This window comes from Triticum aestivum, chromosome 6D (genome assembly GCF_018294505.1).
Source record: "Triticum aestivum cultivar Chinese Spring chromosome 6D, IWGSC CS RefSeq v2.1, whole genome shotgun sequence".
Classification (NCBI taxonomy): Eukaryota; Viridiplantae; Streptophyta; class Magnoliopsida; order Poales; family Poaceae; genus Triticum; species Triticum aestivum.
Window position 1 is genome coordinate 222,330,620 of NC_057811.1, and position 72,089 is coordinate 222,402,708.

At 45.6% G+C, this 72,089-nt stretch overlaps 1 protein-coding gene and 1 pseudogene across 2 annotated transcripts; one reads left to right on the forward strand and one right to left on the reverse strand.

The window, feature by feature from the left end:
• The first annotated feature begins 3,890 nt into the window (after window positions 1–3,890).
• On the forward strand, window positions 3,891–18,232 carry LOC123144510 (apoptosis inhibitor 5-like protein API5). Of its 2 annotated transcripts, XM_044563693.1 has the most exons (16): window positions 3,891–4,123; window positions 4,204–4,368; window positions 5,356–5,452; window positions 5,531–5,596; window positions 7,441–7,520; window positions 7,591–7,665; window positions 7,749–7,898; window positions 9,706–9,771; window positions 9,863–9,928; window positions 13,915–14,025; window positions 14,171–14,257; window positions 14,336–14,442; window positions 15,830–15,944; window positions 16,168–16,233; window positions 17,520–17,614; window positions 17,700–18,232. In XM_044563693.1, exons 1-16 carry the CDS (start codon window positions 4,037–4,039, stop codon window positions 17,881–17,883), a joined length of 1,617 nt encoding a protein of 538 aa, XP_044419628.1. In that variant the 5' UTR covers window positions 3,891–4,036; the 3' UTR covers window positions 17,884–18,232. The 2 variants fall into 2 exon arrangements, with proteins under 2 accessions (XP_044419628.1, XP_044419629.1); XM_044563694.1 differs by lacking the exon at window positions 17,520–17,614.
• Window positions 18,233–19,074: 842 nt separating this feature from the next.
• On the reverse strand, window positions 19,075–42,367 carry LOC123142566 (protein FAR1-RELATED SEQUENCE 6-like; annotated as a pseudogene).
• Window positions 42,368–72,089: the final 29,722 nt, after the last annotated feature.

A 72,089-nucleotide genomic window follows, 5' to 3' on the forward strand; every position in this document is an offset into this window, starting at 1 on the left:
GGAAGAGAAGGAGGACGAGGAGCGCGACTCGGAGGCGACCCCCGAGGGGATGGGGGAGACCTCCCCCTTACGCAAGGCCGATATCCTCCGCACACTGCGTGATGACGACGACGAGGCTGATGTCCTCCAGGAGAGAGAGGAGCTGCCCGTGGCTGGGGGCTCCTCGAGGTCCAAGGCCAGCCCCTAGAAGAGGCCACCGACCAAGGTTCCGACGAGGGGCAGGTCAGCACTGATCTCCCGAGACGACGCTTCTGCTCCGACACCGCCTGGAGCTGCTTCCGGCCCATCTGATGCCCCTTCTTCCGCTCCTGGAGCCCGAGCGCCTACGCCTCAGGCTGCGAGGCTCTCGAGCTTCAAGCTTAAGAAGCGGAGGGACTTCACCGCGGTGGACCAGTAAGTGTTCTTGTCCCGCCTTGTTCTTGCTTCTGCTGCTTATCCTTGACGCTTCTCCGTTGTGCAATTAGGCCGAGGCCCGCGACGAAGAAGAGGAAGGAGGAAGAGGTGGTGCTGCTCGGGACCAAATCGCCTATGGCGGCCGCACCCCTCTCCATGGGTAAGGGCAGCAATGGCGCTCGCGCTTCTCCGGCCCGATCATCCTCGCGAGGCCTGGGGGAGCATCCTCTGGAGGAGTCAGCCCCCGTGGCCCTGCTGGCTCCGAAGGTGCCAACGCCTCGCTCGCTCGCCGAGGTCCCCAAAGCTTAGGAGCTTCCGGTCTCCCAGGCCATGGTGACGACGCCGCCTCCCCCTCCTCCTGCCGCACTGCTGACACTGGATCCTTCTGCCTCCTCTGACGTCCTGGAGCGCGCTCTTTCCGCGATGACCCTGCTGCGAGAAGATCTTCAGGGCGCCGACCCCCGCCTGGTAGTCGGGCGCCTGGGGCTGGTCTCTGGCTGGCTTCACTCAGACGTGTCCGTTCGGGCGGCGCTGAGCCAGGCAGCAGCAACCTCCGAGAAGGACAGGCAGGCCGCCGCCCAGGCTGCGGCCGCTCGCGAGGTGGCGCTGAAGGACGTCGGGGCCGCCCAGGAACGCTGTCAGTCGTTGGAGGCCGAGTTGGAGACCATGCGCAGCGAGCGTGCGGCCGAGGCCCGAGACGGCAAGGCGGAGGAGGAGAAGATGAAGGCCCGAGAGGACACCGCCAGAGGTCGCGGCGTCGAGCTGCAGCAGTTGGCGAAGGCGCAGGCCGCGGAGCGCAGCCGGCTGGAGAAGCTAGAGCGGAAGGTGGAGGCGGAGAAGACCGAGGTGGAAGCCAAGGCGCAGGTCCTGGCCGAGGACCGCGCGACCTTCAAGCTCCTCGAGGAGAGGTCTCGCAAGGCACTGCGGTCGCTCTACGAGAAGGGCTTGGAGGAGCCGCTGGCTACCGACGACGAGGGCCCCACCCAACTGCTCCCTTATCTGGTCGCAGCGCTTGAGGAAGTCGTGAGCGGCATCGGCCCCTTGGCAGAGGAAGAAGCCCACGTTCTTTCCTCAGCCGCGTTGACGCGCGTCTTCAACCATCTCCATCTTCGCGATCCCACCGCCCACCTTGACGAGCTGTTGGAGCCTGTGGACGCCGAGCACTGCGCAGCTGCTGCCGAGGCCGTGAAGGGTCAGGTGGAGGCCCTGCTGAAGAGGTTCCGTGCCTTCGATCCCGCGCCCTCAGCTGGTGCTGCTGCTGATCCTGCAACTCCGGCGGGCGGTGTAGGTGAGGGCAACGCCGTTGTGGAAGAAGCATCCCTTGTGGGTGACGGCAGCGTCCGGGGATGACGAGATGACTTGCTGGGGGGCCCCTTTCCTGTTTAGCTTCTGCAATATGCACCATGCCTCGTGGAGGCGTTTAAACTTGCATTTGGTATTGGGAGAACAATATGTCTTGTAATATTTGTTTGAGATTTTGCGATTTCCTTCCCATTTGCTTTACGTTCTACGTCGGTAGGGCCCGATCCCGCGCATACCTCAGCCGCCGTTGGGTCGACCGGATCACCAGGACGAGACCAAGGAGTGAGGGGCTACGTGGCCAGTTAGGTTCCTGAGTCGCTATGCTCAGGAGTCCCCCTGACGCTCAAACAACTTACGGAAAGGAGATGCAGGAATAGGTCTAGTGTTCTACGTCGGCAGGGCCCGACCCCGTGCATGCCTCAGCCGCCGTTGGGTCGTCCGGATCACCAGGACGAGACCAAGGAGTGAGGGGCTACGTGGCCAGTTAGGCTCCTGAGTCGCGATGCTCAGGAGTCCGCCTTGACGCTCAAACGACCTTCATACCTTTTCCCTCGCCGAGGAGCCCGAGAGAGAGAAGAGAGGCATACCCGGGTGGTGAAGGAGTAGTCGCCGGAGGAGGAACCGCTGGAGATGTCTTTGAAGAAGACCATGGCGCCCCCGGCGGTAGGATGGGAGACGGCGAGAGCGAGGAAGCGGCTATAGCTTAGCAAGCAAGGAAGGAAGGTGGAAAGTCGGGGAGAAAAGGGGGTGGGGAAGGGGGAAGGGGGCGGGGGTAGATATTTTGGCGGTAGGCCAAAATTTTGGTAATGTGGAGGAAAACTTTGCGCGCGGTGCCACCGAACCATTCACTTTGAACGATTGTGTGCATCACAAATTATTCTTCTGCTTTACACGCATGGGATGAGTTTGATAATTCAAATTTTGGTCTCATGGGCACATTCACTTTGAATGCGCGCGGTGCCGCCGGACCATTCACTTTGAACAATTGTGTGCATCGCAAACGATTCTTGTGCTTTACGCGCATGGGATGAGTTTGATAATTTAAATTTTGGTGGAAATTTCCCCGGGTACGTCATTGCATAATTTAACATCGCTTGCTAATTTGGGCACACAAAAGAGCGTACAGCAGACAGACCACACTTACTGAATCGAGCAATTTTAGTAATTACACAGAGCCAGTTTGTAACACCCACGATGCGGCTATATCTCCCACGTGTCGAGGCACGACTTAGAGGCATAACCTCCATCGGAGCTCATGTACGCTCCTTCATAAGAGGAACTATCACCAGATCCATCTGAGCTGCTGTCCGAGTTTTCGTGAGAGCCACTGTCCGCGCTTCCATCAGAACTGATATCCACATGGTCAGTTCAAGATCCCCTCATGCTCAACCGTCGCACTGACCTACGACACCATCGATTCTCAATCAAAACAATGTCAGCTTATAAATAACCATTGGAATAACTGCAGAAATTTACTTCCATATGAGTGGATCCCTAAATAGAAAGGATCGCAGCACAGGATCTATAATGCCTAGAAAACGAGACAAAAGGGGTGGGAATCGCCACAAAAAAGAAGGGAGGTGCAAGATCGAGATAAATGGAAAGTAAATCCATGCATGCAGCCAAATCCGAAATCAAAAGAGGCAAGAAATCCCACCGGTCGGCGGCTGAGGAAACGCCTCTGTCACGCAGTTGGGGAACCGAGAAAGAAAGGAAAGGGATAGACAGTCTCCGCTGGATCCGCCCCCTGCCGCTTCATATTCTGCTCCCCACGGGCATCGCTCTACATGGGCTGGGCTAAATAACATATGTGCTATCCTAATACCTCCTAATGCCTATATCTCCGTCTATGCACAGGAAAAAAGATGTTTTTTTCTTAGGTTTCTTATCTTTTTTCCTTTTTTTGCATGAAAAAGATGCACACCCAGGTTTCTCAGCATAATAACCATGTTTTCAAACTAAACCTATTCATATCACACAAATATTTTCTTTTTTCCAAACCCATTGCAAAAAAAAATACAACCATGCCAACTTTACTCTCTCATCATAGTGACCATATTTTCAAACTGAACATATTCATATTATGCAATTTCCCTTTTTCCTGGCTATTATTTCAAAAGAATAGCATGATTTAACAGAAGGTCCTTGCAGTATGAAACTATTTATCAATAGTATGTTTTCAGCGGGTCTCTGCGCCAGTGACACAAAGGCTCACCGGGGCTGCGAGCCCGTCTTTTATCCCCTTCGCTACCGCCAGACCATCTCTTTTCTCTTCCTCTAACCCCTTCGTAACCGGAACCCTAACACCCAAATCCACCACTCCCCGCCTCCGCCCCCTCCCATGGCAACCGCCAACGCCGACGCTGCCGAGGTCGAGCGGCTCTACGAGCTCGGCGACCGACTTTCCTCAGCCAAGGACAAGTCCCAGGTGTGCTTCTCTCCTGTGCAACCGATCCATTCCCCAGGGCTCCTTCGGTCTAGGGTTCTGACGGGTTTTTGGTCTTGCAGCACGCGGCGGACTATGAGGCGATCATAGCGTCGGTGAAGGGGCAAAACGTTAAAGCGAAGCAGCTGGCGGCGCAGCTCATCCCCCGTTACTTCCGGAGTTTCCCAGCCCTCGGTACCTTCGCCATGGAAGCAATGTTCGACCTCGTTGAGATGGAAGAGCTCGCGGTTTGTGTTCTCTCTGTCACTCTCTTCGTAGTTGATGTTAATAAGTAGCTCGGCATTGGTGGACGCATAGGTTGAAGGACGATGAACACTAGCATTTCCTTTTTGCGTTAAATTGGTCTAGGATTCAGATTGGACTCGCTGGAAACTAGAAATTTATGTTGGAAGCTTGTCTGTGGCTTAACTTGGTTTGTGACCGGTATTGGTTCCTATAAAATTTCCCTCCCCTTCTGCTTGCTCCATGCTTTTCTATTGCTGATATTCCTAGCTCTGCTCCGAGGAGACATGTACCGAGAGTGCCATTTGAAAGTCACTTCTTTGTGTCAAAGACAATCACCCGTTGAGAAATCTAGAATAGTTACGCATTCAGGCATTTTTTTAGAACCTTACGCCCCCCCTCCCCCTAGCCTTGCATTGATCCTTAACCAGCAGAGCTGATCTGTTAATGCTTTATTAAGCAAAAGGCTCAGTGTTATCAAACATTGCTTCGATTCTCGTCTTGCTAATAGCTACAATGGGATCAAATCATCAAAACAATACCTGCACCTTAAAAAAAGTCTGTAGCTGCGGAAATGTGAGTGAGCATTAGATGTACATCGTCACATGGCACAGTGAATATTTTCTACCAATGCTGATGTCTAATTATTTTTCAGTGAAGTGATCGTACAAGAACTATTTTCATTATAAATGTGGGTATACAATGTCAGTGGGGTCTGTGATGTCTCTGTTCGCCCTATACCAGTTATTTGTTGATGGTTGCACCTTATTAACATCAGGCTGTTTCCAAGATTATAATAGTTTTTGGATAGCTACGGTTTCAAAATTTTCTGATAAATGTGTGAAAGATACAAAATGCTTTATCTGTTTACCTCTGAATGGTTTTCATTTGTCAAAAGGCTGCTGTTATTATGTTCACTTTAGAACAACATGTTCATCATAAGGTTGTATGTTATCCACATGAATAACTCTCATCATTAAATGTACTTACAGATCAGAATACAAGCTATTCGTGGGTTTCCGCTTCTTGGCAAAGATGCAGAGTTCATCTCAAAAATTGCAGATATTCTTGGTCAGCTCCTTACAAGTGGTACAGCTTTTCTCCTATCTTTTCTCAGCTCGAATGTCAAATGTGGCTATGCTTCTCAAGTTCTTTCTTGCATTTCAGAGGAAAATGTGGAGCGTGATGCTGTTCATAAAGCACTCATGTCCCTTATACGACAAGATGTTAAAAGTAAGATTCCTATCCTCATCTGTTGCTTGCTTACAGCTTTTGGAGTACTTTGATATGCATCCTGTTGTTTGATTACCGGGCATGTGCTGAAAATTTCTGCCATCATTTTCTTTGGGGATGTGGACTTTCAGAGTAGAAAATTGATTTTTATCATTGTCCTAATCCTAAAACTAAAAGAAATTGTGTAAATTGATGCCAAGCCTTGAGATAACAACCTTATATGACGAATTTCTTGCTTTTCAACTATTGATGATGTTTATTTTACCAGATTAACCCAATTGGCAATTTACTGGACCTTCACACAAACTCTAGAAACCTAGAAAAATGGACCCTGTAGTATTATGTTTATTGAGTGGTGCTCTACTGCTCTATTTATTGATGTGCATATGAACTTCTGCACTTTCTTGACCTTTTCTTATATATCGCAAGAGATATGGGTAGGACGCTGGGCAGAATCCACTTTCATCACTTCAAGGTGTTCTAGATTAAGGGGTTTAAATTCAAGGCAGGTCCATATGCATAAGGATTATTGGTGGGCCCACCATTTCCTATGCTGCTCGGTCACTTCTATTCTTCTGTTGTTAAATGTATATGGCATAATCACTGGAGTGATACTCAATACTATTTTTCTGTTGTTAAATGTGTATAATATTTCCTATGCTATATTTTGCGCAATACTCAATAAATGGCATAATCATGGGAGTGATTTTAATCTTTGCTCTCCTGTTAGTTTATCATATATGGCACACCATCTAACTCTATAAGTTAGCCGCATATGCATTTTGACACATCAGGTTGTCCAATGGCCATTGGAATTTTATCTATCCTTCTATTTTTCAAGATAATTCAGATTTGTTGGCGAAAAAGCGAAGAAATAGGTTCGTCATTCCATTACAATATCATCAAGAACAAGAGAAAGAACTAATATCCTGTTTTGGGATTTCGATTGAAATCCCCCTTATGGGTGTTTTACGTAGAAATACTATTTTTGCTTATTTTGACGATCCCCGATACAGAAAAGATAAAAAGGGTTCAGGAAGTGTTCTTTATGTATTAGAAAACTCTGAGTGGCGCAGTTGACATATTATCTGAATAGCACTTGATATGTAGTTTCCTGTTAGAAATACTTTTAGCCACAGTATATCGCACATCCTTTTTGATTCTTACTAAAATTGTCAGTTCTGTTCAGCAAATGTTGAACTTTTAATAGCGTGCTGTGCTGATGTTTTGTCTTAATTCAACCTGTGAGTTCTATTATATTGATGATGAGTAACACCAACTTGTAATTTCTTTGTTATAGAAGCTTGTAATATCTTTTTTGCTGGTAGTGTTCACTTTGATGGGCTGCAAATGTCCTTTTTGTATTACTCGTTACACCATTTACCTCTTCTGTTTCTTCACCTTCATTTTTATTGACTTGTTGCTAGTCAGGATTCTGCTTAGCATCTATTTGGAAAAGCATGAAGCTAGTAAACACTCAACTATTCCACATTTCCCATATATACATAAAATAACAAGAAGACACAGGTTCATCTTTTCTTCGGTGAAACCAGCCACAGCCCACATGTTCCTATCATTAATTCTGTTAAGAGTAATCAGGATTTTTTTGACTTAACCTTTGGATGATCGTTGAACTAGCGTCTGAGTTTTTTTTGCCATCATCTCTTTGGACTGTAGTTAGTAACAAGGTTGCCCTGGTCTACTATGAGGGCTACTATTGTCTTTTGATCACATTTTTTTGTTCATTGTGCAAAGAGTATATTGTCATGTAAACTGGATGTAGAAACATATATGCTTTTAACTTCATGAAGATCTTATAGTTGCTTTTACCGTCTTTGGTGTAGATTCGTTGCAGCCTTTATTTAAGCACGTGGAGTCAGGATCAGAGATCCGTGAAAAGATTATTTGTTTCCTCCGAGACAAGGTACATAGATTGCAGATGCTCTAGGCTATCAACCTTATTTTCTGAGTATTGATAGAGTTAAAATTTTCAGGTTTTTCCTGTCAAAGCAGAGCTACTAAAGCCTCAAGCAGAAATGGAAAGATATATAACTGATTTGATAAAGAAAGTATGTACTAGAGCTACCATTTTTTTGTTTATTTAATTCCCGTATTTTTCTGACACACTTTTAACAAAAAATGTATGATTTAGAGTGTACAAGATGTTACTGGGCTGGAATTTAAATTATTCATGGATTTCCTGCGGAGTTTGAGCATATTTGGGGATACTGCTCCTCGAGAATCCTTTCAAGAATTAATTGAAATCATTCAAGCACAAGCTGATCTTGATGCGCAGTTTGATGTAAGTATGCTATTTCAACATTCTAGGAATAAAATTTATATGTGTGCATATTAAAATACCAGAAAATTCGGGTGCAGTCATTGACAAAAGGAGATTTTGGGAGTTGGCTTGGCTTGGACCCAGCCTTATTTAATGCCGTATTTTGTGTTGTCTGTCAAACTTCTTGTAATTTGATCATGTGAACCTTAGAGCTAGTCTAGATAAAGAATTAAAAGCACAATTGCTCTGGGTTAGTCAGCAGCCTACACAAATAATTGGTATCACTAATTGAAGTTAGCGAGCATCATTATACCTCGGTGCCAGAAGGTGGTATTTTTCGGTAATCATGGAGTAAAGTTGTGTTCCGCGTACATTCATAAAAAAAGGTATAACATGCATGCCAAATTTATCCATTTAGCGGACCATCTGTAGCATCGGCTGGTCACCGTTGGTAGACGTTATGATAGTTATAAGACTCTTTGCTTTAGGGCAGTGGATGAGGGGATGAAAGGGCACAAAAGGGAGGTATTTGAACATGGCCATTCGGGTGAATATAGTAATGGTGTCGTATCGGTTGGTAAAATAGCCCGACTTCTAGACTTTACTGGTAATGCAAGCCTCCTAAAAATGTGTTTACTAAAAATAAGCTGGCAAAGACTTGTGGGCGTGGCACGTAATTTGTTGGAAGTTGTAAGTGCTAGGTGATTTGTTTTACAATTTTGAGGTGGTACAAAATATCTCTAGACATAATAAATTTGTTGTTTCCTTTGATGCGAGGTGGCTATATTTGAGAACATGAATTAAAACACCACTTTTTTTGCGTGACTTTCTGTATAATGGGACTTACCTCCAAATTGCATAATAGGCCCAAGCTTTGCTAATTTATAGTTCAAGATGAGTGTGGGCCTACTGAATTCCCAAGCCGAGATCACTACTGTCCTGAAGATGAAAACAATTCTATTCCAGACATTTCATTTGGTATCCGTTTGCACATAAATTGATACTAGTAACCGTGCACGTGCAACACACGTGTCAATTCATTCACAAAACCTCATTATGGCCAAAACTGGTAGTTTTTGTAACAAGTTTTGGAAGCCAACATTGCACTAAACTGAAATAATTCAGAAATCTAAGGAATGCAATCCTTCAAATAATAATAGTATCTAAAGACTGTTCTAGTTGCATACAACAGAGTGTATCATTGTTTTGTGTCTTAAATCTAGCAGAGTCAGCCTGCAAATACATCATATCTTAATATCCTTGAGGCTGAGCTCCCAGCATGTGTCATGTGACTCACATTGAGCATGGAACACCTGATGGAGAACCAATTAGGAGAACCAAAAGTCTGAACTGATGAAGAAGGCCGGGCAATCCCCATGTCCTTCAACACCCTCTCTCACGCGCGGCTTGATAAGGCCTAATTATGGACAGAAAGAGGTCACACAATCTTTCCTATTTAATTTGCGAAAGCAGAGACTTGAACCAAGACCTCTTGGCACTGATACCACATTAAGTTTCATACAAGATACATGAACCAAAAGTCTGAACTGATCGAGAAGGTTGGGCAATCCACATATACTTCAACAGAAGTATCCTTGGTGTAGCAATTCTTGCTTTGTGCATCTCATTTTTCTGGGTTAGGGGTGAGTAGCAAAGGTGCCTATTGATGTTGCACAATCATGACCTTTCCATATGTTGCTACTTATTATTATTAGTTTCCTGTTTATCCTTTGTTGTTAGTAGTTGCAAGTTCTTAAGTTTGAAGTTCGTTTCTAAAGTACCTTTGTTTTGAGGTTGTGGATTTTGCTTAGGATTACTTCTCTTTCAGGTTTCTGATATCGATCATATAGAGAGGTGGACCTCATGCATCTATATGGCTCTTCCTATCTTCACGGTATGGCCCATTCAGTTGAACAATAATTAAGTCATTTATGTTATTATTGTTGAGCATTGAATCATATATTGGTGTTCTTTGCTTTCTTCAGAGAGGTGCATCAAGCAGCAAGTTTCTCAACTATTTTGCTAAGCAAATCGTTCCAGTTTTCGATAAGGTAAATTGCTTCATCTTGTACCTTGCATCCTCTGCTTCGTATAGGAAGAAGCAAAAGAACACTTTGTTCTTATTAGGGCAAATTTGTGCTATACTTTTTTGTTGGTATATACTCCCTCCGTTCCTTTATATAAGGTGTATTTGTTTTCTGAGAAGTCAAACGAGTGCAAGTTTGACCTAGTGTTTAGAAAAATATATCAACATTCACAATACGAAATTTATATCATTTGATCCATCATGAAAAGTAGTTTCATTTTTATCTATGAGGTATTGTAGATGTTATTTTATTCTATAATCTTGGTCAAACATTCAAATGGTTGACTTGCACGGAAACCTATACACCTTATATTCTGGAACGGAGGGAGTAGTAAATTAGTGACGACCGAATGCCTCCATGGCTACAGGAACATTTGTGTCTCATTATTAGCGTATCATCTTGATAGTCATGTTTTTTTTATCATTCTGTGACAACATCTTGCAGTATAGTGTACTTTCTGTGCTGATTAAGCTCAACAATTCATGATAATTTTAATTGAGATTGATACTCCCTCTAAAACGTGTCTACATACATCCATATCTAGACTAATCTAAGACAAGCAATATGGATCGGAGGGAGTACCTGTCTTTTGTGACCCTTTGTTTATATTTTTGGTTTTGTTTGGAATATGCATTTCTAGAAAACTGCACGAAATGACCATAGCTTAGTGTAACTAACACCCATCCCCACCAAAGGGTTGTTGATATGGGGCAAGCCGTTTGGTGGCCCGACCTTCACGAACCGGAGGTAGATTTGAGGAAGAACACGAGGAATCACAAGGAAATCAAGGGAAAACACATGGATAACTAGTGATGACAAGGCAACACCCTTTTGTAACCGCAGACCCACACCACACAGTACACGTTGTTTCTTGCAAATCCAAGGGAGAAGCAAGAACAAGATGTGGAGTTCTTTCCCAAGTCCTAAGACAAGGAGGTCTTGAATACCTTGGGAAGAATCTTCCCCTCAAGAGGAGGCCTTGATCTCCACTAGGGAAGTCATCTCCATGTAGGAGAAATCCCACATGGGGAGGTACATGAGCAAAGGCTCTATGACTAGTTGTACTTTGCAAACCCGGTCTAAGCGGGGGAGGGGTATATATAGGTCCACCCACGAAGGGGTAAGTGAGGAAAGAGAAGATACATGGGTTGGTGGTCCCAAAGCTGCGTGCCCTGTATTATCAGGCCTTTCTGGCCGGTATAACCTGTCGTTGGGCAAGGCGCGGGGTCGTCGAGGCAGTCGGTGGCACAGTTGTCAGGAGGCTGGTGTAAGGTTACACCAGTACTTCTTCCTGGGAGGTTCGGGCGCTGGCGGATTACACTAGGACTTGTGCCGGGACTTCTTCCAGGAGCTCTCAGATTTGAACCGGTTATACTTGCTAGGTTGGACCGGTTTTACTGCTGTTCAAGTCTTCCTTCGTCTTGCGCTTCCGTCTCCGCTTCCAGGTGGTGTGGGCGCTCTCTTGTGCATGACCTACTGATGTAGGGTGGAACCCTAATGGCCGATCTTTCACGAAATGGAGGGGATTTCCCGAAGAACACGATGAACACAAGAGAGGAAAATACTCAAATCAACGAGATCCAATCATACATGTGCTAAATCCACATAAGCAAAGGGGAGATACAAGATCCAAAGTCAACAAGGGAGGATACACGGTAGCTAGTTCATCCCAATCCGTGAGGAAAGAGGTCTTGAATCCACTAGGGGATCCTTCCATCAAGAGGGGTCTTGAATCCACTTGGGAGATCTTCTTTAGGAGGTCTCGGTCTCCAAAGGAGTAGGGATAAGTGGATGAGCAAGGCTCAATCTCAACGTTGAGCTATCACAATGCTAACCCTAAAACGTGGGCGGACTTGGAGTATATATAGTCTAGGCGTAGGTGGAGTTACATGGGCTTCGGCCCAAGTCATGCACGCAGGCAAGGTCCGGATGATCCAGGCTTCGGGTGTCCGGATGATCCGGGTGACCGTCCGGATGTGTCGTGGAAGCATTGGCTGGTCCGGTCGTCCGGGTCCTGGTCCGGATGTCCGGCTTTGTCCGGATGATCCGGGAGCTGGTCCGGATGATTCGGCTTCGTCGAGGAGGCTGCTGTAGTCTTGGTGCGCGGTAGCCGGATCGTTCGGGACTTGGTCCGGATCATCCGGGCAGCTCCTGACTTGCTTGTTTTCTTCTCCGTCTTCACGTTCCTCTTCTCCCTTAGCCCGGCCTTACTCCTTAGCTTGTCCATGGCTAGTTTCTTGGTAACTGAGTATGCAAAGTGTCTCTGTTTGAGGTAGTAGCCATGTCTTGTGTGTTTCGAAAGGGAACTGCGAGAGGAGAGATGTTACCTCGGTCTTAAGAGCTCTTGCACGTGCATGTGTCATAGGTCCACTTGGCACTTGGGGAGACGAAGGTGGGTCCACGGGATGACCTTGGGATGCTCCGCATCATCTCCCACCTTGGGAAAGATCCGACCTCGGATCAAAATCCTCATCACCATGGAATGGAGATAGGTCCGTGACGCTGAAGATGTCACTCACACTGTACTTGTCGCGTGAGATGTCGATCTTGGAGGCGTTATGCTAGCACCTTGAAGGGTCCGTCGGCTCGAGGTGTGTTTGGTTGAGCTGTGGATTCTGAAAAGTCTACAATTAGCTGTGAGAAAGCTGCTGTGAGTTGAGAACTGTGGGAAAGCTGAAAGTTTCATTGAAACAGTTGTGAAACTGTAGATTTGGAAGGAGTTGTTTGTAATGCCTGTGAGTCTTGAAAGATTGTTTATATATGCTTTAATAGACCATAAGGCAACAATTTGTACACTGGTTGACACTACAGATGATTTATTTGAACAACTATTTATAATGTTGCAAATTATAAAAAATATAAATAGAGAGCGATACCGTTTATTATTGTAAAAGACATGGAGATATTATGTCGGAATTTTCTCCAACAAATGCATGTCTTAATTTGGGTTTTTTCTTAAGAAATGTATTTCTTTCGAGAAAAAACACATCAAAATATTTTTGCTGGGTCACATTGTTACATTACATCAGCACAACAAGAAATGATCCACTGTGTTAAACTCTTTTGAAACATTACACACATCTGCCAGATGACGAAGTCCATCTTTTGATACACATTTGCTTGGAATTTTATACCAACCCCTTTGTTCAACCAGTAAACAAACACTTCCAAGTTCCAAAATTATAAACATCCACCTAGTTCTTGTTGACTGTAGTTAACTTACACTAAATAGCCATGAATCTGCTATTGTTGGTCAGTAGAATGATCGGGAAACAAAAATTAGAGTGCCCTCAAGGCCACTCTCTCGCTGCCCACCTCCCTGGCATCTGGAACACATAACAGATTGCATGGGAAAAACTAGCAAGCAAACTCCATTCACATGTGATCGTAAACATGCACTCAATGATATATGCTCACAATATCCAATGAACTAGCTGAGGGATGTACTCAATACCAAAAAATGAGGAGAAAAAAGAAGAAGAGGGAGGGGAGCTACCTTGCTGTGGAATGATGCGGCGGCGCAGCTGTGCTCTGGGTGGCGGCGCAGGCCGGACGGAGCCATGGAGGTGCAGCGCGAGGGGAGGCTCATGGTGCAGAGCTAGGGGACGGGAGCAACCCTAATTCAGGACCTCTCGTTTGGAAGGAGACGAATCGCACGCGCGGGGGTGGGGTGGAGTGGGTGTGTGTGATGGAACTGAATTAGGGTTGACATACCGGCGGCAGGTGGGTAAAATTTTCGCCAGTTGATTGGCCTCAGCAGCATTGCTTAGTCTCTTAACAAGGGCCGTGCGTTCACAACAGGCGAATTTTACAATGCTGTTCAAGTTTCTAGTTATGATTTTTTGTCGTTGCTTTGTCAGTATCCTGCATCATCTGGAGTGTTTTTCCTTTTGAAACTATCTCTGCTCTTGCGTGTTTCAGCATCAAGTGTTCGTTTTTACCATTTTTAGATTCCGGAGGAGAAGAAACTGGATTTACTTAAGACAGTTGCTGCTAGCTCGCCATATGCTGTAGCACAAGATTCACGCCAGCTGCTTCCATCCGTTGTTCAATTGCTCAAGGTTTATGCATTTCTTATTTCCGCTAATGTTTCTAAAGCCCAATTTGCAAGGTTTATTTTGTATGCTCAAAGATGTTCATGAGTTTCTCATTTTCAGTGAATACAGGATTAAAATTTCTATGTTGATCTCAATTGTTGTTTTGCAGAAGTATATGCCTGGGAAGAAGGTAGATGATATTAATCACAATTATGTCGAGTGCTTGCTATACACTTTTCACCATTTGGCTCATAAGGTTAGATAAATGAAATGTTTCTACTATGATTCATGTCAGTTTCTTCATGACCTTGTGCTGACCTAATGTGTAATATAGACACCAAACACTACAAACAGTCTCTGTGGTTACAAGATCGTTACTGGACAGCCATCAGATAGACTTGGAGAGGATTTCTCAGAACATTACAAAGATTTTATTGAGAGGTACCTTGCTATATATATGGTACAATAATTAATTGATGTTGATGATTTATTTTATTTGTATTTGCATTCTTTAAAAATCTGTTCTTAAGCAAAGAAGTCTACTAGTAAGTTACCATCATATTCACATGCTTCAATTTCATGTCTCACCATCTCCTCACATGTCATTCTTATATCCTAAACTCAGCTTGATTAAATTGATTGGCTTTGTTTCATTTGCTGTACTGGCCACTTCTTTACTATAAACTGAGTTAAACTCTTAAGAATATGCCCCGAGAGCAATGTTTTTAAGGCGGTAAGGCGAGGCAAAGCGCTGGGGGGGGGGGGGGGGGGCTCACTGCCTAAGCGCTAAGGCATAAGGCAAGGCGACACCTTAGAGAGTTCTAAGAAGTAGAATTGAGCAGAATTTGGTAGGCAACTGCAGGAGAGGTGATGGTTGCTTGCTGCTGCCTGCTGTCCTGGAGAGGAGGAACTGCAGGAGAGGAGGGGGAGGCGGATCTGCTGGAGAGGAGGGGGAGAAGCAGCCGGAGAGGAGGGGGAGAAGTTGCTGGAGAGGAGGGGGAGAAGCTCAGATCCAGCCGCCAGAGATGGGGTTGGGGGAAAACTGAAACTGGTTAGGGCTCTCTCTCCCCCTGCTAGTAACTGTTGGCGCCCAGACTCTGTTTCCCGCCCTTCTCTTCGCGCCCAGAGCTCTGTTTCCCGCCTAAACTCCCTGCCCTGTCTAAGGCGTCTTCATTTGCCTAAGGCGGGAAGAATGGCGCCTAGGCGGGCGCCTTGGACGCCCTATGGACTAAGGTGGACGCCTTAGGCATGCACGTAAGGCAAGGCCGACGCCTTGTAACCTGGGGGCGCCCTGACGCCTTAGGGACGCCTTGAAAACAATGCCCGATAGTAAAAGCCTTCAAGTTGGAAGTTCCATTGTGGTTCTGTTGTAGTCTAATTTAAGCAAGCCCAAATAAAGTCTAGTACATAGAACGCTTTATCTGATTTTGATTCCTTTTAAGAGATGTCCATTATTAAGTACTCCCTCCTTGCCAAATAGTGGATATAAAATTTGGTCAAGTTAAACAAACTTTGATCAAGTTTATAGAATTTTTGTATCAACATTTACAATACCAGATCAATACCATTAGATTCATCATGAAATATATTTTCATATGGTATATATAGAAATATATATTTTCTTTTCGTGCGGATCAGTCACATGATGATGCCCAGATTGCCCATTAAGCTTTTGAGATAGAATCTTTTAGCATAGTAGAACAAATGTTGTGTCAACTTTCATAGTTGGCTTTGTCACCCTGCTTATGTATTGTTATCTTGCACAAATTTGTTCCTCCAGCATGATTTCTGTCATGCTAGCGTGTTTCTGATGGTTACAAATGCACAGGTTAACTGGAACGGAAGACACGGTTCGAGCAGCCTCGAAGAGACTAACCCAGGGAATGGCAGATTTCAACAAGGCAATATCTTCAGCAAAGACAGAAGAAGAGAAAACTAAAATCGTGAGTTTAGATGCTTGGATTTACTAGTTCCATTGGAACGTTCTCTAGTTTGTGCCATGTTATACTACCATTATTACGGCATCATAATATTTATGCAGGAACCTTGTATTGTCATAATCTGCACAATTTGTCCTAAACATTTTTCATGGCACAGATTTATCACATGTGTCGTCTACAGTTCCTGCTAAAGTGCCAATTGATAGTGATGTGATATCTTTTGCAGAAAGCGGATCAGCAAAAATCGACGATGACAATGCGGTCCTATAATAATATATTGGCAATGTCACAGGTAATTTCTTTGTTTCACTTACGAAGACTTCTGCAGGATTGCAAGCTAACATCTATTCTTAGTAACTAGTTCTTCGTTATCTTGCATCACTATCTCTGTTTGCATCGACATGCCATTTGCTGCTGTTTTGTGCACCGGCCTGGCTGACTCATGTCCGCAATAACATCAATTTGCTGCAATCCTGTTTATATTGAGCAAGTTTTTACTCCCTCTGTTGACTTATTAATGTAGTACTAAATGTAACGATGCAAGGCTAAAATCTGAGTGTGTGGATAATAAACAGTACTAAACTAGCCTACAAAAACGTCTTATACTCCCTCCGTTCCGAATTACTTGTCACAGGTATGGATGTATCTAGATGTATTTTAGTTCTAGATACATCCATTTCTGCGATGAGTAATTTGGAACGGAGGGAGTAGTTTGGTACGGAATACATAATTTTGTCTGAAGATTAAAGAAACCATAGCCAAACAACAACAACAACAACAACAAAGCCTTTAGTCTCAAACAAGTTGGGGTAGGCAGAGGTGAAACCCATAAGATCTCGCAACCAACTCAATTGTTCTGGCACATACTCCCTCCGTTCCTAAATATAAGTCTTTTTAGACATTTCAAATGGACTACAACATACGGATGTATGTAGACATATCTTAGAGTATACATTCATTTATTTTGCTCCGTATGTAGTCACTTGTTGAAATCTCTTAAAAGACTTATATTTAGGAATGGAGGGAGTAGATAGCAAGCTTCCATGCACCACTGTCCATGGCTAGTTCTCTGGTGATACTCCAGTTCTCCAGATCCCTCTTTATGGACTCCTCCCATGTCAAGTTTGGTCTATCCAGACCTCTCTTGACATTATCGACATGCTTTAGCCGTTCGCTATGCACTGGCGCTTCTGGGGGCCTCGTTGAATATGCCTGTTAACCAACGACATAATATTTAATATTGTGTTAAAATGCACAAGCATATCTGTATTATTTTTCGAAGCCCCTTAAACATAAAATCCTTTATCCATGCGTCAGAGCCTATATATGCTTAAGATGGCATATTAGCTTATTTGAGTTTCAAAATATAAGCCATGTTGGAATTTCTTGCTTGGCGTTTGAGGTCTAAAAAGCAATTGTACAACTGTAACTAGCTTCTTAAAATTTGCTATGAAGTCAACGAGCATATTGCTCTTGTGTACTGTTGATTCTTTGTCTATGTGCTTCAGAAGAAACTAGTGTAACCTATTATTTGCTCACATCTAAAATTTAAATGAGACGATTTTTTTTTTATTTCAGCCATTGCATGGGAAATCTCCGTTATTCATTGGAGATAAGAAAATTACTCTATCATGGATGGAACAACCAAAGAAACCAGCAGCTTCAACAGCTGGGTTAGATGTCCACTATCAAATGTTGAATTTTATTCAGATTAATTTGCATTTCTTTTTAGTCAATTCTAGTTTGCTGATGTTTCAGAGGGAAGAGGACCCAACCTGCTAGTAATGGGAATGCCCCTTTAAACAAGAAGGGGCGAGGAGATGGAGGAATGCACAATCAGCTTGTGAACAGAGCTTTTGAGGGGTTACCCCGTGGTGGTGGTAGAGGCAGTGGAAGAGGGCGGGGCAGAGGAGGCCGAGGAAGAGGTTGGGGCTACCGCTGAGATCTTTCAGAAATCGACATTCCAAGGGAGAAAGGGATCAGTTTTCTCCCATTCGAGAGTAGTGGCAAGAGTCTGTTTATCTGGGTTAGCTTTTCTGTACCAGCAAGGTGCGTGACTGTCGGGTGCACAAGGGAAGCACAAAAGCTCATACAAAGGATCCTAACCGTCTGCACATGCTAGCTCTCTTGGTTTGCGGATTGTTGTTTGGTGGTCCGAACGGTACATTTTAGTCATAGTATATTTATTCGAGGAATTTATTTTTCAAATCACCCTGCTGATTATAGCTCTCGCATCAGCCGAGCTCAGGGAGCCAAACGCAATTTCCGTCCCAGTAGCCCTCGTCTTTGCATGTGCATGGTCTCCACCAGTTTGATGTTGTGCATTGATGAACTACGTAGTAATTCTGTCGCAGAGCATTTCCTGCAGCAGCAGTATTTTAGGCATATATAAGTTTCCGGAGTAAATTTTATGGCACCAAAGAGTTATTTTTTGGGGAAAAGAATGTTCATATCAACAGTAACCTTAAATAGCCCCCCATCTCAGCAGCTTTTCCTGCAGCAGCCCTATTTGTTCACAATTTGCATACATATCGCAACAAATAACAATCTAAATTCACTGCAAGATAATATACGAGGTGGTACGCGAGAAATCCAGAGGAGTGGACGAGCTCGCATGCTCCTGGAATCGCTGGACGCTCGTTCTCGCCGGGATTGGGTCGTGTCAGGTAGTGTCGGGTGTATATGTCGTGTATTGGGCATTGCAGGTAGGACGGGACACACATGACTAACGGACGGGTGTATCACGGCGTATGGGCGGGGACGCAATAATGCTACACGCACGGACGAATACGGGCGTTTTACGGGGCTGACTAGGAAACGATCCGATGTGGCTGTGAGCGCGCGCTGAACCAGATAAGAAAAAAGAAGAGGTTACTAATAATAAGTTAAAAAAACTCCGGCCCTTTTCCTTTCTCTCCCGCGATGGTCGGCTCGCCCTGATCGGCCGAGCGAGCTACAGTTCCCCTCATGGCGCTGCGATGCGGCGAGTTCTCGGTCGGTCGGCGTCCCGACGCGGAGACGACGGGCTAATCTGACGCGGCGAGGTGACCTCCTCCTCGTTGGTTGCGCCATGGCTGGCTCTTCCGATGCGGCGATTCGATCTCGTCGTCGGCGGCAGCATCACGGCGGGCTCCTACAGGCTGGCGATCTCGTCCTCTTTGTAACAGTCACGGCCGACTCCTCCAGGACAGTGAGGCGGCCCCCTCGTATGGATGCTGGCCGCGCCGTGGGCGAGCGCCCTGCAGCCCGGCGCGGCGTACTGGCGGCCGCCGGCGTATGACGCTGGACCACCTGCTCCTGAGCGTGCAGTGGAAAATCTCAACGATCTCACACCGCGCAGCTGGGCCAGATCGACGAGCTGCAACGCTCAATGTTGTAACTTGCAGATTCTGAACTTTGTGCAAGCACTGAATTTTCTTCTGCTATGCAGGGAGAGGACTATAGACACTCCAGCACAAGTGTTATTGTCTGTGCAATGCGACAAGAAACACAAAGTGTTGTTTCACCAAATGAAGAGAGACCAAAATCAAGGCCACATAAGATTGCAGATTATGCGTGTGTCTGCGGAAGATAACTTGAATGTTCCAAACAGAATTGCTCATGTAGTTCCTGTTGAGTGTAACATGTACTTCTCAGAAGTGCTCATGTAGTTGCTTTCAATTGTAACATGTACTACTTCTTGCTACATGAATTTGTGTACTCCGACCTTATCAATGAAATCAATATATAAAGTTGTTCAGTTCTGGAAAGTTTGAAGGATGGAAACATCCTTATGTATTGTTGTTCTGGCTATGATTGTTGAGATTCTTAATAAGAATAAATAAAGAGTATCACACTGGGGATAGTTGTACATTGTTGTTGTCAATTTAGACAAGATTGACATGGAAGCCATCTTACATACACTACATAATCCTGAAGCTCATGAAAGCAGGCAGTCATGTGTGAGACAAAAAGCTCTGTCATTGGAATTAGCCAGCGGCAATGTACACGCACATATATCCATGGATAATTTGGTAGCAGTTCTGTTACTTTAGGGAAAAACAAAATGATAAAACATAAATTTGTTTACTTTCTAATGACCTGGTGCCTTTCATCTATTACATTAAAGTTGCCAAGTGCCCTGGTGCCTTTCATCAAAATACATAAATCATGGCTAACTCTGATCCGTCATATTGTTGAGCCCTCCAATTCCATCAGAGTGTAACTCTGCAGAACTTGGCACTATAGTCGATCCTTGCTGAACTTGAAACAACATACTTGTATATTCTCCTAAAATTGGAGGCATAAGCATTGTCGATGAGCCTCCGAATGATACTGCAGTTGATCCTTGAGGTGGATTTATGCTGCCAGTGGTAATGCCCAAGCCAAATGGTTCCTGCCGCAAAGAACGTGATAGAATGACATGGATGCTCAAGTGATTGCTAAAGGTAAAAAGATAAGAAAGAAAGATACCTGTGATGTACTACTACAAACTTGGCCATCCAAATAAAAAGCTTGTGAACTCTGTTTTAGATTGCAAGAGTGTTAACTCGGAAAAGTGCATGAAACAAATAGTATTAAGCAACCGAGAACAAGAAATACATACCGCATGTTCCATAACATTTTGTTCTAGCATATCATCCTCCGAGGATTTTTTCCTTTTACTGGACCTTTTCTTTTTCAAATTCATGGAGCGAGCCTGAAATTAATACAAATGTAGTGAGCTCAACAGGCGCGAATTTGGGTGCTTATTGTTCAAAACAGAAAAAGTAATATAGGCAACAATACCTTTTCTGCAGCTTCCTTCTTCTCCTTCTGTGCAACCTTTTTTTGCTCCCTTAGTTCAGCTTTCTTCTTCTTTTCCTTTGCTTGCCGAATAAGCTTATCAACCTTAGATTCTTTTCTCAACGAAGGAGACGACGAGCACATCTAACAGCTATTGGACTTAGTATAGTTTTACTTGTTGCTGCCCCGTTACAAGGTGCATCTTCCTGCAATTGATCTTCTTGTGTACCGGCCTTATCATTATTATTTTCAGAACTTGAGTTGCTACTGTACTTAATTTGCAAGGTGCGGAGATCTTCAGTCAAGGAATTGAACGAATCATCTGACATGGCGCCTATCTCTGCAGTTGGGTAGAAAGAATTGCACAAACTATCAAAGCGTTTTGCAACAGGACTGTCTTCCATGCCACCACATGTGCATATGATAAAGTTATGTTTTCTTTTCACATTTTTTTCCACCGATCAAGGATGTATTTCTGAGGAACCTCCTTGATTTTCTTCTGAGTGAGCACGCATAACACATGCCTACAGAGAATACCTCTGAACTCGAAGTGGCGACATGAACACTTAATTTCAAACTCTTCCTCATTGAAATATACATGGTACACAATATCTTTTCTCCATCCTTTTTCTTCGTCAATTAGCACATCCTCGGTTATCTCGTGCGTTTCTATTGCCCCTTCTTTTTGTATCAACTTCCGCTCACAGTACATAATATCTGTTAGCTCTTCTTGAAATTCTTTGAACTTAGAATTTGTATAGATTGATTGAAATTGCTTCTCAATGTCAAATCTTGTGATAGAAGGTATGGTTGAATTGAAAGAATTGAAATCAGCAATATTCTCCTTCTCAACTTTATCACGAAGAGCATTCTCGTATTGGCTAACAAAATGCTTCAATGTAGTTTTTGCATTAACATAGCCATCAAAGAAGGCATTCATACTTTCACTACGTTGTGTAGTAGACATACCTGCCCAAAAGGCATCTTTCACAAATGTTGGAACCCAACGGTGTCGATGCTCATAAAGCCCTTTAAGCCATTCATTATCACCAATATCATACTTCTCAAGCATATCTAGCCAAGCAACTTCAAATTCTGTAATAGTTAATGAATCATAAACTGCCTTGCCAACATCAACTTTGATGTGATCATATTCCTCATATCCACCTAACTTCTCTGGTATCTTTTTCATAATGTGCCACAAGCACCATCTGTATCGAGAATCCGAAAAAACTATTTCCACGGCATTTTGAATTGCTTTTGCTTGATCAGTAACAACAACTTTTGGTGGACGATTTGACATACATGTGAGCCATGCTTGAAATAACCAAACAAATGTTGCAGTATCTTCATTTGATAATAAAGCACATCCTAGCAGCACTGACTGACCATGATGATTCACTCCAACAAAACAAGCAAAAGGCATATCATATTTGTTCATCAAATATGTTGTGTCAAATGTAATGACATCATGAAAAGAGTCATACACTGCTCTACTTCTAGCATCAGCCCAAAATACATTCCTAAGTCGGGATTCATCATCAACATCCATGACACTGAAAAAGTTTGGGTTGTCAGATTGCATTTTGATAAAATAGTCACGAACCGCTTCAGCATCACCACTGCCAAGTTTCAACCTTCTTATTTTCTCTAGATAATTGCGAGAATCTTTCTCACCAAATGTTAGGTTGTCATGACCATCTGCTGCCACAACAAAAGAATTGAAATTCTTGTTTACTCGAATTCTAGCCCGGTCATTCAACTCAAGCTTTCGCTTGACATGAAAATCTAACCTTTTGTTGCATCTGAATAACCGAGATTTTTGTGGACTTAATGGATGGTTATGATCCAAAATGACAGTTGAAAGATAAATCTTTCCATCAGGACCACGGGCAATATTAATTTTAGCTTTGCATCCTAACCCGGCTGATGGATTTGGCTTCAACATATTTCTTGATTTGGACTGAGTCTTACCATTGCGAGTGCAGGAAAGTGTAAGGTACTTCAGTTGTCCATTAGCATCAGTATTTGAACTTCTTCTCATCACACCAAAGCCTTTCACTTTAGCATATTTGGTGTAGTACTCTCGCACGTCATTCTCATTATCAAAGGTCATTCCCAGTTCAGGTTCTCCAAGTAACGCATGCGGCTGAGCTTCACCATGGTGATGTTCAAGTTCCACATTGTTTTCATTTCCTTCCTTAATGCCGTCATCATCGCTTGATATAGACAATGTGGCCCCGAGGAGGAGATGACCGTTCGACTAGCGCTCCGCTGCTCCCGGGAGGAGGCTACCCAACGGGAGCGCTCGGACTCCTTCTGTCGAGAATCCATTGCGTCCGCCCAAATGGCGCATGGATCCGCCGCGAGGTGTGTCGCCGCTGCCTCACTGGAGGCGGTGCAGTCTGTCTGGCGTCCGAACGCGGCGGCGGATGCGCAATCGCTTCGTTGGCGCCCCGAGGCGGAGGCGAACGCGTGGGTATCGTGTGACGCAAATATGACACGGTGTGTCCGATGTGCGAGGCAGCGGGCACGGGAGATGGCAGCGGCCCTCGCGGCGGTGAACATTGACGAGGCAGAGTCGCATCCTCAGGCACCGCAACCGCGTCGTGGTGGCCGCCGCCGGCTCCACCTAGGACATATCCATCATCGATCTCACGTCCACCTTCACCATGAAGGCTCTCGACTCTGACGAGGAAGAGTAGGACATGGGAGACGGCGGCGCCTCGAGTCCCGTGAACTGATGTGTCTCCCATGTCCTTCTCTACCTTGCCGGCGACATGAGCAACACTTCGAGGCGCGCAGCTGGCTGCTGGACATGGGCACGACGGAGTCGGACAAGCTCCATTTATATTAGATTTTACGTTGCATGTAATACTATGTATTTGAGGTTTCTTAATTGAGGAATCCTTTTGTGGAAAAAATTATTGAGGACTGGCTGGTCAATGTCCACGGACGCGACTGAACGCGTCCGCGAGCGTTTGAAGGGTTGGATTTGTTGTATCAAGTTGTAAATGCTCTAAGCGCATCTCCAACAGCGTGCGGTAAAACAGACTTAGTATTCAGCTGGGGACTCGTCCGTGGACACAAATGATGAAGCCGGCCATCTAATCCTATACCTCAAGTATCCGTCTTTATTAACTTTAAAATATTGTCAAGCCACGTAATTTGCGTACATTTTTAATTCCACGTATTTTTTTTCAAATTGATGCACTTCTCTGAAATTCTCGTAATTTTTTCAAATCGAGTACTTTTCTCAAGTTCGCGTAATTTTTTCAAACTCATGCACTTTAAAAATTTTCTCTTACATTTGAATCCGCCTACTTTTTCTAAGTTTGCGTTTTTTTTCAAATTCATGAACCTTTTTTCCGAACAAAGTACGCGAATACTAAAAAATTTCCACGAATTTGAAATATTTAGGCAAACATGAAAAAATTTACGAGTATTTGAAAAAAGTGCATGAAACTTTAAAAAGGTTGTGAATTTGAAAAAATGCAAACTAGAAAAAATTACGTGGATTTGAAAAAAGTACATGCATTTCAGAAAAATCGCAGATTTGAAAAAAGTACGCAAATTTTGAAAAATTACATGAACTTGGAAAAAGTAAGCGGATTTGAAAAAATATGTTAATTTCAAACACGTTCACGGATTTGAAATAATTATGTGAATTTGAGTCAACACGGTCAAACCAAGTCAAAGGATGAACCTTGTTTCAATTTAGAGGGTGCAAGTTATCCGGTTTTAAAGTTGAGGCAAAAAAAAAGTCCTAAATCTCCAGCGGCAGCCTTCCTTTTTTAGTGGAAGTTGTTGCAGACAACATCTGAGTTTCACACGTAGTATTTTACACAAATAAGGCATGTATTTTACACCCCAGGGTATTTTTTTAGAACAAGAAGACACCACATGTAGTAATTACTAATTACTGGAAATAACATACCCGAGTTTCTGCAACATAGCCCGCACACGTGATGTACGGGGGAAATATCTGATACTCCCACCCTTAGGGTGCTTCCGGTGCTCCAAACTCGGTAGCACATTTTAAAATGTTCAAAAAATCCTGATAAAAAATCAGCACATTGACACAACATCAATGTATGTTATTAACGAAATTCAAATCAAAATTCCAAACATTGCTCGAGATACAAAAAATGACAAAATGGACATCAATGTGATAATGACCCTAATTTAAAGCCCAACTTATGTTGTGTACTATTTAGTGTTGAATTTGTCATTTATGTTTCTCAAGTCATGTTTCGAATTTTGATTTCATATTTTTTGACAATATACTTTGATGTTGTGTTAATGTGTTGGATTTTTTTATAATTTTTCAAACATTAAAAAATATGCTACAGAGTTTTGGAGCACCGGAAGCATCATAGGGGTGGGAGTACCAGATATTTCCCCGTGATGTACCATGGGACGGGTCCTGTATTTCTTTTTTTGTTTTGACGGGAGGCCGGGTCCTGTATATATATACCAATGAAACTTACTCACGGCGCGGTCACCGTTGCTCCGTCACAGCGATACATCTTCATAAGCTACTGTTTCATGTTGCGCATCCTGTCACCCTATGACATTTCTATGCCCGCACTAAATGCATGCACCACCAGTAGAGTGTTCCATTGGTCCACTTAGCCGGAGCAAGCGTGCTCGTCCACTCTATCGTCGTTCTCGGTGGTATGCTCGCTTGTTTAAACTAATAATGACTTTGTTAAAAAATTGATTGGTGTTGTTATTGGGCTCTTCGCATACTTACTAATTTTTTGGTCCATCCATGTAATAAAAGTAATTTATCAAAGTCATGACTTGAACACAACACCATTGTCATCAGGCCAACACGCAAATAGCCGTACCACCAGTCTAATGTTTATGTTGTACTTGGAGAATTTTTTCTTGAGGGGCAACCAAACTTTTATTCATAAGTCCACACTTGGAGGGATGCAAGCTTGGTCATGGGATTGTAACAACCATAGGTGACGATCCTTATCTAAAGAAAGCGAAAACCTAGCTAGTCTATGAGCTTCTACATCTGCCATTCGTCCTTCAAAACTGAAAATACAATTAAAGTTTTTCCAATCTAGACTTAATCTTCGAGAAGATAGGCCCGTAGCGACCTATGCTGCTGTTTGTAATATCACAAACTACCCATTTGGAGTCACATGCGATAACAAAGCTGTGACGATCCTCTTCTACCAACACTATCCCCTCACAGCATGCAATAGCCTCCAGTACCGCCAGATCATGTAGGCCTAGGGTGACTAGAGAAGAATTGCCCAAGTAGTTTACTTGCCGGTCCCTTGCTACCGCAGCTGCTGACCCCCTTCGGTTTGCATTGGACGACCCCGCGTCGACATGGATTTTTGGCAAACCATCTGGCGGAGCCTTGGGTCGAACCCTCCGCATTGCTGGTGGTTGTCCTATTCTACTGGTTGGTCCTGGCTTCCGATCCTTTATGATTTCCAGATCTGAGATGAGATGATCAATGAAAATATGTGTGGCATGAGGGCTTTGAAATATCCCTTTGCGAACGGCCTTTCTCCTTTCTGCCCAAATAGCCCACAGGGTCACCGAAAGACTGACAAAAGCTTCATGGGAAAGTGTGTTTATCATCAAGAACAACCAGTTTTTGGCGCTCGGTTCAGTGGCCGCTTTGAGATGATAACAAGTTCTCCATCCACTAGCGCCCAAATGCACCTAGACATCGAGCATTCCAGCAGGGAATGTCGCCAAGAGTGTTCAATCCCACACAACCCGCATGCACTTGAATCTGCCATGTTACTGTGAGATCTGACGTCCTTCGTTGGCAGGGAATGCTTGGACAATCGCCAGAGAAACATGCATACCTTTGCTAGTACTTTGATGTTCCACATAAGCTTCCATGATCCCGCTTCTCGACCAACTAATAACGAGCCTGCTGTATTTTCTAACCAAGCCTCCCTTCGCTGTTTGTATGAGCATTCTGCAGGCAGATCTAATGAAGAAGATTCCGTTGTTTCCAAAGTTCCATGACCAGAAGTCAGGAACGTTCTTGGTACAGAGAGGTATGTTGAGAATGGCTGTAACATCGATGGACAGAAACACCTCCTGAAGCCGCTGTACATTCCAGGTTGTGGTCGTGACATCTATCAACTCTGAAACCGAGTGAGGCGGGTTAGTGGATATGCACCCATATGGCCTCATCATTTCATCTCTTGGAATCCAATTCTCCTCCCATATTTTTGTGTCCTGCCCATTACCATGTAGAAGAGCATGCTCTAGCCAATGCAATCAAAAGACCGATCTGATGGAAGAGACTAGGCAGCACATTATACGTCAACACTCCCCCTCACGTGTGGCTCCCTCGGGCCTAAACATGGATCAAAAGTGGGCCGCAATATAATTGCGCCAGCCGGGTCATGAACTCAAGACCTCTTGGCTCTGATACCATGTAAACTAGAGGGATTTGATCACACCCTATTTCAGTACATCTCGCCCTTCCACTAGCACCCTCCAAATTTGGCTAGAGAGAGAATACATATATACGTGATCCAAGCATCCAGACCAGACAGGCCGTCCCATCCAGGCTGCACAAAGTAGCTCTGATAGAAAAAAGAGAAAAGCGTACATCAATTTGTACATATGTTCTTATGAATCAATAAGCAACCTTAGAAAAGGGGGAGGTGTGTTGGCTCCAGGAAGCATTTGCTCCTGCGTGAAAAGTAATCGAAAAAATAGTTAATGTTTTCAAAAAATTCTATTTTTTAGATGTTTGCTTTAGTGTCGCAAGCATCCTTGACAATATTCATGCGAAACGGAGCAAACAATGTTTCATCGGTGAAAAAAAATTGAGGTGACATATAGGAGTAACATTTGGTGTTCGATTTTTTTTCACAGGCCAAAATGCTTAACCTTTTTGTCTAAAAATTTGTAGGTAGCATTTGGATGTGACTATGAACACATAGAATTTTCGTTGGGATTTCTTCTGACATTTCAAAAAACATTTTTGCGCGCAGGAGCACGTACTCCTGGCGTCGGTACTAAAACCGATGGATCTCGGGTAGGGGGTCCCGAGCTGTGGATCTAGGAACGATAGTGAACAGGAGACAAGGGGCATGATATTTACCCAGGTTCGGACTCTCTCAAAGAGGTAAAACCCTACATCCTGCTTTGATTATATTGATGATGGAGTATCGAGTATAAGATGATCTACCTCGAGATCGTATGTTGTGTTCTAAACCCTAAGGCTAGTAATTGTGATTCTATCCTATGGACTAAACTCTCCGGCTTATATAGGCATCAGGGGTATCTAGGGTTACACATGGTCGGTTGCCAACTAGGAACAAACATACCGACAGGTGGAGCAGTCCTTGAAGTGCACGTCAAGTCTTCGGTAGTGTCCATCTTTATCACGCACTGGTACAACGAGGTGCTATACAGACGGTTTTTAACCCCTTTCCGCGACGACATTTGGAACCATCGCCAAGTGACTGTGGGCGATAGGGGCGTGTCCTTCCCACACGACCCAGAAACCGTCGGGGATATGCCCTCCTGGCACACACGCTCGACAAAATGAGGTCGTGTGCAACCGGCGAGCGATCAAATACGGTTATACGTACAGTAGTGCTAAAAAATACAATTATATAGGCAAAATCGTTTCCGGTCGTAAGTACATCCCACACAGTCAGTCCCTGAGGGAGTCCTGGATTATGGGGTCCTCGGGTGTCCGAGCTGTGTAGCATGGGCCAGACTGATGGCCATGAAGATACAAGATAGAAGACCTTCCCCCGTGTCCAGGTGGGACTCTCCTTTGCGCGGATGGCAAGCTTAATGCCCGGATGTGTAGTTTCCTTCCTCTGTAAACCGACTCTGTACAACCCTAGGCCCCTCTGGTGTCTATATAAACCAGAGGGTTTAGTCCGTAGAGGCTAACACAAATCATATAGGCTAGACATCTAGGGTTTAGCTATTACGATCTCGAGGTAGATCAACTCTTGTAACCCCTATACTTATCAAATACAATCAAGCAGGACGTAGGGTTTTACCTCCATTAAGAGGGCCCGAACCTGGGTAAAACATCGTGTCCCCCTTGTCTCCTGTTACCTTCGATCCCCAGAAGCATAGTTCGGGACCCCCTACCCGAGATCGGTCGGTTTTGACACTGACATTGGTGCTTTCATTGAGAGTTCCACTGTGCCGTCGACGGTGGGATCGATGGCTCGCCTTGTCATTAACGACAACATTACCTCTGGAAAGACCCTAACTCCGGGACAGCTCGGCGGTTTCACCATGGGCGCCCGTGCGGCCTTTAAGCCAAGGGCAATGCTCGAGATCGCTAAACATCGTCTTCGCGTCGGCCTTGAACACCCCGAAAAGATGGATCCAGCAGATGTCTCGTCCTTAAACGAGCTACTTGATCGCATCGGCGCCCTGGGAGTAGCAACAGACTACGATCAGATTGGGCTTAAACCCGACCAGAGGGAAATCAGGTCCTCGCCGATCACCCGTCTGGTAGCGGTTGTGGAGGAACAAGCCGATGATACTTCTCGCCCTAAGTTAAAAACAAGCTATGTTTGTATTTCCGATTCCTACGAGCCAGATACCCATCTTCGGGAAGAGACCTCATGTCCTCCGAACATAGAATCGGGCGTTGAGCCCGAAGACCACCAGGACGCTTCGGACCCTGGGTCGGTGACTTCGCAAATTCTTCAAACTCCGGATACAATAATGGGTCAGGATCCGGATTTTAGACCGCCCACCCACCACAATCAATATTCCCAAACAATTCAGGTCCTCTATACGTATGCGACCTAATGCACGTGCGGCAGCAACCTGAGGAAACAGTCCACCACTTTTGGGCCAGGTTCCCCTTGTCAAAAACAAGATCAAGGACTGTCATGACGATGATGCGGTTTCAATATTTTGCCGCAATTGTATAGACGAGGGAATCCTTAATGCCCTCAACCGCCACCGAATACTGCACTTTGCAGATCTGGCACACATCGTACAAAAGTACAGTGCAATGGAAAGCACTTGGAAGGCACAAATAGCTCGGTGGGAACCTCCTGCCTTCAAGCAGCCCACCGGACGGACAAAAAGGATGCACCCTTATGGGGCACCTGATCATCATCCCATGGACAAAAAAGTGAAGCCCTTTACGGGACACAGAACCGCCCTTGATGACCTGCTCGATAAACCATGTCAGATACACACAACGCCAAATATCGAACCAACACATAACCTTCGGGCATGTTGGGTACTCTGGCAGGTGGCTAAGAGCGGTGAGGCCATCCTCACCAGCATTCCCTCGGAGAGGCACTCTTCGGAAGATGCCGGTCTCAATGTTTTTACAGTCTTCGAGACCTTTTGTTCCAACAACCGGTGCAAAAGGGCATTGCGCGACCTTGCCGAAGTCAACCAGGTAGCCGCAGTAAATCCTTGGAATGACATGGCGATAACCTTCACCACCGATGACGAGCCAAGGGCCAGATCGGTTCGACACCTGCTGCTTTGGTCTTAAACCCAATAGTAGATGGCTTTCGGCTCACCAAAGTACTCATGGACGGTGGCAGCGGATTAAACCTCATCTACAAAGATACGCTCCAAAAAATGCAGATGGACAAAAGTCGCATTGAGCAAAGCGGCACCACTTTCCGAGGCATCATCCCCAGTCGAGAAGCAATAAGCTCGGGGAGGATCAAACTCGACGTCGTATTCGGCATGCCGGAGTACTATAGGTCCGAAGAGTCGCTCTTCCACGTGGCACCTTTCCACAGCGGATATCATGCCCTGTTAGGGCGAAAAGCATTCATACGCTTTCAAGCCATACCCCATTACGGGTACATGAAGCTCAAGATGCCAGGGCCCAACGGAGTTATCACTATCACCAGTGATCCGGATATAGCACTCCGCGCCGAAAACAAAACTGCATCCCTAGCCCTCGAGGCGCTATCCGAGGCCCTTGCGGCTGAGGAACTGACCATTCTGCGCTCTACAGTGGACAAGGACGATGTAATCCTCGACAAGATGCCCAAATCCACTTCCTTTAAACCAGCAGATGAAATAGTCAAATTTCAAGTACATCCAACGGATCCTAACAAAACTGCAGCCATTGAAGCACAGCTGGATCCAACTATCGACGCCGCTTTAAGAGCGTTTTTGCGTGAAAATTGGAAAATCTTTGCTTGGCATCCTTCGGATATGCCAGGAATCCTATACAGACTGGCCGAACACAGCCTCAATATAATAAAAGGCTTTAAACCAATCAAGCAAACGTTGCGGCGATTTTCCGAACCCAAGCGACAAGCCATGGGGGAGGAGTCAGCCAAACTACTTGAAGCCGGGTTCATCAGAGAGATCAAACACCCGGACTGGCTGGCAAGCCTGGTCATGGTGCCAAAGAAGGATAAATCCTGGCACCTTTGTGACGATTTCAAAGACCTAAACAAGGCCTGCCCTAAGGACCCCTTCCCACTGCCCCGCATTGACCAAATCATTGATGCAATTGCAGGACACGATTCACTGTGCTTCCTCGATGCATACTCCGGATACCATCAAATTAAGATGAGGGACTCCGATCAAGCCGGCAACGGCATTCATCACTCCGTACGGGCCTTTATGCTTCAACACTATGCCTTTCGGACTCAAAAACGCCGGCACCACCTACCAACGCATGATTCAAACATGCCTGGAAAAACAAATTGGAAAGACGGTGGAGGCATATGTAGATGATGTAGTTATTAAAACTAAACATGTCGAATCATTGGTGGACGACTTGCGCCTCACATTCGACAAACTCCGAACATATGACATACGGCTCAATCCGGAAAAATGCGTTTTCGGCGTCCCGGCCGGAAAGCTGCTCGGGTTCATTGTTTCCAATAGAGGAATCGAAGCAAATCCAGCCAAAATCCGAGCCTTGTCGCAATTGGCAATACCAACAGACCTAAAGCAGGTCCAAAAACTAGCTGGGTGCGTGGCAGCCTTGAGCCGCTTTATCTCCAGATTGGGAGAAAAGGCACTACCACTTTATCGCCTGCTCCGACGTACCGATCACTTCGAGTGGACGGATGCGGCGACGGCTGGGTTGGAAGAAATAAAAACTTTGTTAGCAAACAACCCAATCCTTGCCGCACCAAACGTCGGCGAATCTGTGCTACTGTACATATCAGCAACTCACCAAGTAGTGAGCGCTGTGCTCGTTGTCGAACGAGAGGAAGAGGGACACAAATTCCCACTCCAAAAACCAGTATACTACGTATCGGCGGTCCTTAAACCCTACAAATCCCGATACCCGCATTATCAAAAGATAGCGTATGCGGTCTTCATGGTATCTCGAAAACTGTGGCACTACTTTCAAGAGTGCTCGATCACGGTGGCCTCTGAAGTGCCACTGAATGACATCATAAACAATCGAGATGCCACCGGCCGCATTGCCAAATGGGCTATCGAGCTCTTACCATTTTAAATTACATGCAAGCCACGCCGAGCTATTAAATCTCAGGTGTTGGCTGACTTTGTCGCCGAATGGACAGAAGCCGAACTCCCTACAGAGTGCAACACATACTCCAACTGGGTGATGTACTTCGACGGCTCCAAAATGTTAGCCGGATCGAGGGCTGGTGTCATCCTAACATCCCCTACGCAGTCCGTTATGTACTACAAATCAGGTATACGGATTCCAATAATGCGGTCGAAGATGAAGCGCTCCTGCATGGACTCCGGATGGCCGTTTCTATGGGCATACAATGCCTTGAGGTGCATGGGGATTCGAACCTCGCTATATCTCAAATAAATGTAGAATTCGACGCAAAAGATCCAAAGATGGCGGCCTACCGCAACGCCGTACTTAGAATATCAACTCGATTTGAGGGGCTCGAGTTTCATCATGTGGCCCGAGATAGTAATCAAGCAGCAGACATCCTTGCTCGAATGGGCGCTAAACGCGACCCCGTCCCGCCTAACACCTTTTTGGAAAGTCTTTTCAAGCCATCTGCGGTATGGCAAGACGAGAGCGGAAATACTAGTCCGATACCGATCACACCCCCGGATGCCTTCCGCTCATGTAATCATGGCGGTTATTGCTCCATGGACCAAACCCTTCTTCGCCTACCTTAATAGGCATGAGTTCCCTAATGATCAGAACGAGGCCCGACGCATAGTTCGACGCTCCAAGGCCTACAAAGTTCACGAAGGAGAACTCTACAAGAAAAGCACTACTGGAGTTCTTCAAAGATGTATCTCCGAAGAGGAGGGGCAGCAGCTCTTGGCCGAAATACATGCTGGCCTCGGCGGCCATCACGCCGCAGCTCGGGCCCTTGTAAGCAAAGCCTTCCGTACAAGCTTCTTCTGGCCCACGGCCCGAGCAGATGCACAGGCCCTTGTACAGCGCTGTGTAGGATGCCAACTCTTCGCTAATCAAAGCCATATGCCTCCTACTGCCCTAAGAACTATCCCCATTACCTGGCCTTTTGCGGTCTGGGGGCTAGACATGGTCAGACCCCTTAAAGGGGGAAGCCATAAGAAGAAATATTTACTGGTCATGGTGGATAAATTCACTAAGTGGATAGAGGCCAAACCAGTGAAAACAGCTGAAGCCGGACCGGGATAGACTTTATATCTGGTGTCGTACACCGTTACGGTGTCCGGCACAACATTATTACTGACAACAACTCTAACTTCACAGCCGATGAGGTAAAAAAATTGGTGTGCTAACCTGGGCATCAAGCTTGATTACGCCTCCGTATATCACCCTCAAACAAATGGTCAAGTTGAGCGGGCCAATGGCCTGGTAATGAGTGGCATCAAACCCAGACTAGTGCGATCCCTAAAGGAGTCAGATAAACACTGGGTTGAGGAACTCGAAATCGTACTCTGGGGGTTGCGGACCATGCCCAACCGCATGACCGGATACACACCATTCTTCATGGTGTACGGCGCAGAGGCTGTCTTGCCCTGTGACATTATTTATGATTCACCTCGAGTGCGCATGTATGAAGAGAGAGAGGCCGAGCTCGATCGGTAGGATGACTTAGATGGCCTGGAGGAGGAGCGTGATGTCGCAAAAGCCCGTTTCGCATTCTATCAACAACAAGCTCGAAGATACCAAAGCAGAGAAGTGTGGGAAAAAGCTTACAACGTCGGTGAGCTCGTTTTACGCCTCCCAGAGAAGAAAAAGGAAAAACTCAAACCAAAATGGGAAGGTCCCTTCATTATAGATGAAGTTCTAACGGGAGGAGCCTACCGCCTTCGCAATGCATCGAATAATCGCTTAGAGCCGAACCCTTGGAATGCTGTCCGGTTCCGAAGATTCCGCATAAGTACGACCATGCTTCTTATTCGTTCATTTGTCTCCTTTTCAAAATTTTCCTTTTTTTATTTTTTATACGTTTCCCATGGTGTGTTCGGATAGGCTGAACAGTTGAGGGGTACACATCCTTAAATGTATACACCCCACCATGACCGGGGGCTTCTGTTAGTAGAAGCTTATTATTATATCAAAGCCTAGAGCTTACAATACATGTGTCATTTTCAGATATACATCCTTTCTTGCCATTATATGCACCTCTATGACTTTAAGTTTTTTGCCAAGCTGGGTTGCCTCGCTCCTATGCTTATGCCCTATGTTCCCGATTGTTCGGCTAGGGCATAAAGGGAGCACCTCTGCGATTGTTACAACCGGGTCATCCGGACATGTACCTCAGACGGGTGAAGCCGAAAGCTAGCGTTCTTAAGGGAATAATTGGTCGGCACTACAACGACAGATTGTTGCTGTATTGCAATCATCTTTAAGCACTTCAAGACGGTTTTTTCGTACTACGAACCATATGCCCCGGCACGTGTAATCATAATATGCCGACCCAAGGAAAGGAACCTTTAACAGAACTATTTTCCTTAGAAGATGTTTCTTACATACGTAATATAACATACATCATGAACTCGATTTTTTTGTCTGTTCGAGCACAATGACTGGGTTGCCTGGTTTCCAGAAGGATACTTCTTTTTGTCCTACGTATCCGGAAACACCCCACCATTATTGGTCTGGAGGTTAAAGCCGAAAGCCTGCGATGACAAAATCATTTCACATGTTCGGATCAAACCATCGGTTGAACATAAATGTACATTGATACATTAAGTTAAAAACCTATTCCCTCTCTATGCCGTCTATAAGGCTGTCTAATCTGCAGTCTTCCTGCGAATATTTCGCAGCAATCATTACTTGATCATAAACTAAATTTAAAGGGATTTCCTTCCCATCTGGTCCCTGTGGTCCTACTCGGGTCATATGATTCCGATCCAGTTTCGAGAAGCGTGTCTTCACCATGGCCCAGGCTTCTCGTGCACCTTCACGGCAGGCAGACGTCTTCCATAGCTCGAACCGGCGCCGGGCACCTTTAAACAGGTTCGCTGATGGTAGCTGGAACTACGTCGGTATTTCCCTGGAGAGGGAGGGATGATGCAGCACAGCGACGGTAGAGTATTTCCCTCAGTTATGAAACCAAGGTATCGAACCAGTAGGAGAACCAAGCAACACAACGTAAACAGCACCTGCACACAAATAACAACACCTCGCAACCCGACGTGTTAAAGGGGTTTTCAATCCCTTTCGGGTAACGGCGCCAAAAATTGGCAAGTTAACGGGAGATAGTTGTAATAGATTGAAGTAATAGATCGCAAATAAAATAAAATGCAGCAAAGTATTTTTGTATTTTTGGGTTAATAGATCTGAATAAAATTGCAAAGGAAAAGTAGATCGCAAGGCAAATATGTGAGAAGAAAGACCTGGGGGCCGTAGGTTTCACTAGTGGCTTCTCTCGAGAAAAATAGCAAATGGTGGGTAAACAAATTACTGTTGGGCAATTGATAGAACTTTAAATAATTATGATGATATCCAGGCAATGATCATTACATAGGCATCACGTCCAAGATTAGTAGACCGACTCCTGCCTGCATCTACTACTATTACTCCACACATCGACCGCTGTCCAGCATGCATCTAGTGTATTAAGTTCATGGAAAAACGGAGTAATGCAATAAGAACGATGACATGATGTAGACAAGATCCGTTTATCTATATGGAGGTAGATATAGATCTCGTCTTTTTATCCTTAGTAGCAACGATGCATACGTGTCATTTCCCTTTCTGTCACTGGGATCGAGCACCGTAAGATCGAACCCACTACCGGGCACCTCTTCCCATTGCAAGATAAATAGATCAAGTTGGCCAAACAAAACCCAAATATCGGAGAAGAAATACGGGGCTATAAGAGATCATGCATATAAGAGATCAAAGAAACTCAAATAACTTTCATGGATAAAAAAAGATATGACTGATCATAAACTCAAAGTTCATCAGATCCCAACAAACACATCGCAAAAGAGTTACATCATATGGATCTCCAAGAGACCATTGTATTGAGAATTCAGCGAGAGAGAGAGAGAGAGAAAGCCATCTAGCTACTAACAAAGGACCCCGAAGGTCTACAAAGAACTACTCACGCATCATCGGAGAGGCACCAATGGAAGTGGTGAACCCCTCCGTGATGGTGTCTAGATTGGATCTGGTGGTTCTGGACTTTGCGGCGGCTGGATGAATATTTCGACGCTCCTCTAGGGTTTCTGGAATATTTGGGTATTTATAGAGCAAAGAGGCGGTCCGGGGGCACCCGAGGTGGGCACAACCCACCAGGGCGCGCCTGGGCCTCCTGGCGCGCCCTGGTGGGTTGTGCCCCCCTCGGGGCACCCCCAGGTGCAACCAGGGCCCATTGCCTTCTTCTGGCCCATAAAAAATCATCGTGGAGTTTCGTGGCATTTGGACTCCGTTTGATATTGATTTCCTGCGATGTAAAAAACATGGAAAAAACAGCAACTGGCACTTGGCACTATGTCAATAGGTTAGTACCAAAAATATAAATGACTATAAAATGATTATAAAACATCCAAGATTGATAATAAAACAGCATGGAACAATCAAAAATTATAGATACGTTGGAGACGTATCAGCATCCCCAAGCTTAACTCCTACTCGTCCTCGAGTAGGTAAGTGATAAAAACAGAATTTTTGATGTGGAGTGTTGTTCATCAAGTCATATCATATTATTTTCTTTAAAGCATGGACATTTGGACTTTTATGTGATTCAAAGCAATAGTCTAGTTTTGACATAATAATTTAGATACTCAAGCATATCAACAAGCAACCATGTCTTTCAAAATATCAACGCTAAAATAAGTTATCCCTAGCCCATCATGCTCAAACATTGATCCATTCATGAAACACACTCGAATATTAACTACACACAATACTTGAGCACGATCATATTGCCTCCTAGTTGGTGCTTTTTATGAGAGAAGATGGAGACTCAAATTTCAAAATAAAAATTGCATAAAGTAAAAGAAAGGCCCTTCGCAGAGGGAAGTAGGGATTTGTAGAGGTGCCAGAGCTCAAAGCGAAAAATTAGAGATAAAAACATTTTGGGAGGTGTATCCATCCCACCAACGAAAACGACTTAGAGTTCCGAACACTTTCCATGCTAGATATGCCATAGGCGGTTCCCAAACAGAAAATAAAGTTTATTCCTTTTTCCACCATTCTTTCACTTTCCATGGCTAGCCGTATCCACGGGTGCCCTCCATACCAACACTTTCCAAGGAATTTATTATTTGACAACATAAAGTAAATTCATTTTTTGCATTTCGGGACTGGGCATCCCTAAAACCTTTGCCTTACTCTCGTGCAATGACAAGTGAATAAACACTCATCTTGAGAATAACACATCCAGCATGGAAAATATTAGCCACCCGTTACCGTTCCGCGAGCGAAACAAACACACAAAAGAGAAGTTTATTTTGAAAATTAGAGATGGCACATGCAAATTTGCTTAGAACGGCAAAAGAATACCGCATATAGGTAGATATAGTGGACTCATGTGGCAAAACTGGTTTAAAGGATTTTGGATGCACAAGTAGAGGTCATACTTAGTGCAAAATGAAGGCTAGCAAAAGATTGGGAAGCGACCAACCAAGAAACGGATAATCTCATAAGCAAGCATTAAGCATAATTAACACCGAATAATGCACCACAAGTAGGATATAATTTTCATTGCATGATTATTGACTTTCGTGCATGCATAGGGAATCACAAACCTTAACACCAATATTCTTACTAGAGCACAATTACTCATCAACATAACTCACATATCACATCATCATATCTCAAAACTATTACTAAGAATCAAGTTTATTTTGTCCAATGATCTTCATGACATTTTTTTACTTTATCCTTCTTGGATATCTATCACTTTGGGACTAATTTTCATGTGTTGCTTTTCATAAGCTCAAACAAATATAAGTGAAGATCATGAGCATAACAATTTTCTTTCTCTCAAAATAATTTAAGTGAAGCAAGAGAGAATTTCTTCAAAATTTTACTAACTCTCAAATAAATCTAAGTGAAGCAAGAGAGCATTTCTTCAAAAATAACAAAGCACACCGTGCTCAAAAAGATATAAGTGAAGCACTAGAGCAAGTCCTAGCTCATAAAAGATTTAAGTGAAGCATAGAGAGCAATTCTAACAAGTCATGATATAATTTTGGCTCTCTCAAATAGGTGTGTCCAGCAAGGATTGATGACTTAAAACACAAAATAAAAAAAGCAAAGACACACATCATACGAGACGCTCCAAGCAAAACACATATTATGTGACGAATAAAAATATAGCCTCGAGTAAAATACCGATAGTTGTTGGAAGAAAGCGGGGATGCCACTCGGGGGCATCCCCAAGCTTAATTGGTTGCTCATTCTTGGATAATAGCTTGGGATGCCGGGGCATCGCCAAGCTTAGGATCTTACATCCTTCCTTCATCCATCGTAAGATAATCCAAAACTTGAAAACTTCAATCACACAAAACTCAACAAAACCTTCGTGAGATCCGTTAGTGTAAGAAAAATAAACTACTACTACAAGTGCTGTATCAAACCAATTCTTATTTTGTTTTTGTATTATATCTACTGCATTCCAAGTTTTCTATGGCAAAAACTCATCAAAGAAAACCATAGAGCCATCAAAATAAGCACACAACACAAAGAAAACAGAATATGTCAAAACAGAACAGTCTGTAGCAATCTGATTTTTTCGAATACTTATGGAACTCCAAAAATTCTGAAAAACTAGTAAGACCTAGATAATTTGTATATTTATCTTCTGCAAAAAGAATTAACATTTTATCACGTTCTGGTGAATTTTGACAATTATTTTCGTGAGCACAAAGTTTCTGTCTTTTTCAGCAAGATCAAACAACTATCACCCAAGAAGATCTTATTGGTTCTACTTGGCACAAACACTAACTAAAACACAAAAAACACAATCATAGCAGTAGCATAATTGTGCTAACACTCAAGAACAGAAATCAAAAAGCAAAAATAAATTTTATTCATTGGGTTGCCTCCCAACAAGCGCTATAGTTTTACGCCCTTAGCTAGGCATAAAGCAAGGATCTAAGTTTTGTCTTCCGAAGTTTTGGCAACTTTTGTAAGGGTTTTCTCAAACCCGGGAGGCTCTTTACGCTTCCCTAAATTCTCCGGAAAAGAAACCATCTTAAGATCCAAAATATCCAATCGCTTGTTGCAAAGAGTAATCAAGGTATTCATGCGATTGATACACCATTGAGGTGCTTGAGGGGTTCATTATATTTCTGTATTTCGACCATATGTTTATGCAAATCACCAAGTTTATCCAACATTTGAACTCCCTCGGGGGTAAAATGAAACCCCTTCTTTTGAGGTGGAATTCCAAAAAATTCCCTCTAAGATTTGATAGGCAACATTGGCATCAAGTTCAATAAAATTTCCTTTAGCAGCAAAATCGAGAAGTTGTCTATGATGCAAAGCCAATCCTATGTAAAAATTACGAAGCAAAACCTTGGCGTCCCCCTTTAAGTTGGAGATACGATACGATTCCATAAGCCTATACCAGGCATCTTTCAAATTATCTCCTTGTCTTTGTTTGAAGTACAAGACTTCAAAATCTGGTGACAAAGGAGGAGTAGGGACGCTAGCCATCAAGACTAGAATGCAAGAGAACGGCGAACGGAAAAAGAGAGGCGAATAAAACGGCATTTTTTTGTGAAGTGGGGGAGAGGAAAATGAGAGGCAAATGGCAAATAACGTAAATTGCAAGGAGATGAGATTTGTGACTAGGAACCTGGTTATGTTGAAGATCCTCCCCAGCAACGGCGCCAGAAATTCTCCTTGATGGTAGCTGGAACTACGTCGGTATTTCCCCGGAGAGGGAGGGATGATGTAGCACAGCGACGGTAGAGTATTTCCCTCAGTTATGAAACCAAGGTATCGAACCAGTAGGAGAACCAAGCAACACAACATAAACAACACCTGCACACAAATAACAACACCTCGCAACCCGACGTGTTAAAGGGGTTGTCAATCCCTTTCGGGTAACGGCGCCCGAAATTGGCAAGTTGACGGGAGAAAGTTGTAATAGATTGAAGTAATACATCACAAATAAAATAAAATGCAGCAAAGTATTTTTGTATTTTTGGTTTAATAGATCTGAATAAAAATGCAAAGGAAAAGTAGATCGCAAGGCAAATATATGAGAAGAAAGACCCGGGGGCCGTAGGTTTCACTAGTGGCGTCTCTCGAGAAAAATAGCAAACGGTGGGTAAACAAATTACTGTTGGGCAATTGATAGAACTTCAAATAATCATGACGATATCCAGGCAATGATCATTACATAGGCATCACATCCAAGATTAGTAGACCGACTCCTGCCTGCATCTACTACTATTACTCCACACATCGACCGCTATCCAGCATGCATCTAGTGTATTAAGTTCATGGAAAAACGGAGTAATGCAATAAGAACGATGACATGATGTAGACAAGATCCGTTTATCTATATGGCGGTAGATATAGATCTCATCTTTTTATCCTTAGTAGCAACGATACATACGTGTCGGTTCCCCTTCTGTCACTGGGATCAAGCACCGTAAGATCGAACCCACTACCGGGCACCTCTTCCCATTGCAAGATAAATAGATCAAGTTGGCCAAACAAAACCCAAATATCAGAGAAGAAATATGAGGCTATAAGAGATCATGCATATAAGAGATCAAAGAAACTCAAATAAATTTCATGGATATAAAAAGATATGACTGATCATAAACTCAAAGTTCATCAGATCCCAACAAACACACCGCAAAAGAGTTACATCATATGGATCTCCAAGAGACCATTGTATTGAGAATTCAGCGAGAGAGAGAGAAAGCCATCTAGCTACTAACTACGGACCCGAAGGTCTACAAAGAACTACTCACACATCATCGGAGAGGCACCAATGGAAGTGGTGAACCCCTCCGTGATGGTGTCTAGATTGGATCTAGTGGTTCTGGACTCTGCGGCGGCTGGATGAATATTTCGATGCCCCCTCTAGGGTTTTTGGAATATTTGGGTATTTATAGAGCAAAGAGGCGGTCCGGGGGGCACCCAAGGTGGGCACAACCCACCAGGGCGCGCCTGGGCCTCCTGGCGCGCCCTGGTGGGTTGTGCCCCCCCGGGGCACCCCCAGGTGCAACCAGGGCCCATTGCCTTCCTTCTGGCCCATAAAAATCATCGTGGAGTTTCATGGCATTTGGACTTCGTTTGATATTGATTTCCTGCGATGTAAAAAACATGGAAAAAACAGTAACTGGCACTTGGCACTATGTCAATAGGTTAGTACCAAAAAATGATATAAAGTGACTATAAAATGATTATAAAACATCCAAGATTGATAATAAAACAACAGGGAACAATAAAAAATTATAGATACATTGGAGACGTATCATTCGCCAGGCCCTCCATACTTTCTGGAGGAATATCAGATGGCCATAATGCCTTTACCATACTCCTCATGGCTTTCCGGGCCCGAGCATCCATGGCAGACAACTCCTTTAGCACGTCGCCTTGAAACCCGGACACTTCCTCCTCTGGTCGACCAATTAATAGACCTGCCGCAACAAATTCATGATATTCCACATTATATATTGAACATGAGTACCTATGGTGGTCCTGAATAAGAGGGGAAAACATACAGAACATGCCGCCTTTCAACTTTTCATTTTCCTTCTGAGCGGCTGATAGTTGAGCCTTCAAGCTCTCTATATCTTCGGCTTGTTTGTCCTTTTCCTCCTCAAGTTTTCTTTCCCTGGACGCGCCCATCGTGGTCCCTTTCAACTCTGCTAGTTCGGCGGTGACCACACTCAGTTGCGTCTGGTTTGTGTTCATCTCATGAGCTAGCATAGTGTTCTTTTCGTGCAGAACCTGCAAAAAATTATCGATCCTTAAATCGGTTTGCTTCACCGTTTCATGTCTCGAGGGCTACTGGCATACGACCATGCAAAATTGCATCAAATTTTACCTGTATATTCTTCGAGAACAGCCGAATAACTCCAGCAAGGCAGTCTCGAGTGGCTCGGATATATGCATCTGTCGAACTCAGTGTGGCGAATTCTTGTTCGGTCAAGGCCGGAGCACGCATAGCTTCCTTTAGTCGACGACGATTCATCACTCTCTCCACTTCGGAATTCATGACCGACACGTTATCCGAATCCTCTTGAGGCAGAACGGGCGTGGCGTCGGCTTGCATCCTAGCTGACGAGTCCGGCACCGGATTAGGGGACATTTGGCTCATCGGGCGTTTTCCCACGGTTTGTCGTGTACTCCTCCTAAAGATTAAATAGACAAAAAGGGGAGACTCTCAACAATTCGGACTCATGCCTAGGCATGCATTAAAGCATACATACCTCTTGGGAGACTGTGAGGTCTCCGCAGTACTCCCAGTCCCTTCTCGTTTTGAACGCCGGCCTTGTGTGGGGACCGCCCTCGAGGAGAGACGGTCCCTGGAGCGCCGATCTTGTTAAAATCCAGATCAGTACAACAGGTAAGGATACAGATGAGGATCTCTTCTTAGGAAGCCTCTGGATACTCACAATGCAGAAAGGGTAAAGGCAAGGGTAGTCGGCGATGATGGCCACTTCCGAACCGTCAAGGCTCGCCTGATAGAATACCCCATCGTTGAATTCTATATATATATTCGGATCCTCGCAAAAGCTAGGATCTTCATCACGATTATGATCCTCCGGCTGGGGAGTAGGACAGTGGATGTCCTCGGTCATTGCTACCTCTTGAGCATGCGTTGGTTTTCCCTTCAAGAGGAAAGGGTGATGCAGCAAAGTAGCGTAATTATTTCCCTCAGTTTTTGAGAACCAAGGTATCAATCCAGTAGGAGACTACACGCAAATCGCCTAGTACCTGCACAAACAATCAAGAACCTTGCAACCAACGCGATAAAGGGGTTGTCAATCCCTTCACGGCCACTTGCAAAAGTGAGATCTGATAAAGATAATAAAATAAATATTTTTGGTATTTTTGTTGTATAGATTGGAAAAGTAAAGATTGCAAAATAAATAGTAACCTAGAATTATAGATCGGAAACTTATATGATGTAAAGTAGACCCGGGGTCCATAGGTTTCACTAGTGGCTTCTCTCAAGATAGCATATATTACGGTGGGTGAACAAATTACTGCCGAGCAATTGATAGAAAAGCGCGTAGTTATGAGAATATCTAGGCATGATCATGAACATAGGCATCACGTCCGTGTCAAGTAGACCGAAACGATTCTGCATCTACTACTATTACTCCACACATCGACCACTATCCAGCATGCATCTAGAGTATTAAGTTCATAAGAACAGAGTAACGCATTAGGCAAGATGACATGATGTAGAGGGATAAACTCAAGCAAGATGATATAAACCCCATCTTTTTATCCTCGATGGCAACAATACAATACGTGCCTTGCTGCCCGTGCTGTCACTGGGAAAGGACACCGCAAGATTGAACCCAAAGCTAAGCACTTCTCCCATTGCAAGAAAGATCAATCTAGTAGGCCAAACTAAACCGATAATTCGAAGAGACTTGCAAAGATATCAAATAATGCATATAAGAATTCAGAGAATAATCAAATATTGTTCATAGATAATCTTGATCATAAACCCACAATTCATCGGATCTCGACAAACATACCGCAAAAGAATTACATCGAATAGATCTCCAAGAAGATCGAGGAGAACTTTGTATTGAGATCCAAAGAGAGAGAAGAGGCCATCTAGCTAATAACTATGGACCCGAAGGTCTGTGGTAAACTACTCACAGATCATCGGAGAGGCTATGGTGTTGATGTAGAAGCCCTGCATGATCGAATTTCCCTCCGGCAGATCACCGCAAAAGGCCCCAAGATGGGATCTCACGGGTACAGAAGGTTGCGGCGGTGAAAAAGTGGTTTCATGGCTCCTCTGGATGTTTTCAGGGTATAAGAGTATATATAGGCGAAAGAAGTAGGTCGGTGGAGCTACAAGGGGCCCATGAGGGTGGGGGGCGCGCCTACCCCCTGGGCGCGCCCTCCTACCTCGTGGCCGCCTCGTTGCTTCCTTGACGTCCACTCCAAGTCTCCTAGATTGCGTTTGTTCCAAAAAAGACACTCGCGAAGGTTTCGTTCCGTTTGGATTCCGTTTGATGTTCCTTTTCTGCGAAACACTGAAATAGGCAAAAAAAATAGCAACTGGCACTAGGCCTCCGGTTAATAGGTTAGTCCCAAAAATAATATAAAATAGCATATTAAAGCCCATTAAACATCCAAAATAGATAATATAATAGCATGGAACAATCAAACATTATAGATATGTTGGAGATGTATCAAGCATCCCCAAGCTTAATTCCTACTCGTCCTCGAGTAGGTAAATGATAAAAACAGAATTTTTGATGTGGAATGCTACCTAACATAATTTTCAATGTAATCTTCTTTATTGTGGCATGAATGTTCACATCCGAAAGATTCAAGACAAAAGTTTAATATTGGCATAAAAACAATAATACTTCAAGAATACTAACTAAGCAATTATGTCTTATCAAAATAACATAGCCAAAGAAAGCTTATCCCTACAAAATCATATAGTTTGGCTATGCTTCATTTTCGTCACACAAAATGCTCTCATCATGCACAACCCCGATGACAAGCCAAGCAATTATTTCATACTTTAGTATTCTCAAACTTTTTCAACTTTCACGCAATACATGAGCGTGAGCCATGGACATAGCACTATGGGTGGAATAGAATATGATGATGGAGTTTGTGTGGAGAAGACAAAAAAGGAGAAAGTATCACATTGACGCGGCTAATCAACGGGCTATGGAGATGCCCATCAATTGATGTCAATGCGAGGAGTAGGGATTGCCATGCAACGGATGCACTAGAGCTATAAATATTTGAAAGCTCAACAAAAGAAACTAAATGGGTGTGCATCCAACTTGCTTGCTCACGAAGACCTAGGGCATTTGAGGAAGTCCATTGTTGGAATATACAAGCCAAGTTCTATAATGAAAAATTCCCACTAGTATATGAAAGTGACAATATAAGAAACTCTCTATCATGAAGATCATGGTGCTACTTTGAAGCACAAGTGTGGAAAAATGATAGTAACATTGTCCCTTCTGGGCCTTTCTCTTTATTTGGCCTTTTTTTATTTGGCCTTTTTCTTTTTTTTCTTTGGGACAATGCTCTAATAATGATGATCATCACACTTCTATTTATTTACAACTCAAGGATTACAACTCGATACTAGAACAAAATATGACTCTATATGAGTGCCTCCGGCGGTGTACCGGGATGGGCAATGAATCAAGAGTGACATGTATGAAAGAATTATGAAGGTAGCTTTGCCATAAATACGATGTCAGCTACATGATCATGCAAAGCAATATGACAATGATGAAGCGTGTCATAATAAACGGAACGGTGGAAAGTTGCATGGCAATATATCTCGGAATGGCTATGAAAATGCCATAATAGGTAGGTATGGTGGCTGTTTTGAGGAAGATATAAGGAGGCTTATGTGTGATAGAGCGTATCATATCATGGGGTATGGATGCACCGGCGAAGTTTGCACCAACTCTCAAGGTGAGAAAGGGCAATGCACGGTACCGAAGAGTCTAGCAATGATGGAAGGGTGAGAGTGCGTATAATCCATGGACTCAACATTAGACATAAAGAACTCACATACTTATTGCAAGAATCTACAAGTCATCAAAACCAAGCACTACGCGCATGCTCCTAGGAGGATAGATTGGTAGGAAAAGACCATCACTCGTCCCCGACCGCCACTCATAAGGAAAGCAATCAAAGAACACCTCATGCTTCAAATTTGTTACACAACGGTTACCATACGTGCATGCTACGGACTTGCAAACCTCAACACAAGTATTTCTCAAATTCACAATTACTCAACTAGCATGACTCTAATATTACCATCTTCATATCTCAAAACAATCATCAAGTATCAAACTTCTCATAGTATTCAATGCACTCTATATGGAAGTTTTTATTATACCCATGTTGAATGCCCATCATATTAGGACTAATTTTATAGCCAAAGCAAATTACCATGCTGTTCTAAAAGACTCTCAAAATAATATAAGTGAAGCATGAGAGATTAATAATTTCTATAAAATAAAACCACCACCGTGCTCTAAAAAGGTATAAGTGAAGCACTAGAGAAAAAATTATCTAGCACAAAAGATATAAGTGAAGCACATAGAGTATTCTAATAAATTCTGATTCATGTGTGTCTCTCCAAAAGGTGTGTACAGCAAGGATGATTATGGTAAACTAAAAAAGCAAAGACTCAAATCATACAAGACGCTCCAAGCAAAACACATATCATGTGGTGAATAAAAATATAGCCTCAAGTAAAGTTACCGATAGACAAAGACGAAAGAGGGGATGCCTTCCGGGGCATCCCAAAGCTTAGGCTTTTGGCTGTCCTTGAATTTTACCTTGGGGTGCCTTGGGCATCCCCAAGCTTAGGCTCTTGCCACTCCTTGTTCCAAAATCCATCAAATCTTTACCCAAAAACTTGAAAACTTCACAACACAAAACTCAACAGAAAATCTCATGAGCTCCGTTAGTATAAGAAAACAAACCACAACTTTAAGGTACTATAATGAACTCTTTATTTATTTATATTGGTGTTAAACCTACTGTATTCCAACTTCTCTATGGTTCATACCCCCCGACACTAGCCATAGATTCATCAAAATAATCAAACAACACACAAAAAACAGAATCGTCAAAAACAGAACAGTCTGTAGAAATCTGATTTGTTCGAATACTTCTGGAACTCCAAACATTCTGAAAAACTAGCATAACATGGATAATTTTTATATTGATCTACTGCAAAAAGAATTGGTATTTTATCACATTCTGGTGAATTTTAAAAATTATTTTCGTGAGCGCAAAGTTTCTGTCTTTTTCAGCAAGATCGAACAACTATCACCCAAGAAGATCCTATTGGTTCTACTTGGCACAAACACTAACTAAAACATAAAACCACATCTAAACAGAGGCTATATGAATTATTTATTACTAAACAGGAACAAAAAGCAAGGAACAAAAATAAAATTGTGTTGCCTCCCAACAAGCGCTATCATTTAATGCCCCTAGCTAGGCATAAAACAAGAATAGATCTAGGTATTGTCATCTTTGGTTTGCAATTATTCTATTGAACACTTATAACCCTTAGGAGTTTCCATCTTTTTATTAATGATCAAACTCCTAGGCAAGAAATCAAGAAATTCATTTGTAGCAAAAGGTTCCTTAATGATAGCGAAAAAGTTGGGGTGAACACTTATTGATTTGAGATCCGCATTTTCCTTACTAGAAGATTCACCCTTATTTTCAGGAACATACATAAACTTGGAAACTTTGGTAATAGGAGGGTTTGAAGTGTTTCTCACGGCAGAAAAGGCAAACCCCAAGTTGGTAATAATATCCTTAAGTTTATCAATTCTAGTGGAATCTTGATCTATCTTTTCATTAACTATGGGTTCTTTTTCTCTAAAAAAATTCAGAGTAACTCCTACTTTAGATCCATATTGGGTAATTTGGTTGTGGATCTTTTTATCCAGATTCTCGATCAACACTACAGTGGCAACTTTATTTTCGATAATTTCCAGCCTTTGCATCACATGTTCCAAAGTTAAAATAGTTCCATTAACCAAAAGAGGTGGTGGGCCAAACTAATCTGTCATAGTATTATAAGAATCAAAAGTATGGCTACTCAATAAATTCCCTCCGATAATGGTATCAAGAATATATCCGTTCCAAGGAGTGATGCCTACATAAAAATTGCGAAGAAGAACAGAAGTAGATTGCTTCCTAGTGGATCTATTATGAGCATTGCAAATTCTATACCAAGCATCTTTTAGATTTTCTCCCTCCCTTTGTTTAAAATTAAGAACTTCATTATTGGGAGTACTAACAATGATAGAAGGACTGGCCATGACGGCAAAACAACCGATCTAACACACGGACACGAGAGGCAAGCAAAAAGAAGGCGAACGGAAAAGGGCGAATAAAACGGCAAGGGTGAAGTGGGGGAGAGGAAAACGAGAGGCAAATGGCAAATAATGTAATGCGAGGGATAAGAGTTCGTGATGGGTACTTGGTATGTCTTGACTTGAGCGTAAATCTCCCCGGCAACAGCGCCAAAAATCCTTCTTGCTACCTCTTGAGCATGCGTTGGTTTTCCCTTGAAGAGGAAAAGGTGATGCAGCAAAGTAGCGTAAGTATTTCCCTCAACCAAGGTATCAATCCAGTAGGAGAATACACGCAAATCGCCTAGTACCTGCACAAACAATCATGAACCTTGCAACCAACGTGATAAAGGGGTTGTCAATCCCTTCACGGCCACTTGCAAAAGTGAGATATGATAAAGATAATAAAATAAATATTTTTGGTATTTTTGTTGTATAGATTGGAAAGTAAAGATTGCAAAAATAAATAGTAAACTAGAATTATAGATCGGAAACTTATATGATGTAAAGTAGACCCGGGGGTCATAGGTTTCACTAGTGCCTTCTCTCAAGATAGCATAAATTAACGTGGGTGAAAATTACTGCCGAGCAATTGATAGAAAAGCGCATAGTTATGAGAATATCTAGGCATGATCATGAACATAGGCATCACATCCGTGTCAAGTAGACCGAAACGATTCTGCATCTACTACTATTACTCCACACATCGACCGCTATCCAGCATGCATCCAGAGTATTAAGTTCATAAGAACAGAGTAACGCATTAGGCAAGATGACATGATGTAGAGGGATAAACTCAAGCAATATGATATAAACCCCATCTTTTTATCCTCGATGGCAACAATACAATACGTGCCTTGCTGCCCCTGCTGTCACTGGGAAAGGACACCGCAAGATTGAACCCGAAGCTAAGCACTTCTCCCATTGCAAGAAAGATCAATCTAGTAGGCCAAACTAAACCGATAATTCGAGACTTGCAAAGATATCAAATCATGCATATAAGAATTCAGAGAAGAATCAATTATTGTTCATAGATAATCTTGATCATGAACCCACAATTCATTGGATCTTGACAAACACACCGCAAAAGAATTACATTGAATAGATCTCCAAGAAGATCGAGGAGAACTCTGTATTGAGATCCAAAGAGAGAGAAGAAGCCATCTAGCTAATAACCATGGACTTAAAGGTCTGTGGTAAACTACTCACACATCATCGGAGAGGCTATGGTGTTGATGTAGAAGCCCTCTGTGATCTAATCCCCCCCGGCAGATCGCCAGAAAAGGCCCCAAGATGGGATCTCACGAGTACAGAAGGTTGCGGCAGTGGAAAAGTGGTTTCGTGGCTCCCCTAGATGTTTTCAGGGTATAAGAGTATATATAGGCAAAAGAAGTAGGTCGGTGGAGCTACGAGGGGCCCACGAGGGTGGGGGGCGCGCCTAACCCCCTGGGCGCGCCCTCTTACCTCGTGGCCACCTCGTTTCTTCCTTGACGTCCACTCCAAGTCTCCTGGATTGCGTTTGTTCCAAAAAAGACCCTCGCGAAGGTTTCGTTCCGTTTGATATTCCTTTTCTGCGAAACACTGAAATAGGCAAAAAAACAACAACTGGCACTGAGCCTTCTGTTAATAGGTTAGTCCCAAAAATAATATAAAATAGCATATTAAAGCCCATTAAACATCCAAAACAGATAATATAATAGCATGGAACAATAAAAAATTATAGATACGTTGGAGACGTATCAGTCATCCTCCTCCATGACTAGTTGGTGGCCACAAAAAGTACATTCTATTAGTGCCTGCAATGCAGTGAAATAAGCACAAACGAGTCGAGATCTTTGTCGGATTACGGGTTCAGGCAAACCCTTGAGGTTCGAACACTGGGGTGCGCACGGAGATCTCTCTCTCCCTAGCTCGCTCTCGCAACGATCTCAAAGCCTAGCTCGCCGAACCCAAGGAACAAGAGACGCAAGAGTTTATACTGGTTCAGGCCACCATTATGGTGTAATACCCTAGTCCAATGTGGTGTGGTGGATTGCCTCGTAGGCTGAGGATGAACACGTACAAGGGATGAACAGCCTCCTGAGCAGAGGCGTTCTTGAGCTCGGTGAGCTTGTGTGTGTGTGAGGATGGTCTGAATGATCCGTCCCCTTGCTAGGGTGGTGGCTAGTCCTATTTATAGAGGCCTGGGTCCTCTTCCCAAATGTTTAGGCGGGAAGGGATCCCACAACGGCCAATTTTGAAGGGAGACAACTTGTACAAGCTATCCTGACAAAGGTGGTCTTCGCGTGCCAAAGGCTCTAGTGGTGATGCCGCCATGGGCTCCGCGGTGACCTCCGTCCTGCCGTCCTGTTGGTCTTGGTCTCATTACACCGATATGGAAACCTTTTCCTGACGCCTCGGGACTCCTCGCCTGCGCTGGCCCCTTTAGCACCAAAGAGGCAACTGGTACTCTGCGCCCGCTGGCACTCGCCTGGCCTTGGTCGTCATGGCTCGCGTCACTCGAACCTCGCGAGGTGCCCCTTGCATAGATATCTCCGCTCCTCGGGAGCCAGCCTAGCGAGGCCACCCCTGAGGAGGTCTTGGCGTCATTCGCCTCGCGAGGCTTGGCCCCTCGTGAGGGTCTTGGGTGATTGCTGCTGAAGATGGGTTGTACTAGGCCGTTGGTGGAGCCACGCCCTGGGCCACAGGCAGGCAAGTCTGGGTACCCCCGTTCCTAGGACACCGACAATAGCCCCCGGGCCCAAGGCGCGCTCGTACTTGGCTTCAAGGCGAAGCCAAAGGGCAAATGCGGAGCGTCGCGGGCCCCAACCGCTTGCGGCCTTGATTGACATGTGGCAACTGACGGGACGTGGGCATCTCCGCTTCCCCACGCTGCCTCGACAACTGCTCCGCTTGACGCGACCCTGCTGCATGCAGAAGAAGAACCATCATTACCTGCAATCGTGGAGGCCGGTGGCTGGCCTCCTTCTGGCTATAAATGAGGAGGGGGGCAGAGCCCCCGTCACTCATCTCTTCCTCCATTCCGCCTGCTTCTTCTTCCTCCTCTTTGCTGCGACACTCATGGCGCCGATACGGAGATTCTCTGCCGCCGAGAAGGGGAAGACCCCCCGTGAAGAGCTAGGGCCACTCCCACCGAAGAAGAGGCTGGCCCACTCTCGCGACGTCATCGTGAGGCTGGAGGTGACGAGGCCTTGGCACGAGCGGCCTCCCCCCGACTACCTGTTGCCCTTGTACGCCAAGGCGCAAGGCTTCGGAGGGAGAGGCAGCGCCCGTGCCGCTCGCGCCTTGGCCGCGGCAGGCGTGCTGTGGCGGCGCGCGCCGCCGCCCCACGAACTTACGCCGAGGGCTCCTCGCGCGAACTCGTGGTGTGGGCGGTGATGCCACCGGGCTCGTGGAACCGATTCCCACAGTTCTTCGCTGAGGACATGCCACCGAGGGGGCCACTCGAGCTGTGGCTGTAGCATGCCAAGTGCGACACCCCGGCACGGGAGCAGAGGTCGAGGTCGTTTCCCCAGGCAAGATCTTCATGACCCGCGGGTGGGGCGAGGTCGCCCGCGCCTGCCGCACGGAGGGCGCACTCACCATCCACTTCGAGTACGATGACGCCTCCATGCTGTTCTTCATCTTCGACGAGGAAGGCCGTCGCCTGGAATGCTACCCCAGAGGGGGTCGCCGGGATGGCGCGGCGGCGGGCCCTGGCCCCACCTTTGGTCCTGCCGGCAGTTTCTCCAACAGTAGCGACGGTGCCTGGGAGTCCAGCGACTCTCCCGAGCCCTACGAGACTCTGGAGACGAGCGACGATAGCTACGTACCCCCGAGCTCTAGCCGTGCCCGGAGCGCGGCAGCGGCGTCCGCCCGTCGCCGCCGTTGATCTGGATGGGGTTGGCGTCGGCCTCCTGTGGCTCACTGTTGATGATGGCGTCAACGGCGATGCCTGTAGATGCGGATCCTAGAAACCTTCTTCTTTTGTTCCCTGCGAGGATCTTCTTTTGTTCCTTGCAAGGAATCGAGGTGAACCCTATGGGGGTGTGTAAAGGGTCTGGAGTGCCTTTTGTCAATTTCGTCCTTATTACGAAAATTCATGATTGCGTGTCTTGCTTCGGCTTGGTCCCCCCTTTCCAACCTCGCGGTAGCTTAGTGCTCTACGCCGACAGGTTCCAGTCCCCAGGCAGGCTGCAGCCGTCGCTGGTATGCCAGGTCGCGATGCCGTGGTCAAGGCCAGGAGGTGACGGCCCGAGGTCCAGTAAGAGCTCCTGAGGCGTGATGCTCAAGAGGTCCCCTTTAGCATGCAAGCAACTCCCTGAAGGCTGGAGAGGAAGGCGGCGTCGCTGCAGCAAGACTGCAAGAGGTGGAAATCCTGTGTCGCAGCGCTGAGCTGGCTTGAGTGCGTGACTTATCTTAGCGATCCTGGGTCGATCCCTCATGTAGCGTCAGGTTCGTGCGTTAGTGGTGGTAGTGTAGCCGGGTTAGGCCCGCACGAGCTTCCCTTTCTTTTTCATGCTCTTCTATGTGCTCTGCGTCCTCGGGTCCCGGCCCTCGAGCAAGCTCAGCCGCCGCTGGTATGCCAGGTCACGATGTCGTGGTCAAGGCTAGGGGGTGAGGGCTGGAGAGCCAGTGAGAGCCCCTGAGGCGCGATGCTCAGGCCCCCCCTTTAACGCGCAAGCGAATTGTGTGAAAAACAGAAGGAGCCTGCGGTGCCGCCCGTTGTCAGCCTCTGGAGATTCCTGCACGCCCGTCGTCGGCCTCCAGAGATTCCTGTAGGTTAGCGCGAGGGAGAAGCACGGATGCAACCGTGTCTGCTGGTCTGCCGCTGGTCGTTCCACAAGAAGATGAAGGCACTGAGGGCCTGGTGAGGTGACATGCATGGGACATGCCGCAAGCCAGAGCTCGACCGCTTCAGGTTTGTCAGCGTTGCAGGGACGGACCTGAGCACAAACACCGTGCGAGCACGTGTAGCCCCGTTGCGGGATGAGCAGGAGCCCGGTCAGCAACGCAAGTGGCCACGAGGGGCACCAGGTAAGCAGGTGATAATCATGAAATGACTCAAGCAATGAGGTAGGTTAGCTCAGATAGATGCAAGAACGATACATGCCACCGGGACGGACCCGAGCGGCCTGGGGATGATGCAGCCCGAGGGGCGCTCCCAACAGAGTAAGCTAAAGATGCAAAAGGATACATGTCGCAGGGACAGGCCCATGCGACCTGGGGATAATGCTGCCCGAGGGGTGCCCCGAACTGAATGCACGGGAAAGAGTCACCTGATACCGTAGCCGGAGCGGGGTTGGAGTAGCCGAAGATGCGTGCCGAAGAAGTTGCTCCTCACAAGCCGCCAGGGTCCTGAGCCTCAGGAGGCTCCGTGAGCCCAGGTGGCTCCTGAAGAACTGTCGCTATTTCTGCCAGGACAGCGTGGTGCCTGGCCTCCTGAGCCGCCAGAATGCTCCGCAAGTGGCGCTGGTAGGTGACAACAGTATTCGGCAGGCCAAACGGCATGCGAACATAGCTGTGAGGTGGACCGTCGCACCGTCCAATGCGCGAAGGCCAGAAACGTCTTTGGGATGTGGCCCTGTTGAGCCCTGGAATGCGGACACAGACGCGCAGCCCGCCATCCTCGCCAGGATTGGGGGCCGCGCCGGGTGGTGGGCGGCGGTTGCCGCGTATGGTCCTTTCCTATTGAAGCTCCTGGGTCGCCTTGGTGATGAACTCCTGAGCACCAGGCGCTCCACGCCTTGTGCCCTCTTGAGGGAAGCGTGCGGCGAAGCACGCCTCCACATGGTGTCCGAGCGCCTCCCTCACGATGTTGGCTAAGTCAGAGACCCTCCAGAAGAGAGCCCCCGAGCCCAACCTGAGAAGGGCGCCGAGCGCGCCTTCCTATGCGAGGGAGGGAGGCGCCCCTACTGTGGGCGCAGATCCTGAGGTGGTGCCGCTGGAAACACCGCTCTCCTGAGGCCCTAGGTGGAGTAGCTGCTTCTTCTTCTTGGGGATGGCCTCAGGAGGGTACAAGTTGCCTTTGTTGTCGGGGTCTTCGGCCGCTGCATCTTGGTAGGCGCGCTCGAGGGAGCACACCACATCTCTTTCCTGACAGGGGTCCGTGATGATGCCGCCGCTCCCTGGCATCTTGAGGACGTTGTAGCCATGGTGGGTCACTGCCATAAACTTGGCCAAGGCTGGATACCCAAGGATGGCGTTGTACGGTAGGCGGATGTGGGCGATGTCGAAGTCGATGAGCTCGGTGCGGTAGTTGTCGCGCTGGCCGAATGTGACAGGGAGGCAGACCTGCCCTATCGGGGTGGTGGAGCCGTCGGTTACTCCCGAGAAAGGCTTGGTAGGCTGTAGCTGATCGTATGGACTTGGAGGCTATTAAACGTCTCGACAGACAGGACATTGAGCCCTGCTCTGCCGTCGATGAGGGTCTTGGTGACTTGAACGTTGCTGATGACGGGTGAGCAGAGCATCGGGAGGGCGCCGATAGTTGCCGCGCACTTGAGATGGTCTGACGAGCTGAAGGTGATGGCGCACTTGGACCACCTGAGCGGGCGCGTGGCTTCGAGCTTGGGAAGGGCCGCGTTCACCTCACGAGCAAACTGCTTGAAGATATGCTGAGAGGCTGGGGCTTGAGCACCACCCAAGATGCAGGGGATGGTGCGCGGCTCCTGGAAGCCCCCAGCCCCTTCATCCTGATGGTGATCGTCGTTCCTCCTTGGTGGTGGTGGCAGCGGAGGGAGCCCTGCGTTGCCCTGAGGACGGTCCTCGCGAGGCTGGTCTCTCCAGGCGCCCTCGCGAGGCGGCTCCTGCCAGCGGTCCTCACGAGGCCGGTCACGCCACTCCTGGCGGGGGCCACGGTCGTCCCAGCGTCCTCCACCTTGTCCTCCTCCTCGACTGTAGCCTCAGTCATTGCGCTCGGGGCACCGACCGAAGCGCCCGTCGCGGATGGCCCTGAGCTTCTGACAATCGCTGGTGTTGTGGCTGTGAATGTTGTGGAAGGCGCAGAATGGGCGGCTGGCCTTGGATGACTCGGGGTGGTCGCGACCGCGCTTCGTCTATGGCTCTGCCGCGAGCACGACAGCCCCTTGTGCTTCACGTCCTTGATCTTAGCTTTCTTGTCCTCCTGGTCAGCAGCTGGGAGCTCGAGGAGGGAAAGGCGCCCTTCCTCGGCTCATGCGCACTTGGTTGCCATGTTGAACATCTCCAGGGCCATGCATAGTTCCTCGTGGATGGCGAGCTCGTCCTTCATCTTGACATCGCAAACGCCGTCGGAGAACACGGAGATGATGGCCTCGTCTGTCACCTTGGGGATCTTGAGACGAACGCTGTTGAAGCGCTGGATGTACTTCTGCAGAGTTTCCCCTGGCTGCTGCTTGATGCGCCGCAGGTCGCCCCCGGCCGGCGGGCGGTCGCGAGTGCCCTGGAAGTTGGCGACGAAACGCTCGCGCATCTTGCCCCAGGAGGAGATTGATCCCACGGGCAGGTCCAGGAGCCACGAGCGCGGGCCATCCTTGAGGGCCATGGGGAACCAATTTGCCATGACCTTCTCGTCACCGTTGGCCGCCTCGATGCTTAGCTCATAGAACTGCAGGAACTCCACGGGGTCTGGCTTGAACTTGCCGGGCCAGACGACGCTACGCAGCTCGGGAGTGAAGGCACGGCAGCCTGTCGTGGTCACCGGAGCCCGTCGCAGAGGTGGAGCCTGATCTTGATACCCACGCGCCAACGCCGCAGGCGGCACACGGTCTTGATGCAATGGTGTCGGGAGCGCAGGAGCATTTTCTTGCAGCCAAGGGACTTCTTGGCAGCTTCCTTCTTCGTGCGTGGGCGCCCTGCACGGCAGGTCACGCCGCAGGGCCGCGCGTCTTGGTGCCAGGGCGGCGTCTTGATGCGGAGGTGGTGGAGGCGCTCCATGGGCTACGTCGCCCGCTGCTGGAGGTGGGCGAGGTAGCGAGAGGGACGCTGCAGGAGAGCCCCCAGCGGCGCTGACGAGCTCGGCGATGCGGTCTAGCCAGTCGTTGTAGAGGTCGTCGACCGGGCGGTAACGCAGGAGCTCGCATGCCATGAGCAGCGCGGCCTGCACGTCCGTGTGCGCGCGATGAGTGTGGGACGAAGAGCCGGCCGGAGTTAGTGACGGGGTGATGGTGCGTCCTTCCCGCCGCACGGAGGGGTGCAGCGATGAAGCTTGCTGCTCGTTCCCTGCTGGGCCGGTGGCGGTGTTGGCAGCGGGTGATGGAGAACGGCGGGGAGGTCCGCCGACGGGCGCCGTCTGAGCGACACATGCGGCGAGGGCGGCCTGGCGCTCAGCATGGGCTTGGCGAGCGTCAGCCATGGTTGCGGTGGAGCAGTGGAATGTGGATCAACGGAAGAAAGGCTTCAGCGCACCCCTACCTGGCGCGCCAAATGTCGAATTACGGGTTCTGGCAAACCCTTGAGGTTCGAACACTCGGGTGCGCACGAAGATCTCTCTCTCCCTAGCTCCCTCTCACAACGATCTCAAAGCCTAGCTCACCGAACCCAAGGAACAAGAGACGCAAGAGTTTAGACTAGTTCGGGCCACCGTTGTGGTGTAATACCCTACTCCAGTGTGGTGTGGTGGATTGCCTCGTAGGCTGAGGATGAACACGTACAAGGGATGAACAGCCTCCTGAGGAGAGGCGTTCTTGAGCTCGATGAGCTTGTGTGTGTGTGTGAGGATGGTCTGAATGACCCGTCCCCTTCCTAGGGTGGTGGCTAGTCCTATTTATAGAGGCCCGGGTCCTCTTCCCAAATGTTTAGGCGGGAAGGGATCCCATAACGACCAATTTTGAAGGGAGACAACTAGTACAAGCTATCCTGACAAAGGTGGTCTTCGCCTGCCAAAGGCTCTGGTGGTGACGCCGCCGTGGGCTCTGCGGTGACCTCCTTCCTGCTGTCCTGCTGGTCTTGGTCTCGTTGCACCGATATGGAAACCTTTGCCTGATGCCTCGAGACTCCTCGCCTACGCTTGCCCCTTTAGCACCAAAGAGGCAACTGGTACTCTGCGCCCCCTGGGGCCCGCCTGGCCTTGGTCGTCATGGCTCGCGTCACCCGAACCTCGCGAGGTGCCCCTGCATAGATATCTCTGCTCCCGGGAGCCAGCCTAGCGAGGCCGCCCCTGAGGAGGTCTTGGCGTCGTCCGCCTAGTGAGGCTTGGCCCCTCGCGAGGGTCTTGGGTGATTGCTGCTGAAGATGGGCTGTACCAGGCCGTTGGTGGAGCCACGCCCTGGGCCACAGGCAGGCAAGTCTGGGTACCCCCGTTCCTAGGACGCCGACAATCTTACCCATTCAATAGGGGTGTACATGGAATAGGCCTCCCGACTGTTTAACTGGAGAAAATCTTGTTTTTCGCCCTTGTACAGATCGGCCAAAATTGAAGGCAGTTCGGCTGGGGTATCCGGACCCTACCGTCTGTAACGGGACGCGTCGTCTTCTCCGTTGTAATGCCATAAGGGAGTTACTCTGGATTGAAGAGGCTGCACACACCTCTTTATTGCAATTGCCATCACCTCAACTATTGAGAGTTTGGAGTGGGCGAGCAGCCTGATCTTGCTGACCACCCTCTGTATCTCCGCACTGTCCTCTTCTTTGGGACTTCGGAGACGCCAGTTGAGGCGCTTCTTTAGAGGAGCTTGGAAAATTCAGGGAGACCGCGCCTGACTGGATCCGGCAACGAAACATCGTCCATATAGAACCACTCCGAAGACCACTGTGGGTATGCTTCTTTAGGTGTTCCTACAAGGTATCCGTATCCGGCAATACGCCATTCTTCGGCGCCACCCACTTAAAATATGGAACCCCCTTGGTGGCGGGGAACGAAGCAGACGAATTTCCTCCATAATCCAAAATGGGCCTTGATGCCTAGGAATAGCTCGCAGAGGGCGACAAAGCCTGAGATGTGCAGAATCGAACCTGGGGTGAGCTTGTGCAGTTGGATGCCATAAAATTCCAATAACCCCCGGAGGAAGGGATGGATTGGAAATCCCAGGCCCCGTAACAGAAACGGGACGAAGCACACCCTCTCCTCCTTATTGGGGTTGGGGAAGTTCTCAACCATCGCGTCATTGCCTATTGAGTATAATCCCGCTCGAACGGGAACTAGATCTGCGAGGGGGAGGTAGCCCTGCGTCTGGAGCCGGCTTAGTTGAAGATGAGGCACGGAGCAACTCTGCCAATCACCCTCTTGAGGGCCATGGGGGCGCGAAGAGGAGCCTGGCGTGCCGGCCATGATGGAGGGCTTGGTTTGGTGGCTAGACTTGGCCGTTTTTTCTTCTGCGCGGTGTGAGATGGCCCTTGGAGATCCATATCACTTTGTATAGGTGCCGTCCGAGCGTGGTGAAGGGCTTATTTGCGAAAAAGCATGGACCGTTCGTATTCACCCAACACGTGAAAATTGAAGCGCCACCAGGGGGGAATCGTAAAAGACATTAAGGTTGTTGCCAGATTATCATTGGTCCGGATTATAATGAAGAACCCGCCTTGCAAAGCTGAAGACATGGGCCGAATATTACATCGTCATTGAAGGCAAGTTCGGGGGCTACTGAGGGAGTCCTGGATTATGGGGTCCTCGGGTGTCCGAGCTGTGTAGCATGGGCCGGACTGATGGGCCATGAAGATACAAGATAGAAGACCTTCCCCCGTGTCCGGGTGGGACTCTACTTTGGTGGATGGCAAGCTTAATGCCCGGATGTGTAGTTTCCTTCCTCTGTAAACTGACTCTGTACAACCCTAGGCCCCTCTGGTGTCTATATAAACCAGAGGGTTTAGTCCGTAGGGGCTAACACAAATCATATAGGCTAGACATCTAGGGTTTAGCTATTACGATCTCGAGGTAGATCAACTCTTGTAACCCCTATACTTATCAAATACAATCAAGAAGGACGTAGGGTTTTACCTCCATTAAGAGGGCCCGAACCTGGGTAAAACATCGTGTCCCCCTTGTCTCCTGTTACCTTCGATCCCCAGACGCATAGTTCGGAACCCCCTACCCAAGATCGGCCGGTTTTAACACTGGCAGTCCCCGCTAAACGTTTCCGTTCATATATACATCCCACACAGTCGCTCCAAGGAAAACGTTTCCGTTCGTAGGTACATCACACATAATTTACCCCGTTAAATCGTTTGTGATAGTGTTGCCATTGCACATGATATTAACAATTTTATCGTTTGTGTTATTGAATGCATCACACACAGTGCGTAGAAGAAACTGTATGGCAAAGGCTGTCCATCACACACAGTTTTTATGTGGTAAACGTTTGTGCAAGGTGGCCTAACGTAAACAGTTTTCAAGAGAATGTCGTGTGTGATTGTTCATTCAACCAACACGGTTTATTCCTAGAAACCGTGTGCATTGCCTGAGGTAATTGCCCACGGTGTTTTCTCAATAACCGTTTGCAATAGAAAACCCAATTAGCAGGCTAATTGCCCTATTATTAATAATCCATTTATTAATCTAATTGACATTCATATTAAGCACATAATATATTTCATTTTCATATTAAGGAAGCAGGATTTCATAATTGAAGTACATCAGACTACAACATGATATAGCTTCAGCACTCAGCTACCCCATTACACAACTGCACCAACACCAAGTTTCACATGCAACATCTAGAACCTTTCGAAATTAGCATCATAGACGATACATAGACAGATGCATCTCATCTGGAAAACTGCTGCAGCGGAAGGCGAATATTGAGCCTTCATTCATGTTCAAGGTCTTTCCAACTTTAGGCCAGTGCCTGTGGATGATTGACCGTCCATCCTTCGTCCTCTTCAGGATCACTTAATATTGAACCATGGGTGTTGTATGAAAACCTTGCTCGCCTCCTGACCATAGAGGTGGTTTGAGAGGTAATCATCAGTGAGCTACTTTGGAAAGGCCTGAAAACAAGGATGTGCATAAATATCTTCTCTATAATGGAAATGGGGCAAAGGAATAAAAAAAGGCAAGGTATAATAGTTAGTACCATCTTGTATTGAACTGATGTCTTCATCATTGTGGAGATAAAGATGTTGTTTTTTGTCGCTAATTTCTTTATCCTAACAATCTTTCTGAGTTTCTTGACTTGACTGATATTCATGGACAACTCATTTCCCCATATGCAAAAAGGGTCGAATAGTGGGTCAAAACCTCTGACAGCAGGACCTACATGTGCAAGACCAAATTGTTAAAGACCTAAATATTAGAATGGTTCCTGCAATTGCACAATAATGTGCTATTAGACAATGGACCATGCACATGCTAACCTTAATTGTAAACCTCGGTGCTTCCCATTGTTTCCCTGCAACACATATAAGGTAGTTGGTCATCAGGTTAAGTAAGGGTCCACATGCTATCAGTAAAATATGTTGATGAAAAATAAGCACATTGCAGATTCATCAGATTAATTCAAGCCACATGGAAAACCCATTTATCCAAACCAAGAATGATTAAGAACTAGGAAATATAGCACTTGTATATGTTTCTCATGTATTAAGTGCAGCCAAATTCGATCTATTCCTCACATGCACAACACTACAAAATTCTACCCACGACAATTGGACATCGCATTGCAGAATTGAACCAAGCAGTTAACTAAACACCACAACAAATGAATCAAACAATAACCGAGCACCACATTGCACAATATAACATACTCCTAATAGAAGATCAGACAGTTAACCAAACCAAGCATGCTTAGCAACTTGGAAATATAGCAATTGTATTTGTTTCTCACGTATTTAGTACAACCAAATTCAATTTATTCCTCACATGGTATATAATAACAGAATGCATCCACAACAATTGAACATCGCATTGCAGAATTGAACCAAACTATTAACTAAACACCACAACAAATGAACCAAACGTTAACTGAGCACCACATTGCACAATATAACATACTCCTAATAGAAGATCAGACAGTTAGCCAAACCAAGCATGCTTAACAACTTGGAAATATAGCAATTGTATTAGTTTCTCATGTATTTAGTACAACCAAATTCGATTTAATTCTCACATGGTATACAATAACAGAATGCACCCACAATAATTGAACATCGCATTGCAGAATTGAACCAAACTGATAACTAAACACCATAACAAATGAACCAAATGTTAACTGAGCACCACATTGCACAATGTATAACCAAACCAAGCATGCTTGACAACTTGGAAATATAGCAATTGTATTCGTTTCTCATGTATTTTGTAAAGATACGTTCAATTTATTTATCACATGGAAGACAATACAAAATTGCAGCCTGAAGAATTGAACATCACATTTGCAGAATTGAACCAAACAGTTAACTGAAGACGACAACTAATTAACCAAACAGTTATTAAGTGAGCACCACACTGCACGACATATAGAACATATACACTAGAGCAACAGATTGCATGGTAAAATTACATAGCACAATTCACTAGAATTTGTCAAGGAAAGGCAGGAGCAGCACATGCAACGGGTAAACCGAGCATGCTTAACCGGCGTAGCTAGCAAATGGCAAGGTGCTCCTCTAAGATCTGGGGGTCGGCATGAATGGCGGCCATCGCGACCTCATCCGCACGTGCGACCGCGATTTGCTTCTTCGATGCCAATGCTCCTTGAGCTCCTGGCTATACTACATGCACCATGGCTTAGGGCGGCGCTTATTTGGTGGAGGGGTCGGTGATTTGGGTGGAAGGTGTCACCCCGGCGGTCGGGGCATGTGGGATGTGGAAGGAGGAGGAGGATGGGGGTCGGGCGTGGAATACGTGCCTGGATATACGAGGCCGAGGAGCGTGAAGGAGGGTGGCCGGCAAGGAGGCGATGCTACAAGAAAGGAGTGAAGGTTTCAACTTGGAAAGGAAGGCGAAAACAGGGGAAATGTGGCTTTTGGTAAGGGGGAGGGGGCGGGGAGGTAGATATTTCTGCGGAAGCCGAAAATTTTGAATCAGTTCAGCGAAAAACTGGTGCGCAAAGTGTCATCAGACACGGTCCCTTATTCAGAACTGTGTACGATATGTGAACATGACAAACGATTCAGATAGCTTAACCAGTGTGTGATGAGTTTGAACGTCAAAAATTTTGGTTCGAATTTCCCTGGTTACAGTGGTCATCCACGTCATTGCATAATTTGGGTACACGAAGGAGACTAGAGCACACCCAGACTTCTTAATCGAGCAAGTTCAGCAATTAAACATAGCTAGTTGACCTAAACATTACTCTAACAAATTAAAGACCGACGCTCTTAATTAAACAAAACAAAGAGTACTACTATGGCTAGTGCTCGTCGATCTCCGCCGCCTCCTCCATGTCTAGCTCGCGCCCGACGGTCTCCTGGGAAGGGGCTCCATGGCATCCATCGCACCATAATCGACAAGCATCTCGCCATCCGCGTCCGCCATCTCTTTGGAAATGGCCGCCACGAGCTGGGCATGGGCGGCCGTGATCTAGGCTTGGATGGGCTCCGTCGTGGCAAGGTATGCGGCGGAGGAACGGACGGCTGCTCGAACGCTCGCGGCGATTGCCAGCTCTTCGGCCGTGGGTTGCCGACCGTTGTCGGAGAAGCTTCATTCGATTTGTGCAGTGACCGCCATGAGCTGGGCGTGGGCGGCCTCGACATGGTCATGGGCAGCCTCCATCAGGGCTAAGGCCGCCGCTGTGGAATGGACAGCTGCTGTGCCGCTCCCGCCAGTTGCTATCCCCGACGCAGATGTTGCTGCTGTCACTGGAGAAGCAACAGCGGCTGTTTGGGCTGCCTTGGCCGCCCGGTCGCAGATTGCGACTGCGCTCATGCACCTTGTTAGCACGTGCATGGAGGCTGTGGCCGCGCTCTCGCCGGAGTGGGCTGCCGAAGTTGCCCTCACGACGCGGGTCCACGTCCCCATCTTTCACCGGCGACGATTGAACAATGAAATGATATTTGGGGAGCGAGCTAGTGTGCTTGACACGCCGGCTGTGGACTATAGCCGACGCACCTTCTCGCATAAGCCATAGGCGTACTATACGTCGACGGTGCTCCATGATATTTTGTACTGCATCTCACACGGTTGGTGATAATAAACTATGTGGGATCTACTTGATTTTTCATCTTGATTTGAATTACATAATGGCCGGGGTCACAGTGGCAATGGACGGTGTTTGAATTGCTAGAACTTTTATCTGCAGTGAACATGCAATTATATGTGTGTCGTAAAAAAATTGGAATTATTCAGGGTTCGTTTGGACATTTTATACATTAAATTGGTTTTCTAGCCATTTCAGGTGCACAATTCAAAATTAAACTACATGCACATCCTCCGGTGCACCAACATGGGTTGTAAAATCATATATGTGTCCATGGGTTTATGCTTATGTCCCATGCAAGAAATGGGGATGAATTTCGAACACCACCACACCGTGGCTCTCCGGGAAATGTTGAGGTACGTGCTTTTGTAATTCTAGTAAATCCAAAACCCGTCTAAAATTCATGAACCTTGGCATGCTATCATGGAATGGCACCAACATGTTGGGGTAAAAAATAATGTCCCATTTGGGGCAGGTTATGGTATAAGCTTCTCTCAAACCAGAGCTTCTCAGAAGAAGCCTCATGGTTCCCTTAGGGAAACGTGCCACCTTTGTGGACAAAACGATATTCGTCGCCTCTTCTTCCTTTCAATTTTTTCCCGGTGTCAACATAGAAGAACAAGAGTGTCGTGTTAAATTTTGGATCTTTTCGGGGATCGTTTGGACATTTTTATATGTTAACTGAGTTTTCTAGCCATTTATGTGCATAATTAAAAATTGAACTACATGCACACTTTTGCTGCTATGCGGATGGAGGACTTTTGGGCCTGGCATTACGGGAATAAAAAAAATACCACTACGAACTGGAAAGGAACGAAGCAACTTTAGAGGTGCTCCAGTCCATAAAAACGGGTTGCAAAATCAAATGTTTGTCCTTGGTTGCATGCTTAGGTCACATGCAAGAAATGAGAATGAATGTCAAACACCTTGACACTGTCGCTCGGCCGCTAACATTGAGATACATGGTTTTAAAATTCTAGTAAATCAAAAACTCGTCTGAAATTCATGAAACTTGACATGATATCATGGAACGGCATCGACATGCCGTGGTAAAAATATTTTCCCATTTGGGGCAGGTTTGGGTATAAGCTTCTCGCAAACCAAAGCTTCTCTCCCAACGAGCCTGATGTTTTCGGTAGGGAACGTGCCACGTTGGGGGACGAAACGATATCTTTTGCCTCTTCTTACTTTCAAAATTTTCTCGTGTCAACATAGAACAACACGAGTGTTGTGTCAATTTTTGGGATTTTTCGGGGTTCGCTTGGACATTTTTATACATTAACTGGGTTTTCTATGCATTCATGTGCATAATTCAAATTTGAACTACATGCACATGCTCGAGTGCATATAAATTGGTTCAAAATTGGAATGTGTGTCCTTGGTTACATGCTTAAGTCCCATGCAAGAAATGAGAATGAATGTCAAACACCTTGCCACCGTCGCTTGGCCGCTAACATTGAGATACATGGTTTTTAAATTCTAGTAAATCAAAAATGTGTCTGAAATTTATGAAACTTGACATGCTAGCATGGAACGACATCAACATGCAGTGGTAAAAATATTGTCCCATTTGGGGAAGGTTGGGGTATATAAGCTTCTCACAAACCAGAGCTTCTCACAACAAGCCTCATGGTTACGGTAGGGAACGTTTCACCTTTCTAGATGAAACGATATCCGTTGCCTCTTCTTGATTTCAATTTTCTTCTAGTGTCAACATAGAACAACATGAGTGTTGTGTTAATTTTAGGATTTTTTCGGGGCTTGTTTGGACATTTTTATACATTAACTGAGTTTTGTATGCATTTATGTGAAATTCAAATTTGAACTACAGGCACATGCTCTAAGCATATAAATTGGTTGAAAATTCAAATCTGTGTCCTTGTTGCATGCTTAGGTCCCATGCAATAAATGGGAATGTATGTCAAACACCCTGCCACCGTCACTCGGCCTCAAACATTGAGATACCTGGTTTTTAAATTCTAGTAAATCCAAAACTCGTCTGGAATTCATGAAACTTGGCATGCTTCATGGAGCGGCATCAAAATGCCGTGGTAAATTTTTTGTCCCATTTGGCGCAGGTTTGGGTATAAGCTTCTCACAACAAGCCTGATGGTTTCGGTAGGGAACTTGCCACCTTTGGGGACGAAACGATATCCATTGCCTCTTATTGCTTTCAAATTTTTTCTAGTGTCAACATAGAACAACATGAGTGTTGTGTTAAATTTTGGATTTTTTGGGGTTCGTTTTGACATTTTTATACATTAACTGAGTTTTCTATGCATTCATGTGCATAATTCAAATTTGAACTACATGCACATGCTCCAGTGCATATAAATTGGTTCAAAATTGGGATGTGTGTCCTTGGTTACATGCTTAAGTCCCATGCAAGAAATGAGAATGAATGTCAAACACCTTGCCACCGTCGCTCGGCCGCTAACATTGAGTTACCTGGTTTTTAAATTCTAGCTGAAAGTTATGAAACTTGACATGCTAGCATGGAACGACATCAAGATGCAGTGGTAAAAATATTGTCCCATTTGGGGCAGGTTGGGGTATATAAGCTTCTCACAAACCACAACTTCTCACAAACCACAGCTTCTCACAAACCTGAGCTTCTCACAACAAGCCTCATGGTTACGGTAGGGAATGGTTCACCTTTCTAGATGAAACGATATCTGTTGCGTCCTCCTGATTTCAATTTTTTCTAGTGTCAACATAGAACAACATGAGTGTTGTGTTAATTTTAGGAATTTTTCAAGGCTCGTTTGGACATTTTTATACATTAACTGAGTTTTCTATGCATTTATGTGAATAATTCAAATTTGAACTACACGCACATGCTCTAATGCATATAAATTGGTTGAAAATTCAAATATGTGTCCTTGGATGCATGCTTAGGTCCCATGCAATAAATGGGAATGAATGTCAAACACCCTGCCACCGTCACTCGGCCGCAAACATTGAGATACCTGGTTTTTAAATTCTAGTAAATCCAAAACTCGTCTGGAATTCATGAAACTTGGCATGCTTCATGGAGCGGCATCAAAATGCCGTGGTAAATTTTTTGTCCCATTTGGTGCAGGTTTGGGTATAAGCTTCTCACAACAAGCCTGATGGTTTCGGTAGGGAACTTGCCACCTTTGGGGACGAAACAATATCCATTGCCTCTTATTGCTTTCAAATTTTTTCCAGTGTCAACATAGAACAACATGAGTGTTGTGTTAAATTTTGGAATTTTTTGGGGTTCGTTTGGACATTTTTATACATTAACTGGGCTTTCTAGGCATTTTATGTGCATAATTCAAATTTGAACTACATGCACATGCTCCAGTGCATATAAATTGGTTGAAAAATCAAATATGTGTCCTTGGGTGCATGCTTAGGTCCCATGCAAGAATTTGTGCAACTCTTGATCGCAAACGTTTTAGATAGAACACCCGTATGCAAAGTGAGAGCTATGGTCTTCCCCCTTAAGTTAAGGGAAAACTCGCAGCGCAGGATTTGTGGATCTCTTCAACGCAAACGGTTCAGATTGAATACCGTATGCAAATCCAGACTTCGACGCTAAGCCAAGAGAAAATGTGCCGAGCAGGATTTGTGCATCCATTCAACGCAAACAGTTGTTTTGGATGACCTGTGTGCAACCACGTACAAACAATTTGGTAAGATTTGCATCTATCATATTGGGTATGTTGCCATTTGTCAAACTGGAAAGATTGACATTTATTGATCTAGTAACATTGCCATTTGTCAACCTGTAACACTGTGATTTGTCAAAATATGCAGCTACAAATCACTAGCACTATCTAATTTTTGCAACTAAAATTCAGTAATTAAGCATAGATTTCATTCCTAGATTAAGCACTCGTTATTTATACAAACAGTTCAACTCGGCAGCTGAACGGACCAAACTTTTCCCCAGTTGTTGCCCACCACGTACTGAAATAGCTAGTTCAACTATATATACTAGCTAATTTTAAGTACGTTGTACAGTTCCACCACATCTATAGTCAGATGAACCAAACAAAATAGCCCCTAAATACTACTACTACTACTACTACTACTACTACTACTACTACTACTACTACTACTACTACTACTACTACTACTACTACTACTACTACTACTACTACTACTACTACTACTACTACTACTACTGCCTACTACCTACTACCTACTACTACTACTACCTACTACTCCTACTACCTACTACCTACTACATTTCTCACAGACACAACTAATTATCACAAGTCTCCTTCTCCTTGGGATAATCTCTGGCAAAGTGCCCTACTTCATTACAGCAGAAACATATTACTTCTGACAAGTCTTGTTGTTTTCTTGTGACTACATAGCCTCCTTGGGTCCTCGGCTTCCTTTTTGGGCAACTGCTGAAGTAGTGCCCTGACTACTTGCACCTAAAACAGGTGATATGACTCAGGTCCTTCCTGGAATCCAATCTACTTCTCTTTCTGGACTTTTCCGTTCCAATCAGGGCTTCTATTTCCTGTGGGTCATACTCTACTTCCTCCGTCGGGAATTCTACTAGATCCCCATTCATACAATTCTGGGAGATGTGTCCTTCTTCTCCACATGAATAGCAAGACTTGGTGCAAGGTTTAATTGGGTCTTCTTCGGGTGTGTCCTCCACCTCTTCCTTCATCACAGATTCTTCTAAAATTTCCATGAGGGCTCCTTCATTGCTTCTTTCTTCTGCTGGACGGTTCTTTGTACCATGGGGTAAATGTGACACTGAGCAGGGTAGTGGGTTAGTCTCTTCACACAAGAAACAAGTGATCTGCCTAGTTGGGCATTCTTCAGCTGGGTGACTTCCTTCACAATTAGGGCATTCATCCTTGTGTTCTTTATGGTTGTGTCCTATTTCTCCACAAAGCTTGCATGCACAAGGTTTCTTCATATCCTTCCCATAAGGCTTCAATTTCTGGGACACAAGACGAGACTTTAGCAAAGTCAACTTAAATTCTTCCCAAGTGGTTACTCCTTGCCATCCATTGATGGTTTGGTACATCCTCCACCAAGTAGCAACACCTCTTTCAAAGCACTGAAGAGCATGCTGGGCCATATCCTTTTCGGCTATAGTGTTATTCTTCATGTGATCTTCCGTGTTCTGAATCCTTCGGTCCGTCTCCAATTGACTTATAGGTCCAGGAAACAAGAGTCCATCTCCATTCACCCTCTATTGGTTCTAAGGGTTTTGGGGGCTGAGATAAGAGAGGTCGAGAGGGATACACACAATGCAAACAATGGTTTTGAAAAGACAGATTTTATTTGTGGCTGTCGGAAAAACATCAAACAAATGATAGCCCACAATCGTCGCATCTAACGTAAGTGTATAACAGGGGTTTGGTCTTCTAAAGGTCAATAAATCTTCAAAGTCGCCAAACTCTTCAGGTCTTGTTCATGTCTCCGATGGCTACTTCCGATCGTGCTTGTCCTTCTCAAGTTCTTTTGCGAGATCATCTTTGTTGACGTGAAGTCTCTTGTGACGTCCTGTAATATTTTGGAGTTGCATTCCAAACTTCTGGGTTTCAACATCCTTGGCATGAATCATGGTCCTACTGTCCTTCAGTTCATATCGAATCTCCGGTGTCTCGAGGTTTTGCTCCTCCAGCTTGGCTACTTTCAGCTTCTGGGTCCTGAGTACTTCACGAAATGCTTCTTTGTCAAATACGGCTTCCTAAAGATCCATCTTAAAATTCTTGATGTAATACTCCAGATCCTGGTGATACACCATCTATGGTTAAAACTTCATCTCTTACTGATAGGTGCTCCATTAGCCCTTTTTGTCATCCGATCCTTCCGAAGAAATGCATGCTTAACTCAGCATGGTGACAATAGCATAAGCGGGCGATAACATCATGGATAGTCGTGTTTTTGCTCTTATTATTTCCGTGAGCTATCATTCCATAGTTGATATCTCCTGCCTTAGGGTTTTCTTGAAAAAAACTTTGAGTTCTACTACTCCATGTTCTGGTCTTTCTCCAACACACCTTGATCTCAGGGATTGGCAGCTTCAATAGTCTCACAAGTTCCATAAGGGTAGTTTTCCTAGGTCATACCAATTTGGGAATTCTTTAGAGCCTTCAAATTCTCCTAGTCTTCGGAGTCTTCAACCGTTGTAGTTTCCATCATTATGATGCACGATAAAATCCTCTCATTCCGAAGTGGTCTACGTTGTCCGATATCTTGTACTTCTTGGAGTAGTCTCATCAGTCGAATCTTCGTGTGGTCAAAAGGGGAAAGGGGTATAGTCTAGCTAAAAGGGAATATTTTGAATAAGCTCAGAAGAGAAGAGATGTAAAATATCTTTTTTGAAAATGAAGTTGTAGAGAAAATCTTTCCTATGGGCTTGCCAGTTTCTAAGGGTCACGTCCTACAGTCAACATGTGCTCTGATACCATCTTGTAGCGACCCGACCTCGGACGGTCAAGTCTCTGTGCTTAAGTGTCATCCCTGGATCAGTATGCTGACACACACAGTACTCGAGGATTTATAACAGAGGTAAATCACATGTATAAAGTAACGTAAATACTATTACCTCAATCCAAATAGCGGAAGTAACAACAAGGTCGTGGGTTCCCATCAACACCAACGGCAAAGTTGAGTGTAGAAATCGTAACCCTAACGTATCACTTACTCGTCATAAGAATCCTACAACATGAGACGTTGTAGCCACAAAGGGTCAGTACATTGAATGTACTGGCAAATTCACACCGTAGGATAATGATGAATAATAGCTATCACTACATGCATATATGGCTGGTGGAAAGCTCTATGGTTAACATGTTTTTGCGAAAAGCCAATTTTTCCATACAACAAAGGAATATATTTTATTTAACTACCATAGTGGTTGAACAATATTGAGAAGGTTCCTCCAACTCAATCCCAATTAAAGTAATCATTAACATCCCAACAACTTAATTTAGAGTGATGAGATCCATATGATAATCCAAGACCCAGATACTCAAGATGTCCATAACCGGGGACACGGCTAATCATGATTAGTTTGTACACTCTACAGAGGTTTGCGCACTTTTCCCCACAAGACTCGATCTCCTCCATTGGATTTCTCGCACTACATGGTGTTTGAGAAACGGATGACCGAGACACAGTCTTTCAGGAGCATTTACTCTCTACTCCGGGCGGATCGGTACACCTACACTCCCCCTACATCTGCTAGTCCACCTCTTCGAGAGCTCACACAACTTACTCAACTATGCCAGAGCCCATAATGGCTTGTGGCTGCACACGGAAGTTTCTAGCATGAATAATCTTATGATCCCTTTGAGCCTGGGTGGCATTCCATAGGGTGATCACAGGGGTCCTCCGGGATCCCCTTGGGCAAGCACTGGGTTCTCCTGGTGCCCCTACCATTCCACCCAGATGTGTGTTAAAGTAGCCACCTTAAGTTAACCGTTAATGATAACTCTCACATCTGTCATGAATACACTCAACCAATCCACATCTACGAGCATAGCAGAGCAGTATAAGCATAACGTAGTAGTAACTCCCAAGGTTTGAAAGCAAGAAATAGGTTCCTACCTCATCAACTACTTCCCAATATCCACATGTTATCAAATCCTAACCATGCAATGTCTGAGGGTGAAACTAATGCATAAAAACTGGGTATGAAAGGGATATGATCAAAGTGTGAACTTGCCTTGTATTGTTGATGAAGATGATTCACACTCATAACTCCTGATAGTTTTACTCGTCACACTCCGGTCAATCTATCGTAAGCAAGCAATAGTAACCACACATAAGAAATCACTCAAAAGATTGGAAAGAACGAAGAAGACACTTCAGAAAACATCAAAACCAAGCAAATAACTCTTGCAACATAAAACAATTTCTAACAGTACCAAAATTATGTGAATTAGGCTTTATCAGAAAGTTTAGGTCAAGAGCTTTAATTTGCAAAAAGAATCAACCAAATCGGAGCTATAAAACTTAAGTTACGATCAAACGAAGTTCAAATACAAATCTGTTTGAATTCAAAATTTAAAACTTCCAAAAACATGTTCAAGTTGATTATTTGGATAGAGGGGATCACAATGAAGAAGTGGGCGTTGGTTTCCTTGGATTTGGACAAACGAGCGAAAAGTAGTGACCGTTTGAAACAGAGGGACTAATCTGTAAGGAAGATAATTACATCTAGGTCCCTGGCCGAAATTAAAACAGAAAAAGAACAAGACTAAATAATGAACGTTCATTACCGGACGCTAACGAACGAATTCGATTGCTGCGAAGGGATAAACAGCGAACGTTCACCGAATAGGACTAACTAAAAGAAAACCAATCTAAAAAAATATAAAACCGAACTAATAAAATATAATCAGGTGGTTTTATCGGTTTTACCGGCTCGGGGCGGTTTTCCAACGAAAACCAGGGGCGGGCGGTTTTTGACGGGCGGCAGAGCGGATCCGGCCGGTGGTGAACTCCGGCGCGGGTGTCGGGGCGGCGGTTGCGTCCGGCGATGCGGGACGAGACGGCGGCGGCTTGCGCAGGTCGGGCGACAGCGGCGCGGCGCGAGGCAGCAGCGCGGGCGGCAGCGCTGCAGCGGCGGCGCAGCGAGGAGCGGTGGCGTGGTGGTGCGGGCGGCGGCGAGATGTGGGGCTCGAGGCGGCGACGGTGAGATGCGGTCCAGGGGGGCCCGGGGTCGACTATAAAAAGGGGAGGCGGCGGCTTGTGCGAGGGGCAACGGGAGGCGTGCTCGACTCGGTCTCGGGCGGCGGCCGGGTCGGCCACGGGGGTGCGCCGTGCGGGAGGCGGACCCCGTCTTCCGGTCGGGGACGACGTAGTGGTGGGCAGGCGCGGTCGGCTGGGCCTGGGGCCGGCCCAGTCGGCGGAGAAAGATTTTTTTTAAATAAAGATTTTTTCAGACAAACAAAGAAATAATAAAAGCAAAATAAATAAAAATATTGTATAGGCA

What these genes read in the sequence shown, in the direction of transcription:
- LOC123144510 (XM_044563693.1), top strand. Translation starts at nt 4,037, where the DNA reads ATGGCAACCGCCAACGCCGACGCTGCCGAGGTCGAGCGGCTCTACGAG. An exon ending in TGGCTCTTCCTATCTTCACG is followed by an intron (nt 9,772 to 9,862) that starts GTATGGCCCATT and finishes TGCTTTCTTCAG; the next exon opens with AGAGGTGCATCAAGCAGCAA. An exon ending in ATATATTGGCAATGTCACAG is followed by an intron (nt 16,234 to 17,519) that starts GTAATTTCTTTG and finishes TTTTTATTTCAG; the next exon opens with CCATTGCATGGGAAATCTCC.